Raw genomic sequence first — 72089 nt, 5'->3', positions numbered from 1 at the left:
AGGGTTACTGTACATTGATAAGATGGCTACTATAGAAAACACAAGGTAAAGAAGGGGGATGGGAGGTAGGAACTGTTACTGGGCTGTATAGTCACACAGAATTTAAGACATTTCAAAAACATACATAATGTAAGTTATAGATTACATTGATAGAAAGGTATTTGATGGATGTAGACATTCACTTCCTACATCTCTAAAAACTATTTTTGGTTTGAGCACTACAGGCTAAAAGTTGTCATTTCCATTTTGTCATAGGTTGTCAAAGTTTGTCCACCAAAAGTGTTTTTCCCGCTTTGCTAAATACATACTACTTCATGAAGATAATCACTCCACCAAAATCTACATGGGAAATAAATCTAAACATGAAGAAAACGTTTTATATATCTAATAACATTATTGATGTACGATATGGTATCTTTTCTCCTTAGAAAAAAATATCTGAATTACATTCAACAGTTCAGGCCTTGATAGCAACCTCAAGTTTCAATTCACCAAGTTCAAAGTCTGTGGCAGTGTACTTTGGGTGTTAATTAACTCTTGAAAGTACACAGCTGTGTGTGTGTGTGTGTGTGTGTGTGTGTGTGTGTGTGTGTGTGTGTGTGTGTGTGTGTGTGTGTGTGTGTGTGTGTGTGTGTGTGTGTGTGTGTGTGTGTGTGTGTGTGTGTGTGTGTGTGTGTGTAGGTGTGTGTGTGTGTAGGTGCGGATGTTTGTGTGCAAATATGTGGGTGTGGGCTCACAAATGCTAACATTGGTGGCCCTAAAAGCTCTGAGTCCGCTGAAGTTTACAGTATATGTGTATTACTACAAAGCCATGACTCCATTATAGCATCCATAAAGCTCCCTACAAACACTACATACATTCTTATGTTTTAATTCTGAGGCAACAATAATATTCCTGAGTATTCAATAACAAGACTACATATATTTCTTTTAAAAAGGCGAAAAAAAAGGCTTACATAAAAAAGAATACTGTCAGACTTAGGATTATAAGAGTAGTACAGCATCTGTATGAAAACGGCACATTTGGGAAATGCATTAGTTTGATAGTGCACTGTTTATAAGATGCTGTGTTAAAATGTGCATTCATTCTCCAGCTCACTCTCTCAAGTATGTTTCTACTTAACCAGTTGTCTCTTTCAGCAGGTTTACGTGTCTGAATGTATTGATAGACCTGCATKTAGCACTCCATAATGACATTAGATGTATGAGAGCGATTGTATGTGAAATTAACAAAAAGAGAAAGAGTGACTGAAACAAAACAAAAAAAGCATGGGAGGGAAAATGTGGAGAGTGAGCTAAGGTAGTGATGAAAGGTAGAGGATGGGTAGAAAAAAGAGAGAACTGAGAAACCGGGAAAGGGGAATGGGTGAGAGGGGGGACATTTGTTTCCAAGCAAGGTATATGGAGGCACCAAGCCTCAGAAGAGACGTGATTGTGCTGGAGGTGTCAAGTTATTAAAATACACCACAAGGATGTTCTTCTCTACGTTTTGGTTTGAGAGGATATGATTCTTATGGTGCTTGAGGAGGTATTGCAGTCAAAGGCCCTTTTCATATCAAGCGGCCGCTCTAATTAAGAGAGCAACTCATCAAAACAACACTTTCTGCCATAGTAGCAGATGGAAAAATAAATAGGATCCTGAGAGAAGCAGTAGGTAATCCATTCAGACAGACAGTGCTAAATCAGGCAATCTAGAACCCTCCCTCCCTCCCCATACCACCCCACCCCACCCACACCCACATCCAACCCACACCCCTACAGGACAAAGTGCCCATTGACTCTTTGGAGAAAATCAAATAATTAAAATTATAAAGATGTAAGAGGAGGATACAAGTAATTTGSCATTTTCTCTCCTGACTGGTTAGATCACATGACCTTTCTTTGCAAAATCCAACGATTGTTTTCCCCCAGTAATTGGCTGAGTAAGTACTCTACTTGGTTTTCAAATGCCAATACAACRGAGGGACCCCCAGAGAGCTGTCTTCTCAAGTGCCTGACCTAGCATCCTCCAGTGGGGTCCTCAGATCGTGCACGTGACACAGGCATCTTCATGGCCAGCCTCTGATGGGGGAAGCCGTGTTCCCCTCCTCCCCTGCTCTCCCCACCTAGGCCTGGGGAGGGGCTGTACTCCCTCTGCCCACCATAAGGAGGCAACACCAGTGGCTTGCCAGGCTTGTAGGCCTGGCCTTCTGAGCCCGCCATGGCGTAGCCGTTGCCGTGGCTCTTGCTCTGGCCATTTCCATGGACGTTGCCGTACTTCCTGTACTGCAAGCCATCCCCCTCTCCTCCTCCCTCCTCCCCCTCTTCCACCATTTCAAAGGCCTTGCGTTTCAGTGGCCCTCCTGTTTCAGAGCCGACCCCTAGGCTGTGACTGGGGTATCCATAGCTGCTCCCCACCACGGTGGGCCGGGGGGTCAGGGAGGTAGAGGTGCTCAGCCCAGAGGGGAGGTAGGAGGCACTGGGGTGGCTGTAGCCAGATGCCAGGCTGGTCTGGGGGTGGGAGTAGCAGCCTGGCAGGTAGTTGTAGACTGGATTGTTAAGGTTGTAGCTGGGCACCAAGGTGGGGGTGGTATGCAGAGAGTGTAGAGAGGCTGGGGGAAGTGCTGAGCCAGTCTGTGGGTAGTATCCAGAGGAGAGGTAGCTGCTGTTGTAGGAGGGTGGGTAGTCCTGAGAGGGGGGGCCATTACAGGAGCCACTGCTGCTATATCCGGGATCAGAGGTCAAGTTACTGCTCACTACCGTCACACTGCCYGTGCCAGTGAGGCCCACTGACACTGAGCCCACTTTGGCCCCTGCAGCCAGGGCCTCAAGCCCAGAGTAACACTCCATTCCCTGCCCCAGGGACCAGGGCTCAGCTTCGCTCTTCAGGAAAGACCCAGGCTCTGAGTATGCCCCTGGGGCAGGTCTCTCGTAGGGCAACTCCAGACCTGAGTACTTCTCGGCATAGTGTTTTAACAAGGAGGAGGCAGTGAGGGCCGAGATGTCATCACTGGCCCAGGGGTAGCCGGCTGCAGGGGTGTAACTGCAGCGACCTGCGGTGGCGTAGGGATCGTGTTTGTCGACGGAGGGAGGGGAGGTGGTGGAGGACACATCTAGGTGCTGCTCAGGCCACTGGGACAGGGGGGCCACGTGCTCCGGAGACCAGTGCATTTTCAACAGACCTACAGACACAGAGAGAGGACCGAGAGAGAGCATGGTTATTCATCACGTATTACTTTTTAACCTTTCAGTCCAGAGCAGACATAACTGCAGATTTTCAGGTTGTTCAGAGAACCATACCACATTGGTAATACACTAACCACATTCAAATAGATTGAATTAAAAAAATACAACATAGTTCCACTTTACTCTAGGTTTCATGGAGATTGTACCTCTTTCTCACTTGCAAACCCTAGAAGGTAAGGTTTTCTAAATAACCATTACAGTCCCGCTGACCAGTGGAGCCTAATCCATTATAATGTATTTTCTTAGCAGTCCGTTTTCTCCCCAGTGCTCCTACAGTTCTACTTGTGGAGGGGACCTAGTGCTCTGAGCTCCTCCATGCCGTGTTGTTACGAACAACACAGCCCCTGGCCTTGTCCCCACAGCGATAAGCCGCCCGCTCCCTTTTGCCTCGCTCTCACTGGGACCATTGTTGTTCCTCTGTACGGGGCTCTGTGTGTGTGAGACCCCCACTCCACTACACTTACACACACACACACAAACACACAGACAACACAGACACACACACACACAGACACACACACACACACACACACACACACACACACACACACACACACACACACACACACACACAGCACACACACACACACACACACACACACACACACACACACACACACACACACACACACACACACACACACCACACACACACACACACACACACACACACAAACACACACACACACACACACCACAAGCAACCCCATACACACTCACACATTGGTGCAGTGTGTTCCACTGGGGCAGTGGTCGACCATTCTTTTTGATTGACTTTACAGGCTCTGTCTTTGAGCAGCACTAGGCTGACATTCCAGGCATTGTAGAGTATTATTAAACTGTCCCGACCCTTTGAGCCTAGACCTGAGGGGCTACAACAGAACTGAGAGAGAGGGAAGAGGGAGAGAGAAATAGGGGAAAGAGAGGGAGAGAAAGGTGGAGACAGAGCGAGGGGGAGAGAGTGAAAGCAAAGAGAAACCTGGGGTTGTTCACTGCTTTCCCCAATCCTAGTCAGTAGCATGGTGGTGAGGGTTCATTGTCTCAGTGTTGTGCTTGTTTACAATACAACTCTAGCGCGCCTGGTTGCCTACATCAGACTGTCTGATCTCTCCATACACACACACAACACACACACACACACACACACACACACACACACACACACACACACACACACACACACACACACACACACACACACCACCACAAACACACACACACACACCACCACACACACACACACACACACAACACAACACAGCGACACACTAACACACTACCTCTGTGTGTGTGGTTTAGTCACACATTGACCAGGACCACCAGATGGGCCGCTAAACGATCCACATGTTGATCCCTAAATGAAATGATCACTCAGTCCCATAATCTCACTCATCCAATCCAGAGATCCCAGGTCGCCCTGGCTGAGTCTCCCAGCCCCTCCCCAGCCATGTCCCAATCCCCCCTGGAAATGTCTCTGTGAAATCCCCCCGATGCTCCAGGGAATTCCAGCCAGTCATGGGACTGTTCCTGTCCCCAGCTCAAAAACAAACACACCACTTCTGGCACAGAGTCGATAAACCCTTGGTAAAAAATTGCACTCCTAAGGGAAATAATAAACACAATCTACACAGACACATCTATAATAGTGTACATACAAAAGCTTACAAAARGGTACTTCAAGAGAAACACATAAACATAAGCATTTTAATGTGGGGAAACTATTCCTTTTTAAATAATATTTTCAAAAGAAACAGTGAACATCTAATAGTCAAATCATAGTGTAAAAGAATGGCAATTTTTCTGGTCTTTTGTGTTGAAAAACTGAGCTGGCCGAGCACAACACGTCAACACTGTTACCAATAGATAGACAAGAAAGAAATGTTTTAACAATTTCAATTTTTTTGTGAAGCTTGAATTCAATTGACCCTCCCTGTTGTACACAAGCTTCCATTCCCACTCTAACAAGGGGATGTATTGCTGATTTAAGATTAAATCGCCAACCCTGTTGCAGTCAATCGTGGGGTACGGTCTACCCTGTCGCTTTATTTGGAACTTAATAGGCACTTACTATTGTCGTTCTTTTTTAAATTAACCTCTTAAAATTAGAAAATGTGTTTTTTACTAAGTTGAACATGTGTTCATGACAGAATGTTACAATTGGTTGAATATGTGTGTGTGTGCACGTGCACGTGCATCTCTATGTTTACAGTAGTATTGATTCATAAAGGAGGGTGAGGAGATTTCAGGCAAGATTAGGGAAAAACAGTGAGTATATAACACAGCCATCTGTATCAGATGATGTATGGGGAGTAGGGCATGGAGAAGAGGGGTGTGTTCGCTCCCCTAACCCTAATCTGGTCCCCCTTCCTCAGGGCTTAGAGGGGCACCTGTCATGGCTAAATCGTATCTGCAAGCTTACCAGGAGACAGAGATGATGAGGATGATGAGGTATAAGCATGTATGGGTGTTTTTGTTTATCATCATCTCTGTTGTTGTCCTCTTGTTGGAGGTATATTCCTGTTTGTGATGTTGTAAGTCCTCAAAATGATTATGAGGGGAGTTGAACTTCACTATGGGTAATAATAGAAAACCAAAAACATGATGCGAAACTCAATTGTTTGCAATTGTTTATAGCTCAAAATTGTTTCAAGCCACTGGTTCCAAATACTCCAACCCACGTGCATCGCATGCATCTAACAGTTTACTAAACTCTGGTTCTATAATCACCTCCTTGTTCTGTACTAAGAGTTCCGTATTTGGACCTAACTCTAACTAGGTGTTTTGACTGTGTGGATGAGTCTAACATGTTGGGYGACTGAGATTGGAGAGAGCATGTTTGTGCATATGTATGTGTGTGGCATACGTSTCAACACTGTCGTGTGGGCCCCAATAAGAGACAGCTGTTTTGAGCAGAGGGGCCTTCTCTCTCTGTGTCCAGCCTGTCCCTCAGCTCCTATTGTCCCACCACGTCCCCTAACAAAGCCACGGGACCCCATTGTCTGACAGCAGATCCTATAAGAGCCCAAACATCTCACTAACTCAGACCACCAGCTCCATATATCCACCAGCAGTACTGACAGCTTACAAGGCGTGTGTGTGTGTGTGTGTGGTGCATGACTGCACATGTGTAATGGGTATTCCCAACAGGATAGTGGCTCCTGAAATCTGAGACCTGGAAGAAGTGAGCTAGAGTTGTAACCACCCCTATCCATCCACCACACACATGCCACACACATATATGCGCACACACACACATGCACCACGCTCCTCCTTCTTCTCTCCAGGGGTCAAGTGCTACCCTAACTCTACACCCCAGCTTTTGTTTTCCTGCCTTCAGGATGAAGGCCCTCACATGGATCCAGCACGCCTCGTAGGACCAGGGAGCCAGTAAAACAGAATGATTGTGTGCCTGTGTGTGTGCGCGCCTGCATTCGTGTGTGTGCCTGCACATTGAATAGGGAAAAGGGGGCTTGTAAACAAGAGCTTGATCAATCCAATCAGAGGATGGCCAGTACGTGGACCCCCCCCCCCCACCTCCTCCTTCAACACCATCCACTCTGTCCAGTTCTGTGAGAGAAAGCAGCTTTGTCTCGCTGGACTGGTCCTAATTACATAGCCAGGTGGAGAGACGATTTAGCTTCTGCGCTGATCTCTCTCTCTCTCTCTCTCTCTCTCTCTTTACCTACCGTCAATCACCAACAAGGGCCAGTGTCCAAATTACCATTCCACAGCCAGCATAGACCATATGTGCTGTTCAAGTGTTGTGTTCCCTAGATCTCACAATAACGCAAATCAGTAGTACCATTAACACTGGAGAGACCAAACCCACTGGCATGTCTGATCTTACTAATTTTCCTATTTCTTATACACACTCTTATTTAGTTCTGCTCAACAATGAATCATGTGATCAGTCAACATATGGGCCAGAGTTTGTGCATGCATTTGATCTGTGTGACCAGAAGAGCTGCTGRTGTGAATTTGATCTCCTTCTTGGTAGCGGTCCACTGCACGGTCAGTGTGAGCAATTAAGGGTTAATTAGATGAATAACGGAGAGAGGCAGGCAGGGAGACGGGGAGGGGACATGGGCATGGGATTTGGAGTGTTTGCAAGGCATCAGAGGCAGTGTGATAGATTGGACTGGATCATTTCCCCTAAGGGTAGGTAGCCTGACCTCTCCAAAATCACTATTACTCAGTAACAATACACAAAGACTTCAATGCACACACATAATGTTGCTGAGAAAGTTTCATTGTGTTTATGTGTTGTGTTTGACTGAGATACGCAGATAGGTCTGTGCGAAGACCAGGATGTTTGAGCATGCTGTGCAGGCCTGCCAAGCGGCAAGAGAGAGAATCCTGCAGATGACTTAGGCTATTGGAATGTATGGAATTCAGAGAGAGAGAGAGAGAGAGCTCTCTATCAGCTGCTCACACAGTATTCGTAAGTATTAATTTAAGCCATATCTGGATCAGTACGGAACGCTATAACCAATGGGACATTAAACTCTTCCATTCTTCCATTCCATTCTCTCCCTTTCTACCTTCCCTCTCCTCCCCTCCTGTTCCCCCTCTCTCTTTCCCTCCCTCAGACCTGTACTAACGTGAGTCCATGCCTGCGTGGTTTAGGACACCCCTCCCCCAAGCTCTGTCTCTTTCAGCTCACACACTCATGTGGCCGGAGCTGCCTTGCCTCTTTGCTCATTGTGTCCACACATATATCACTCTGCAGATGACCAGTCCATCTGCCCTTCTCTCTCCCACCTCTGTCTCTAAATCCCCATCCTTATACTATTTCTCCATAAACATAGTTTTCTTTTTCCCTTCCTCCTTTCTTTGGGTTACTCTCTGCCTGCCCTCGGCTGTTTCTCCATGCATTCCTCTGTGTGGAATGGCTAAACGGTCACTCTGATCTTGCTGTTGGCTACAGACTGAACCAACTCTATATCATTGCAGGCCAGGGCTCTATAAGCCTTTACCAGCTAATGAGGACCTTAAATCAACTGGACTCAAATTTGCTTAATGAGATGTCATGAACACTATGGTGGCCTGATGCACATGTTTGTGTGTGTGTGTGTGTGTGTGACACAGAGAGAGAGATACAGAGAGAGAGAGAGAGAGAGAAAGAGTGTCTGTGTGTGCACGTGAATCCCTCCACACCACTCTAATTAGAGCTCATTTACATCCCGTCACTAACGACCTGACTCTTACTCACAGAACTATTTCACCCTGTGCAACTGTTTAGCTACGATCCACAAAATGTATTCACTACCACGTTTTTTATCACACACTCCTAATTATGACGTGTGTGTGTGTGTGTGATGTGTTTGTGAGAAAGTTTCTCTATGGGGAGAAATCTAACACAGAAGTGTGAGTCTTTCCAAAAGCAGGTATGTTACAGACGTACGCTAAACAATCTCATCGCAGACAAGACACAAGGCATGTGTGTTCACACAATTCACTTCTTCTTTTCAAAACCCCCCAAAATAAATTTTAGGCTCCAATATCTCTGCCTATAGTAGCGGTCCTGCTAGCACACAGAGGTAGGTAAGGTGTGTCTCTAATGTATTATTCAAATCATGTTAGCGTGGTAATCCTGTTAAACCTTCTCCTAATCAATAACATCAGTCAATATGAGCATATTCATTAGCTTGTCTTAGAGACCTCTCATGCAAAGCACACATGCATGTTAAAGCATAACAATCTATCTACCCAGCTATCACCAAAAATACACACCTATTTATGGGAATGCATTACTAAAAACAATAACAAGCTAGAAATGTGTCCTAAGAAAATAATTAACATCCAAAAACACACAACATAATAATGTACGCAGAGCCAGTTCATTCTTTGGTTTAGTTTAACACCAAGAAATAGGAAAGGATATGRTGGCAGAGTCCAAGGGTGCTAATTTTAGCCTCTCCGTGTGGATAAAGCGCTAAAACTACATAACGAGGAGGGACTGCTCACTGTGACATAATCAGTCCCCCACTGTACCAGCACACTTCAATTACATGGAGGATAGAGGATAGATAGAATATTCTCTACCCCAATAGATTGGACAGCAAGATTATTGTTGCACTGACTATACGCACACACACTGGACTCTACCCAAACACTCCCACAAACTTGCATTGACATCCTAACACACACACACACACACACACACACACACACACACACACACACACACACACACACACACACACACAAACACACACACACTCATCGTCCTGTCCGCCGGTTCTGAATATGATGGTCACACACATCACACACACACACACACACACACACAACACATAGAACCACCAAGACGCTTCCTAGAGCTGGCCGCCCAGCCAATTGAGAAATCGGGGGTGAAGGGCCTGATCAGGAGGTACAAGAACCCGATGGTCACTCTGACAGAGCTCTAGAGTTCCTCTGTGGAGATGGGAGAACCTTCCAGAAGGACAACCATCTCTGCAGCACTCCACCAATCAGTCCTTTATACTAGAGTGGCCAGAAGGAAGCCACTCCTCAGTAAAAGTCACATGGTAGTCCACTTGGACTTTGCCAAAAGGCACCTGAAGTCTCTCAGACCATGAGAAACAAGATTCTCTGGTCTGATGAAACCAAGATTGAACTCTCAGACTGGGTTGAAGATTCACCTTCCAACAGGACAATGACACTAAACACACAGCCAAGACAACACAGGAGTGGCTTCGGGACAAGTCTCTGAATGCCCTTGAGTGGCCCATTCAGAGCCTGGACTTGAACCCAATCGAACATCTCTGTAGARACCTGAAAATAGCTGTGCAGCAACGCTCCCCATCCAACCTGAGAGGATCTGCAGAGAAGAATGGGAGAAACTGCCCAAATACAGGTGTGCCAAGCTTGTAGTGTCATACCCAAAAAGATTTGAGGCTGTAATCCCAGCCAAAGGTGCTTAAACAAAGTACTGAGTAAAGGGTCTGAATACTTATGTAAATGTAAYATTTCATTTTTATTTTTTATACATTAGCAATCATTTCTAAAAACTTGTTTTTGCTTTGTCATTATGAAGTATTGTGTGTAGATTGATGAGGGGGGAAACACTTTAAATCCAATTTAGAATAAGGTTGTAATGTAACAAAATGTGGAAAAAGTCACGGGTCTGAGTACTTTCCGAAGGCACTGTATATGTACATAGCTACCTCAATTACCTCGTACCCCTGCCCATTGACTCTATACTGGTACTCCCATACTCATTATTGTTATTCGTTATTCACTCTATTTATGCTGCATGCCACTATTTCACTTTTTTTTTTTTTACTCTGCATTGTTGGAAAGGGACTTTCACTGTAAATCTACACCTGTTGTTTACAAAGCATGTGAAAAATACTAATTTATTGGATTTGTTTAAAACTAGCCTTAAACACGCTGGTGGTCGCCATTCAGAAATAGAGAGAGAAAGAGCAAGAGAGCCAGAGAGAAAGAGACAGCAACTCAGCTCTTTCTTTAAAATTCCTCAATGTGAAGCACAGAGAAGAGAGACTCAGCTGTTGGAGTTATTATCCCCTCTCCAATATCTCCTTTCCCAGTCCCTCCCTCACGCCTTCACCTCCCCCTTTTCCACTGGCCGCAGGAGAAATGTCCAGGACTGAGTGTCAAGACTGAGAAAGACAACCAAGTTAGCGCATGCACATGCGCGTGCACACACACACAGTGTACCCCCCATCCGCTCCATACACACACTTACTGTGGGGGGTGACAGGACTGAGCATTCTGCCGTCCTGCTCCCTGGTAAAGAGGAGAGGACTGAGTCCACTCAGTGTTGGTGGTGCCTGCTCCCTGGTAAAGAGGAGAGGACNTCCCTGGAAAAGAGGAGAGGACTGAGTCCACTCAGTGTTGGTGGTGCCTGCTCCCTGGTAAAGAGGAGAGGACTGAGTCCACTCAGTGTTGGTGGAAGCGGGGACACACGTTACACTTTCTGCTGCTGGCTGGTCCCGCGCTGCTGGCCATCTGAGTGGGTCTGTTAGTGTTTGTTGTCATACACCACTCCATTGCTAGCCTCAGTACCCAGTCACACTAATGACTGGAAAGGAGAGAGAGCAGTGAGTTAGACAGCGCTGGAAAAATATAACACACCAATATGTACGTAATCACATAAAACTTGAAACATCACAAAGCTGTATTCACTCTCTGGTTGTATGTTCCCATTGAAGTGACCCAAATGCAAATACTTATTCTCCTCCTCAAGCACGTTCATGCTCACTCACTAGCACTTGCTCACTCTAGCCCCCTAGGTCACTAGCTCACTTGGTTAGCCACTTGTTCACTCACATGCAAAAGTATTTACAGACCAGAAAAACAATTGTCAGAAGCACTTATTACTAATGCTAATACATAATTACCATGACTGAAAGGAATAATGTAATTGAGAGTAAAATCATCTAAAACGTGTAAAACCTTAATATTTCCGTACACATTAGGYCTATCATTGGAAAATGACATGTTTTTGATAAGCTAATGGAAATGGGAGTACTCTTCAGGAAAGGCATGAGCACAATCAAAACCAAACAATATATAGTGTTGCTCACAGTCTGAGTGTTCATGCAACAGCGGTGCTGAACGCTCTGACAGAAAGGGAACCGCTTCTGCCCTCTGACCATAAAACCACAATATCACCATCAGAAGAAAAATTACTAAAGAGTATCCAATCCTCTGGACCCATCCACGCGTCCACACACTCACGCAGTTACACACCAAAAAGAACCATCAGATCTTTGCACTTTGTCAAGTGTTGAAGAATGCAGCTGTGTTATTACCATATGAAGCAAAAATGCAGGAAACAGGATGAAAATATGAATATAACTGAGGAATTTGAGTATCAGAGATGATCAACATTTAAATAATAGACACATGGTAGAGAATAAAAAAACATAAATAAGGATTGAGAGTGTGGAATGGAGGAAGATTTTTTATATATTTCTATCACAGGACAAAAATATCGAAATTCAACAGCAGGAAGAAATAAAGGGATATCACAAGACCAGATATGGGAGAGAAAGAGAAGAGAAAAGCAGAAAAGAATAGGAATGTGGAGAGCAGTGAGAGAAGAAAAACAGAAGATAGATAGAAAAAAGCAGGAAAACGAAAACAGAAGGAAAGGAAGATAAAACTCTAAAACAAAATCCAGTCCTACCTGCTCATGCTTGTATTTCCTTGATATGATGCGTCCTATGTGGAAGCCAATAGAATAACCCACACGGTAAGGCAATGTAGAGCAGTGGTGTGTATGGCCATCCCTCTTTTTCACTTCTGGGACCCTACCCTTTTCTCTCTGCTCTCCCCTCTCTCCCTCCCTTAGTGACAACAGAGCAGCACATGCATCCCCTCCCCCATCCACTCCTTCCCTCCCCCTCTCCCTCCCTCTCTTTTGTTAAAACTATTTAAGCAGGAAGGGAGAGGGGAAAAGTGACCAATCATGCCATGTCAGAGAGGTGTGTGTGTGTGTGTGTGTGTGTGTGTGTGTGTGTGTGTGTGTGTGTGTGTGTGTGTGTGTGTGTGTGTGTGTGTGTGTGTGTGTGTGTGTGTGTGTGTGTGTGTGTGTGTGTGTGTGTGTGTGTGTGTGTGTGTGTAAAAAAGAGAGGATTGGTGTTTTTCTGATTGTGACTGGTGCACTTTTGAACACACATTCATCATACATACTGTAGATGCATGCATGCACACAGGCACATGCATACAGGCGGCTGAAAGATGCTGAATTTTCTCCTTCAGCGCTCACATAGGAAGTTGAGTATATGACTTTTATTGATTATAACATTGATCTAAGCATTGATGTAATGGTGGGGGTGAAACAACTCACCATGTCAATGACTAATACCTAACACTCCCCCTGCACATACAGTAAGTGTACAACACATTAGGAACACCTTCCTAATATTCAGTTGTACCTCCCACCACTTTTGCTCTCAGAACACCCTCAATTTGTCGGGGCATGGACTCTACAAGGTGTCAAAAGCATTCCACAGGGATGCTGGCCCATGTTGACTCCAATACATCCCACAGTTGTGTCAAGTTGGCTGGATGTCCTTTGGGTGGTGGACCATTCTTAATACACATGGGAAACTGTTGCTCGTGAAAAACCCACCAGTTTTGCAGTTCTTGACACACTCAAACCAGTGCCCCTGGCACTTACTACCATACCCCGTTCAAAGGCACTTCAATCTTTTGTCTTGCCCATTTACCCTCTGAATGGCACAGATACACCAACACTCTGATGTCATCAGAGTGTGCAGCTAAACACTGTATGCTGGAAACACTTGGTTTGTTATTATAACTAAAACATAACCAATCTTTGTTAAACATGAATACCAAACTGTTTTTTGCATGGATCCCGCAACGCGGTTAGCTTTTACGGCGTTCACATGTTGGATGCATCTCCGTCTTGTCGTTTGTCCTTATCCGACTGGCCGGTGTTTTGCCCGGAGTTCTTTCGCCAGGGGAGGAATCTCCTGTCTCTCCTCCCCCATCTGATAGTGAAGTCGAAGGAGCACAGCAAGAGGAGCATGGCAATCAACAGTGGTCGCATGTCATGAGCCGTGGAAGCCGAAGACAGCGGCTTCCGGTAAAACAGTCTACATTCCCAACGAGAGGCCCGGAGCGGATACAAACAGCAAATAGTTTCGCCACCCTGGAGCCTGATCTTCCTGCACCTTCGTTGCTGAGGATACCTGTGTCTGTGGCCGCTGTGCCTACCATCTGTCGGAGGCCTACACCATCCTGTGAAGTGTGGGAGTGGGCAGATTTCCTCGTCCTTCTTGCAAGCCGTGATTTTGGGCAGCTCCATGGTAAGAAATGTGACTGTTCCTGGTGCAAAAACAACATCCCATCTCGGGGATCGAGTAAATTACATTACTAGGCTGCTCCTGAATGTACTACGCCAGGACATGGACATTAATTCTACCGTAGTCCATGTGGGTTTTAATGACATAATGAATGACAGCTCTGAACAGTCGAAACTGGATTTCAAAGAGCTGACTGACTCTCTGTTAAACACTAATAAAAGACCCATCATATCTGGCCCTGTGCCCTCTCTGAAAAGTGGCATTGAAYGCTTTAGCAGGATTCTTTCTCTTCACAACTGGCTACATGATTATTGCAGCTCAATGGGTGTAACTTTTGTTGACAATTTCGATACCTTTTGGAAACAAAACACGTTTTATAAGGAGGATGGGATCCACCCAAATAATTTGGGTTCCTGGATCCTTTCACAGCCATATAAGGCTGCGGTAAGACAATGACTTATCAATGACCCAAGCCCAGCTCAGTTACTCCCTACCATTGTGCCTCTGAGTCATCATAATGAAAATGTACATTATACCAGGGGTATTGGTAGACACAATGTAAGTAACCTAATTTATGTCCCTCTAACTGCCCTGAATGCCTCTGTTGATCCTACAGCTATTGTATGCAGCAATCACGTGTCTATGAACCAGATGTATACTGTTAGCACTGAGGCAGTGTGCCCTAGTAGGAAGTCCACTGTGTGCAGCTCACCCAGCACTAACATAAATAACATGAGAATATCTACTTCTGCTAAGCTTCCCAGTAAACCACATTCCTATAAAGCTGTTCATGTTAAAGATGCTCATCTTAAATTCTGTTGAAGTAACATGGCTACAGGTKCATCTGCCTTCATCATTCTTGTGGGAAGCTGCTATAGACCACCAAGTGCTAACAGTCAGTATCTGGATAACATGTGTGAAATGCATGTGATATTGTGACATTTATTTAACTAGAACAAATTCTTATTTTCAATGACAGCCTAGGAACAGTGTGTTAACTCCTTGTTCAGGGGTAGAACAACATGTTTTTTTACCTTGGGGATTCGATCATGCAACCTTTCGGTTACTAGCCCAACACTCTAACCACTAGSCTACCTGCCATCCCATATAAACAGAGAGGTACATTTTGTGTGTGATTTAACTATTGACCGGCTTTCATCAAGCTGCCCACTCAAGAAAAAGCTTAAAACTGTCACCAGTGTCCGCAACCTGGTTCAGGTTATCAGTCAACCTACCAGGGTAGTTATAAACAGCACAGGAATGAAATCATCAACATGTACTTATCACATCTTTACTAATGCTGCAGAAATGTGCATGAAAGCAGTATCCAGATCCATAGGATGTAGTGATAACAATATACTGTAGTAGGTGTATCGAGGAAAACCAAAGTTTCAAAGGCTGGGCCTAATATAGTGTATACAGTGGGGCAAAAAAGTATTTAGTCAGCCACCAATTGTGCAAGTTCTCCATTTAAAAAGATGAGAGAGGCCTGTACTTTTCATCATAGGTACACTTCAACTATGACAGACAAAATGAGAAAAAAAATCCAGAAAATCACATTGTAGGATTTTTAATGAATTTATTTGCAAATTATGGTGAAAATAATATTTGGTCACCTACAAACAAGCAAGATTTCTGGCTCTCACAGACCTGTAACTTCTTCTTTAAGAGGCTCCTCTGTCCTCCACTCGGTTACCTGTATTAATGGCACCTGTTTTAACTTGTTATCAGTATAAAAGACACCTGTCCACAACCTCAAACAGTCATACTCCAAACTCCACTATGGCCAAGACCAAAGAGCTGTCAAAGGACACCAGAAACAAAATTGTAGACCTGCACCAGGCTGGGAAGACTGAATCTGCAATAGGTAAGCAGCTTGGTTTGAAGAAATCAACTGTGGGAGCAATTATTAGGAAATGGAAGACATACAAGACCACTGATAATCTCCCTCGATCTGGGGCTCCACGCAAGATCTACCCCGTGGGTCAAAATGATCACAAGAACGGTGAGCAAAAATCCCAGAACCACACGGGGGACCTAGTGAATGACCTGCAGAGAGCTGGACCAAAGTAACAAAGCCTACCATCAGTAACACACTACGCCGCCAGGGACTCAAATCCTGCAGTGCCAGACGTGTCCCCCTGCTTAACCAGTACATGTCCAGGCCCGTCTGAAGTTTGCTAGAGAGCATTTGGATGATCCAGAAGAAGATTGGGAGAATGTCATATGGTCAGATGAAACCAAAATATAACTTTTTGGTAAAAACTCAACGCGTCGTGTTGGAGGACAAAGAATGCTGAGTTGCATCCAAGAACACCATACCTACTGGGAAGCATGGGGGTGGAAACATCATGCTTTGGGGCTTTTTCTGCAAAGGGACCAGGACGACTGATCCGTGTAAAGGAAAGAATGAATGGGGCCATGTATCGTGAGATTTTGAGTGAAAACCTCCTTCCATCAGCAAGGACATTGAAGATGAACGTGGCTGGGTCTTTCAGCATGATAATGATCCCAAACACACCGCCCGGGCAACGAAAGAGTGGCTTCGTAAGAAGCATTTCAAGGTCCTGGAGTGGCCTACCGGTCTCCAGATCTCAACCCAAAGAAAATCTTTGAGGGAGTTGAAAGTCCGTGTTGCCAGCAACAGCCCCAAAACATCACTGCTCTAGAGGAGATCTGCATGGAGGAATGGGCCAAAATACCAGCAACAGTGTGTGAAAACCTTGTGAAGACTTACAAGAAACGTTTGACCTCTGTCATTGCCAACAAAGGGTATAACAAAGTATTGAGATAAACTTTTGTTATTGACCAAATACTTATTTTCCACCATAATTTGCAAATAAATTCATTAAAAATCCTACAATGTGATTTTCTGGATTTTTTTTCTCATTTTGTCTGTCATAGTTGAAGTCATGACTGTACTGTGAGGATCACATGGGTCAGATCAGCTTGGCAATGGCTGACATAACCAGACCTTTCCCACCCACTGGGGGGGGGGGGGGGGGGGGGGCTGTAACTGGTGTGGGGGTTTTGACACATAAATTAAGCAGGAGAGAACTCTCTCTTTACCCTTTAGTATCAACCAAAGGAATGTCTTTGTTTCACAGACTGTTCCTGCTGAAAACTCTAACACGGTCAAACTTGGATAATGGAACAATATTTCTAACATAACAATGTGAGGAATGGTCAGTGGGGAGTTATGGAAAACAAATATAATATTGCTTTTCATTTTGTGATGTCATTAAAAACTGTATGGATGAAATTCTGTAACTGGGAAAGGATACCCCCTTTATCTGTCAAGTTTCCATCCAATACATTGTGCATATAGTATGATTAAAGTATTTTTGTTACGATATGAATGTGATTTTAGGAGTCATAAGAGAACTTCTAATCATATCCTTTGCACATTAAGTAGCCACGCCCCGAGTGAGGTCAGAAGAGTGTGTCAGTGTAATGGAACCGTCCTTTTCAACCAGAGTGTTTAAAAGGACTGGCTAAGAATTAATATATCAGACCAGGAAACATGAGGCAGAGCTACATGTTTGTAATGTTTGAAACTTTGAACCTCAACACGAGGTGAAGAAATAAACTCACCTTCCTTTTAGATCAGAGAGACGAAGAGCTGCAGCTCATGTCCATAGTGGTCTGAATCCTGAACCCTGAATAATCAACACAAAGAGGAAGAGGCAACAAACTCCCCTCTCAGTCCCTGGTACAGCTGATTAGCTGTCCTGAGTCCAATATCTCGAACTCATCAAACCATCCCATCCTACTACGAGTCTCAAATCACCGTAGTAGGCTACTCTCATCACCCCACTGGAACCATCGACACGGCTGACTTATCTTCAAATAAGCAGCTTCAGGAGCGAATGGAAGAGTGAACTCTGTAGTTCTGTTCAGGACTACACGATGGACAAGGGCACCCCCACATAAATATGTTCATGATTTCTTATTCCATACAGGCGGCGGTTTGTGTGCAAACTATATGATTGTGAGAATAGTTATAGAATGTGTCCACGACAAGTGTCCCTTTCTCTCTCTCTATGTTGATGGGTAAATTGCCATATTGTGTAAGTCTGCTAGGGACCTTTGTCTCATGTAGTAAGTGTGTGTGTGTGTATTCTGTGTTATTATTTAGTTAGCTAGTAAATAAATAATTAAACCAATTTGTGTAGTACTGAATAATGAGCAAGGCTGGGATTTTTGCAGATGCAAGAAGGTTACGACTGGTCAGAATGCTGATATGATAAGAGGTAATGATTAATAAGATGACTGTTTATCGATGAAATAGATGTATACCTTATAGAGCCTAATTCGGGAGTTGGTAACTCTTCAAACCTCTTTTGTGGTGCCCCAAATCCTAATGAGTTCATTGTTACATGATTCATTTAAATCGGGAATATTAAACATAGTTAGTTGATTAAATAAATAACAGTCATCAGATTAATTAAGGTAAAGTCACGACAGTCCATGGTGTGTAGTGGAGGCACAAACAAACGTTGCACTTCACACATGTATGAAATTGTTTATCCCAGTTACTAATAAATATGCAACCATTAAGAAAATGACTGTAAAAACTGTTAAATCCCTGTGGATTGATGATGAATTGAAAAATTGTATGGTAGAGAGGGATGATGCAAAAGGAATGGCAAATAAGTCTGGCTTCACAACCAATTTGGCAAACATACTGCAAATTGAGAAATCATGTGACTAAGTGGAATAAAAAGAAGAAGAAACTACACTATGAAACAAAGATAAATGTCATAAAGAATGATAGTAAAAAGCTTTGGAACACCTTCATTTACATTTTGGGAAAAAATGCAAACTCATTCACTAAATCATTTGKCTCATTCATTACAAAACCTACTGACATTGCCAAATACTTTAATTATTTTTTCATTGGCAGGATTGCCAAATTTAGGTATGACATGCCAGCAACAATCGCTGACACTACACATCCAAGTATATCTGACCAAATTATGAAAGACAAGAATTGTCATTTTCAATTCCGTAAAGTAAGTGTGGAAGAGGTGATAGACAACAATAATTTATCAACAATGACAAGCCACCGCGGTCTGACAACTTGGGTGGAAAATTACTGTGGATAATAGCGGACAATATTGCCACTCCCATTTGCCATATCTTAAATTTAAGCCTACCAGAAAGTGTGCGCCCTCAGGCCTGGAGGGAAGCAAAAGTAATTCCACTACCCAAGAATAGTAAACCCCCTTTACTGGCTCAAATAGTCGACCAAATCAGTCTGATACCAATGCTGAGTAAAGTTTTGGAAAAAATGGTGTTTGACCAGATTACAATGCTATTTTACAGTAAACAAATTGACAACAGACTTTCAGCACGCTTATAGGGAAGGACATTCAACAAGCACAGCACTAACACAAATGACTGTTGATTGGCCGATAGAAAGTGATGATAAAAAGATTGTGGGGGCTGTTTTGTTAGAATTCAGTGCGGCTTTTGACATTATCGATCATAGTCTGCTGCTGAAAAAACATATGTGTTATGGCTTTACACCCCCTGCTATATTGTAGATAAAAAGTTACCTTTCTAACAGAACAGGGTGTTCTTTAATGGAAGCCTCTCCAACATAATCCAGGTAGAATCAGTAATTCCCCAGGGCAGGTGCGGATGACTCAACACTATACACTTCAGCTACTACAGCAACTGAAATGACTGCAACACTTAACAAAGAGCTGCAGTTAGTTTCACAATGGGTGGCAAGGAATAAGTTAGTCCTAAATATTTCAAAAATGAATAGCAATGTATTTGGGACAAATCATTCACTAAACCCTAAACCTCAACTAAATCCTGTAATAAATCATGTGGAAATTGAGCAAGTTGAAGTGACTAAACTGCTTGGAGTAACCCTGGATTGTAAACTGTCATGGTCAAAACATATTGAAACAACAATAGCTAAAATGGGGAGAAATCTGTCCTTAAAAAAGTGCTGCTCTACCTTCTTAAAAGCACTATCAACAAGGCGGGTCTAGTTTTGTCACACCTGGACTACTGTTCATTCGTGTGGTCAGATGCCACAAAGAGGGACTTAGGAAAATTGTAATTAGCTCAGAACAGGTCAGCACGGCTGGCCCTTGGATGTACACAGAGAGCGAACATTAATAATATGCATGCCTCCTGTCTCAAAGTAGAGGGGAGATTGACTTCATTAATACTTGTATTTGTGAGAGGTATTGACATATTGAAAGCACCGAGCTGTCTGTTTTAAATGACTAGTACACAGGTCAGTCACCCATGTATACCCCACAAGACATGTAACCAGAGGTCTCTTCACAATCCCCAAGTCCAGAACAGACTATGGGATGTGCACAGTACTACATAGAGCCATGACTACATGGAACTCTATTTCACAACAAGGAACTCATGCTAGCAGTAGAAAAACAGATAAAAATACACCTAATGAAACAGCGGGGACTGTGAAGCAACACAAACATAGGCACAGACACATGCATACACACACAATAACATACGCACTATTCTTCCACGCCCAGAAAMCTGCTCCTTTTACAATCTGTTCTGAACACACTAGACGACCAGTTATTTTATCCTTTAGCYGTACTCTTATCCTACTCCTCCTCTGATCCTCTGGTGATGTAGAGGTTAACCCAGGCCCTGCAGCCCCCAGCATCACTCCCATTCCCCAGKCGCTCTCATTTGTTGACTTCTGTAACCGTAAAAGCATTGATTTCATGCATGTTAACATTAGAAGCCTCCCCCCTAAGTTTGTTTTATTCACAGCTTTAGCACATTCTGCCAACCCGGATGTCCAAGGCGTGTCTGAATCCTGGCTTAGGAAGGCCACCAAAAAGCCGAAATTTCCATCCCTCAACTATAACATTTTCCGACAAGATAGAACTGCCAAAGGGCGGAGTTGCAATCTACTGCAGAGATAGCCTGCAGAGTTCTGTCATAATATCCAGGTCTGTCCCAAACAATGCAAGCTTCAAAAGTGCTTTCCTCTCCATCTTAAATAAGATATGCCCCATTCAAAAAATATTGAACTATGAACAGATGTAGCCCTTGGTCCACCACAGACTTGACTGCCCTTGACCAGCACAAAAAACACCTGTGGCGTTCTGCATTAGCATCGAATATCCCCTGCGATATGCAACATTTCAGGGAAGTCAGGAACCAATATACTCAGTCAGTTACAAACAGAAATCTGCTTCCTGTAGCACTAATTCCAAAAAGTTTGGGACACTGTAAAGTCCATGGAGAATAAGAGCACCTCCTCCCAGCTGCCCACTGGACTGAGGGTAGGACACTATCACCACCGATAAATCTACGATAATCGATCATTTCAGTAAGCATTTTTCCACGGTTGGCCATGCTTTCCACCTGGCTACCCTAACTCAGCCAACATCTCAGCACCCCTGCAGCAAACTTGCCAACCCCACCCCGGCTTCTCCTGCACCCAAATCCAGACAGCAGATGTTCGAAAGAACTGCAAAATCCGGATCTCTACAAATCAGCTGGGCTAGACAATCTGCACCATCTCTTTCTAAAATTATTATCCGAAATTGTTGCAACCCCTACTACTAGCCTATTCAACCTCTCTGTCGTATCGTCTGAGATCCCAAAGATTGGAAAGCTGCGATGTCATCCCCCTCTTGGAAGGGGGAGACACTCTAGACCCAAACTGTTATAGACTTAATCCGTCCTGCCCTGCCATTCTAAAGTCTTCGAAAGCTATGTTAACCAACTATAGTTTAGCCAGAAAATTATGTTGTATTCGGCGCACGTGACAAATAAACTTTTATTTGACTTTGGCATGTAATTTACAAAATTGCCCCCAACCCTCTACTCAGCAAACAGGATGTGGTCTGTCACAGTGCCATCCGTTTTGTCACCAAAGCCCCATATACTACCCACCACTGCAACCTGTATGCTCTCCGTTGGCTGGCCCTCACTACATATCCGTCGCCAAAACCACTGGCTCCAGGTCATCTATAAGTCTTTGCTGGTAAAGCCCCGCCTTATCTCAGCTCACTGGTCACCATAGCAGCACCCATCCGTAGCACGCACTCCAGCAGTATATTACACTTCCTTTGGCCGCTGTTACGTTCCCCAGTTTCTGTGTTTTGGTTTGTATGTGTATATGTTTCAGAATCGCTTCCTGGATTGCAAGCAGCTGATTGGTCGGCCCCATAGATGATTGGAGCTCTGACCCTCTCGTCGGAGATACAGCTGTCTGCAATTACCGACTCCTTCAGCAGCTTGAAAAGCCAGTGTTCCTTTGCTAGGAGAGAGTTTATTGTATGTCCTGTGTTTCGTTGTTGGTCTGTATAATTTGTTGTAAATATTTTGTAGCCAGTCCTGCAGAGGTATGATTATGTCAATAGGACTTGTTAATTTTAAGTCTGTATTATTCTGTTTAATTTGTCCCAGGGGGAAGGCACCTTGGGAGTGCTTAGGCAAGAGGCCTGCGGGCATACATATACCTGTAGTTTGTACTCTGTCCATGCACACAAGGTAAGACCTGGGCGACCTCCCCTGTATTTTGGTTAGCGTGCCAGTGGCGTTAAGGTTAGGTAAGTAGTGGGTAGGCAGGTAAGGTAGAGAAGAGGACTCTAACTCTTACTTTCCTTGCTTTGGTTCCATCCAGCCCCTTTTTCCCACATTACCTTGTTAACCTTTCAGTGATACCCATCCCGGATCCGGGAGCATCCTCATCAAAAAAGCTGACTAGCATAGCCCAAAAATACAAAAACAAAAAGGGACAGTATGTTACTGTAAATTCCAAAGAGATCTCGCTCTCGCTCTCTCGCTTTTATATATATATATAAATATATATATATATATTTATATGATGGTGTACTTCACAAAATAGATGCAATCATGAGGAAGGAAAATTATGTGGATATATAGAAGCAACATCTCAAGACATCAGTCAGGAAGTTAAAGCTTGTCACAAATGAGTCTTCCAAATGGGCAATGACCCCAAGCATACTTCCAAAGTTTGTGGCAAAATTGCTAAGGACGACAAAGACAAGTATTGGAGTGGCATCACAAAGCCCTGACCTCAATCCTATAGAAAATGTGTGGGCAGAACTGAAAAAACATGTGCAAGCAAGGAGGCCTAAAAACCTGACTCAGTTACACCAGCTCTGTAAGGAGGAATGGGCCAAAATGATTGTGGAAGCTTGTGGAAGGTACCCAAATCGTTTGACCCATGTTAAATTATAATTTCCATAAATAGACAAGTATTTACCTCTCCATGGTTGCAAAATCTTATCTATTTTTGCAAAACTTTCTATTGAAATTAATTGTAATTAATTTTATATTTTGAGATGTGAATACCAAGTATGTCTACTTCACATCCGCCCATTTTATTGGTAAACTACAAGGTAGTGTAAACACTATTTTTTAACGATCCAATACATAATATGGTACACTTTTCATAATTAGGTTTTAATCCAGAAAGGCTAGAAACATGATCTTCAATGAGACTGTCCAGGGATCCAGATTGCAGACTAGAGAAAAAACTAGAGTCATCAGCATACATTGACACTTGTTTATCCCTGGATTTCTAAACCTTTGATGTTCTTGTTGGATCTAATTTTAATAGCTAGCGTTTCATAACGTTCAATTGTTTGAAGTAATTGTCGTATTTATTATCTCCAATATATCATCCATGTAAAAAACCTGTCTGATCAGGATGAACAATCCGATATAACCTTTTTTATTCTATATGCCATGCATTTCGCCAGGATTTTCGCATCACAACATTGAAGTGTTAGAGGCCTCCAGTTTTTTAAATGGACTGGATCTTTATCCCTACCACCTGGGTCCTGTTTAGTAGTAATGAAATCAGATGTATTTTTTTAAATGTAAAGGGTAATACCAATTATTTTAGGATCGTGATAGGCCTATTCCAATAGAGAATCTAGGCAGGTTTTTAATTATATAATCCTTCATCCTAGCCCAATGATACATCTATTCTGTCACGCCCTGACCATAGTTTGCTTTGTATGTTTTATGTTTTGTTGGTCAGGGTGTAATCTGAGTGGGCATTCTATGTTGTATGTCTGGTTTGTCTATTTCTATGTGTTTGGCTATATGGTTCTCAACAGAGACAAATGTTTTGCGTATTTAGGTAGCCTGTTTTGTATGTGGGTTGTGGGTGATTGTCTATTTATGTTGCTTGTTAGCACAGTGTTTCTTTAGCAGTCACATTCGTCTTGTTAGTTTGTTTTAGTGTACTTTGTGTTTTTCCGTCTTTTCATTAAATCATGCATTCACACCACGCTGCGCTTTGGTCTACTCAATACGACGAGCGTGACATATTCATATTAAGTTTTATCTTAAAAGCTAATTATTCCGATTCACATCGGTGAACAAGGCCGCACTATATAACAGCTTTTAAGTCATAATATACCCAACCTCTACAATTAGGACATATCATATTAAACAAACAAAAAAGTACCTTGGTATTATAATATACAATCTTCAAAATTAAATACATAAAAATCAATAAAGAAAAAAAGGTCAGGCTTACCCATCGTCGCCTTCCCCTAAATCAAACCTGATATTACGTCCATATAGTCCAAAGTTCCATATGGCCTAATAGAAACAGGATAAGTTTATCATACCTATTCTGCATTACCATAAACCCAACTTATTTTAAGTCCACGGTCCCAAATGCATGAATAATAACAACAACAACAAGTGTTCATACAAAAAAACATTTTTTTGTAAAAAAACAATGAATCCATATTTGTACTGTGTAATGTGGTGCAAATATGTATTGGTGACTACTCCAACAGGAGATAGCTATCACTCACAGCCACATTGTAGTCTTCGAGTCCTTGAACATTTTATTATTTACATCGAATTTATCGACCACTAGATGAACATTCTGCTTCTCTGCTCAGAGCCTTTTGAAAGTGGGTACAGGGCACATCGTTTCTCATGAGGAAATTGTTAATTAATAGAGAATGGAGTTTTCTTCAATTCCCTACCCTGTTGTAACAAGGCAATTTTCATTTTGTAGTGGATTAGCATAGCTACGATCGGACGGGGCCTTCCCTCTGCCCTGCCACCAAAATGGTGAGCCTTTGAAAATCAATTGTTTCCACCCGAGCTAGCAACGAGGAATCGGCCCAGAAGCAGACTGTCAGGGTGTGTATGAAGGCGAAGTCAGGTGCAGGAGAGCAGAGTATGATAAATAAAGGGCACTTCATTATAGTTCCAAACCGGGAGCACAACAAAACAAACGCCCTCAAAAAACGGAACAATAAAGTAAAGCGCTTAACGAACATCACTTGACATGAAAACAATTACACACAAAACATAATGGTAAACAGAGGGTTAAATACAAGTAGATTGAAAACAAGACAAGACAAATGTTATATGAAAAATGGAGCGGCGATGGCTAGAAAGCCGGTGACGTCGAACGCCGCCGAACAAGGAGAGGAGCCGACTTCGGTAGAAGTCGTGACACGGACCTCTTTCCGGGGCCGGAACTGATTGGATCGGCCCGGAATTGGTGTCGGACTCGGCTCGGAATCAAAATGAATGACTGCCAAGAATCGGTCCAAGTACATCGGGCTGTTTCTGTCTACCGGAATTCAGCCGACTTTGCTAACATCCTAATCCCTGTCACATGACGTCGGCCGAGTCTGACTCTCAGCCGAGTGCCCCGACTCTCTGTGCTAGCTGGGACCTGTTCGTCCGTCATCTTGAGATTACGTTTCATGAACACCTTGACTTTTTCCTCCGTTGACTGATAGTTTATTTCATCCTCCTTTATTCCATTATAACAATATTATTTCTTATACTTCTGCACTTTAGACCAAGTAATTCGGCTTTCATTGTTTTATTATCATAGCGTAGCTCTCTGTGGTGTCTTTTAGGGAGTCCACGGTAGTTTTCAATATCTTATTTCCGCTCGTATTTCTTCTATTTTATTACTGTAATCCATTCCTGTTTTAAGGCCTCAACCACCCCCAGTAGGCAATAGATCCAGTTTTTTTAACTGCTGCTCATGCTTGCAAGCAATGCTTTATTTTCTGGAGACATAGTTATAAAAAACATTCCCCTCCAATGTTAAGTTTGAAATTTTAGACGGCGGCTTTCCTCCTGTTTCACTCGCAGAACTCGAGGAAAGGTCTTCTCTTGTTCGCTTCAATGTAATCCGTTTCTTTTTGAGCATATCAAAATGATGAATAGTTCCAGATTATCTATATTATCCAGAATGTTTGTTACGAAGTTATCAGCGAATCCTCAATTTTTGTGATTAATTCATGGGACAAGCTGTGCCTACCACACTGCCTCCTGCCACGTCATCCACCCGGAGTATGGGCTTTTAAGGTGAGCGCTTATGCCGCCCTTTGATAAGCAGTGCCCACTTTGTCAAAGGCAGGGGCGCAAAATATTTTGCTTGTCCATTCCCAGCGCGCCTCTCCAGTTTGCTGTTGGAGAGACACATCTCTGCAGCGCACCACCAACATTCCTTAAAAAAAATAGAACAAAAAATTATGTACCAGGTACAGGATATGGTAGAAATAGTATACAGCCTTTTTTCTGTAGCCTACAGGCTGGAGATAAAATGTATGACAATTGAATGAGACGGACACTTTTTACATCATGCAGKTTTCTCCGATCAAATAGCCTGACCTGAATGGCGCTCAATCAAATAAAAAATGATCTGTCATGTTAACAAGCAACATATCCTAAAAACAGGACAGGTCAAAGTAAAATGGACAATATGGAATGGACAATCACAACTGTTGTCCAGGAGTTTCACCCCATTGTCATGATCAGTGGTTTCACATTTGTATCCATACATTTTTGACAAGCTGATCATAGCGAAAAATAAAATACTTCTGCATTTCCTGCTGTGTAAACACATTGCAAATAGTCTCATAATAACTCCTGATAAAGTTGGGTAGCTGATATTCAGAGCTTAAATAGCCAAATTGATAAGTCACAGGAATCAGGACTAATACAGTCAATGCAATGGCCTGTTTTACAAATGGTGGGCCTACCACATGGATGGGCATTCATAAAATTCCATTGTGGGCTGACATGGTAGGCTACACCCCAGTAAGCACGAGCAACGTCTTTTTTTTGGTCCTGTCCGGACGTCGTTTGTTTATGTTTTATAAACGGTAGGCTTAAAACATAGATGGGCATTCATAAAATTCAATTTCAGACATCACCATAGGTGTAACAACAGCCTTCCCTCTCTTCACGAGAAGAGAGGGTGTAACAGGGATCGGACCAACACGCAGCGTAGCCAGTGCTCAACATGTTTAATAAAACACGATACAAAATAACAAACCGACACAGCCCTATCYGGTGCAGCGAAAACACAAAGACAGGAAACAACCACCCACAAACCCCAACACAAAACAAGCCACCTATATATGATTCCCAATCAGAGACAACACAAAACACCTGCCTCTGATTGAGAACCATATTAGGCCAAACATAGAAACAGACAAACTAGACACACAACATAGAATGCCCACCCAGCTCACGTCCTGACCAACACTAAAACAAGCAAAACACACAAGAATTATGGTCAGAACGTGACAGTAGGCTACACCTCAGTAAGTATGGACTGATTCCGACGCCTTTTGGATATCTTTTTTTGGTGCATTTCCGGACCGTCCTTGATTTCCACATACACGGACATTGGTTTGTGGTCCCGTCCAGACCAAATCTGAACCAATCATAGACGTCTAGTTTTGGTTCAGATTTTATCCAGTCTGAACCAGCCTTGATTTGTCCCAAACATAGACATCTATTAATTATTTATTTTCAACTTTCATTCAGAATCAAAAATGAGCCTGATTTCAGCATCAGAAAAATAAGTATTTTCAACTTTCATTCAGAAACTAAAATGAATCTGATTTCAATGTCAGGAAAATACGTATTTTTCAATGTCTGGAAAAGATGCCTCAAAATATGACATCCATTGATTAACCCACCTGGTGGTGGGTTAATCAATTGATTAACCCACCAAAGCAGCAGCTAATCTTTCTGGGGTCCAGCAAAAATAAGGCAGTTTATAAWTTTTTTTAATCATTACAATACATTCACAGATTTCACAACACACTGTGTGCCCTCAGGCCCCTACTCCACCACTACCACATATCTACAGTAACTAAATCCATGTATATTATTGTGTGGTGTGTGTGTGTGTGTGTGTGTGTGTGTGTGTGTGTGTGTGTGTGTGTGTGTGTGTGTGTGTGTGTGTGTGGTGTGTGTGTGTGTGTGTGTGTGTGTGTGTGTGTGTGTGTGTGTGTGTGTGTGTGCGGTGTGCGTGTGTTTTTTAATCAAATTTTACTGCTTGCGTCAGTTACTTGATGTGGAATAGAGTTTCATGTAGTCATGGTTCTATGTCAAATCAAATCAAATCAAACAAATTTATTAGTCACATACACATGTTAGCAGATGTTAATGCGAGTGTAGCGAAATGCTGTGTGCTTCTAGTTCCGACAATGCGAAATAACCAACAGGAATCTAACCTAACAATTCCACAACTACTACCTTACAACACACACACAAGTGTAAAGGGATAAAGAATATGTACATAAAGATATATATGAATGAGTGGTGGTACAGAACGCATGGCAGATGCAGTAGATGGTATAGAGTACGTATATACATATTGAGATGAGTACTGTAGGGTATGTAAACATAAAGTGGCATAGTTTAAAGTGGCTAGTGGTACATGTATTACATAAAGATGGCAAGATGCAGTAGATGATATAGAGTACAGTATATACATATGAGATGGGTAATGTAGGGTATGTAAACATTGTATTAAGTGGCATTGTTTAAAGTGGCTAGTGGGTACATTTTTACATAATTTCCATCAATTCCCATTTTTAAAGTGGCTGGAGTTGAGTCAGTATGTTGGCAGCGGCCGTTAAATGTTAGTGGTGGCTGTTTAACAGTCTGATGGCCTTGAGATAGAAGCTGTTTTTCAGTCTCTCGGTCCCTGCTTTGATGCACCTGTACTGACCTCGCCTTCTGGATGATAGCGGGGTGAACAGGCAGTGGGGCGGGGTGAACAGGCAGTATGTAGTACTGTTTTGAGGAATTAAGGTCACTGATTAGTAAATAACTCCCCTCACCTGGTTGTGTAGGTTTTAATTGAATGCAGAAATCAAAAACCAGCAAACACTAGGTCCTCCATTGAATGAGTTTGACACCCCTGCTGTAGTACTAACAGTAGTAGCAGTAGTAAGACTAGCAAGATGGCACCGGAGCAGAAGGCAGACGTTTTACGTGCCCCCAACCGATTGTGTTTTTTTGTTTGTTACTTATTTTTTTACTCTTTTGTACATAATGTTGCTGCTACCGTCTCTTATTACGGAAATAACTTCTAGACATCAGGACTGCGATTACTCACCACGGACTAGCAGAATCCTTTTTTTCTTTAACGACTCTGACGAACCCGAGGTGGAGGATATATGGCTCCCTCGGGAACAGGCCCAGATCCCCCGTGATCTACGTGAAGAGGAGGCGGAGAAAGAGAGCCCGGAGAGCGGGCTGCCTTCGGAGAATTCGCAGGTGATCAAATAAATCCCCACTTCCCTCAATTCTGCTAGCAAATGTGCAATCTTTGGACAATAAAATCGACGAGTTACTGGGAAGATTAAACTACCAAAACTGTAACATCTTATGCTTCACGAAGTCGTGGCTGAACGACGACAATATCAACATACAGCTGGCTGGTTATATGATGTACCGGCAGGATAGAACAGTGGCGTCTGGTAAGACAAGGGGCAGTGGACTATGTATTTTTGTAAATAACAGCTGGTATCAATGGAAGTCTCAAGCTATTGCTCGCCTGAGGTTGAGTATATCATGATAAGCTAAAGACCACACTACCTACCGAGAGAGTTCTCATCTGCATTCTTCACAGCTGTTTGAATACCACCTCAGTCAGAGGTTGGCACTAAGATAGGATTGAATGAGCTGTATTCCACCATAAGCAAACAAGAAAACGCTCACCCAGAGTAGTCGTCGGAGTAGTCGTCCTAGTAGTCGGAGACTTTAACACAGTGAAACTTAAATCAGTTTCACCAAATTTCTATCAGCATGTTAAATGTGCAACCAGAGGGAAAAGACCTCTGGACCACCTATAGTCCACACACAGAGACACATACAAAGCTCTCCCTCGCCCTCCATTTGGCAAATCTGACCATAATTCCATCCTCCTGATTCCTGCTTACAAGAAAAAATAACAGCAGGAAGCACCAATGACTAGATCAATAAAAAAATGGTCAGATGAAGCAGATGCTAAGCTACAGGACTGTTGACTTGAATATGTTCTGGGATTCCTCCAATGGCATTAAGGAGTACACCACATCTGTCATTGGCTTTATCAATGAGTGCATTGATGACGTCTTCCCCACAGCGACCGTATGTACATACCCCAACCAGAAGCCATGGATTACATGTAACATCCGCACAGAGCCAAAGGATAGAGCTGCCTCTTTCAAGGAGCGGAACTCGAACCCGGAAGCTCTTTATAATAAATCCCGCTATGCCCTCCGACAAACAGGCAATGCGTCAATACAGGATAAAGATCGARWCGTACTACACGGRCTCTGAAGCTCGTTGGATGTAGCAGGGCTTGCAAACCATTACAGACTACAAAGGGAAGCACAGCCGGGAGCTGCCCAGTGACACAAGCCTACCAGATGAGCTAAACTACTTATATGCTCGCTTCGAGGGAAATAACACTGAAACATGTATGAGAGAACCAGCTGTACCGGAAGACTGTGTGATCACACTCTCCGCAGCCGATGTGAGTAAGACCTTTAGACAGGTCAACATTCACAAGGCCGCAGGGCTAGACGGATTACCAGGACATGTACTGTGAGCATGCGCTGACCAACTAGCAAGTGTCTTCACTTATATTTTCAACCTCTCCCTGTCCGAGTCTGTAATACCAACATGTTTTAAGCAGACCACCATAGTGCCCGTAACCAAGAACACTAAGAACCTGCCTAAATGACTACCGACCTGTAGCACTCATGTCTGTAGCCATAAAGTGTTTTGAAAGGCTGGTAATGGCTCACATCAACACCATCATCCCAGAAACCCTAGACCCACTCCAATTTGCATATGCCCCTACAGACCCACAGATGATGCAAACTATATTGCACCCCACACTGCCCTTTCCCACCTGGACAAAAGGAATACATCTGTAAGAGAATGCTATTCATTAACTACAGCTCAGCGTTCAACACCATAGTGCCCTCAAGCTCATCAATAAGCTAAGGACCCTGAGACTAAACACCTCCCTTTGCAACTGGATCCTGGACTTCCTGATGGGCCGCCCTCAGGTGGTAAGGGTAGGTACAACACATCCGTCACGCTGATCCTCAACACGGGGCCCCCTCAGGGGTGCGTGCTCAGTCCCCTCCTGTACTCCCTGTTCACTCCTGACTGCACGGCCAGGCACGACTCCAACACCATTGTTACATTTGCAAATGACACAACAGTGGTAGGCCTGATCACTGACAACAACGAGACAGCCTATAGGGAAGAGATCAGAGACCTGGCTGTGTGGTGCCAGGACAACAACCTCTCCCTCAACGTGATCAAGAAAGGAGATGATTGTGGACTACAGGAAAAAGAGGACCGAGCACGCCCCCATTCTCATCRACAGGGCTGCAGTTGAGCAGGTTGAGAGCTTCAAGTTCCTTGGTGTCCACATCACCAACAAACTAGAATGATCCAAGCATACCAAGACAATCGTGAAGCGTACACGATTAAACCTATTCCCCCTCAGGAGACTGAAAATATTTGGCATGGGTCCTCAGATCGTCAAAAGATTCTACAGCTACACCATCGAGAGCATCCTGACTGGCTGCATCACTGCCTGCTATGGTAACTGCTCGGCCTCCGACCGCAAGGCACTACAGAGCGTAGTGCAAACGGCCCAGTACATCACTGGGGCCAAGCTTCCTGCCATCCAGGACCTCTATACCAGGCGGTGTCAGAGGAAGGTCCTAAAGATTGTCAACGACTCCAGCCACCCTAGTCATAGACTTTTCTCTCTGCTACCGAACGGCAAGCGGTACCGGAGTGCCAAGTCTAGGTCCAAAAGGCTTCTAAACAGCTTCTACCCCCAAGCCATAAGACTCCTAAACATCTAGTCAAATGCTGCCCAGACTATTTGCATTGCACCCCCCCTACATACCACTGCCACTCTCTGTTGTCATCTATGCATAGTCACTTTAATAACTCTACCTCTATGTACATACTACCTCAACTAACCGGTGCCCCCGCACATTGACTCTGTACTGGCACCCCCCGTATATGTTGTTATTTTTTACTGCTGCTCTTTAATTACTTGTTACTTTGTCTTTTATTCTTTCCGTATCTTTTTTAAACTGCACTGTTGGTTAGGTGCTTGTAAGTAAGCAATTCACTGTAAAGTCTACACCTGTTGTATTCGGCACATGTGACTAATAAAATTTGATTTGATTTGAAGACTAAGCATCAGGCCACCCAGAGGAGTAATTGCTAGTGCACAGCTCAGCGCTTTCTCCTTTACCTGCTTTGCTGACAGACATTGAAAAACAGCCTCCCTGTTGTTGTTGTTGTGCAGACCAGAAACAATGGATCTAAACAATCACAAATATGCTGGTGAAAGCAGTTTTTTTGCTCATAAGATACAATGTAAACTCCTTACCAATAATGCTTTTCGTAACATAAAAGCCCTTCAGATATTGTCTCATGACATGAGACAACAGTGTGTCAGTGTATCTCTCATGACATTCATTGAGATATCCACACACAATTGTGTGTATCATAAACCAGGTCACTAGAACAAAGGCCATTACGAGTAATGATTGATGAAAAAATGCTTTCGTCAGCAAGTTTTCAAACCAGGTCCACGAGATAGAGAACATGGTGCCTGTGGCTGCCTCTCATGCTCACAAACACACTCAAATAGCACATATGGACACAAACACACATGACATGCACACGTGTACTGCTTGTGATTCAGGGCATGTATTCAGGGCAGTAACCCTACCCTGGTCCCTATCCCCCTGTGGGTGGGATATGTCACATGACCATACCTCCGAGAGGCTCAGCTGTTTGTTACTCTAATTCTGTCCGTGGCAGCTGAGCACTGCCTGGGACACTATCCTAGATCCACTGGAGGTAGAGGGGTTAAATTTAGCCCCCGTGGTGCAGTAGGAGAGCTAATAGGGGGACCCTAGGAGAGGATGGGTAGAGGGGGATGGGGGATAATCTGAAGCAGCAATTCAAGGATATGTCCCACTATGGGTTGAAGAACCACAGGCTCTCTATACGGGGCGATTAGAGTCAGCAAGATTGTGTATGTGTGTGCATGCATCTGTTTGTGTCAATATGAGGGACAGAAAGATAAAGAACCAAAGTAAAGTGTGTGTGTGTAAGATCTCAATCCTTTCAACTAACTCGGATGCTGAATTTCACTGACAGAGAGAGAAAGCAACCAAAACAGAGACAGGAAAGCTTCGGACACAGAACAGGAAAAGTGTTGGTTGAGCTGGGCAWTGTCTCTCAGAAACGCAGTCAGCACTCTTACACTTACTCATCAGGGCACATGTGTGCACACACACACTTGTGCCCTTTCCTTCCTCAAGTACAGATCATCAATTAGCTGGCCAGAGTGTATGACGGTATCCCACAATCCTCCAGCAGAGAACATGACAGTCCAGCAGCCTGCCTCTCCACTGCTAATACAGTCTAGTCATGGCTCAAAACATTATAGTCGCGGCTCGATTCACCTCCCTGTTTGTCGTCCTCAGTTCCATTTAAATTCAGAAAATGAATTTACATACCAATGGAATTTTGAGTAGTGCCATCTATTAGCAATAAGGGATTTAGGAATTGGCTGAATTAAAATGCAACTGAGCTGATCCCTGCTTCCTCTTCCTGTTGACCCTCTATGGGGTTCTAAGAGAAAGACCAGCATTGATGGGGTTTCCTGAAAGAGCCAGATAGATGACTGACCTGATCATAAAAGCAAGGTTTGGAGAATGAACAAGAGAAGAATGGAGGTATGTGTCAGATCAGGATGTTGTGTTCCTCCCCCCATCCCACACACATACACACACAACCTCCGGGCTAGGTGTTTGAGTGGCTCATTGTTTCCTGGTTAGGAGAACACAATATCCAGAGCCTGGTAATGGAAGTTAGATGAATTGCTGACAAATCTGTATTCAGCAGCTCCCTTTCTCTTCCTCTGAAAGATTTATGACAGAGATTGATGGAGGGAAGGGCCGGGCCTGAGAGCTGCCTCTGTTAGGGAGAAAGGGAAACAATGGTCTACTGACTGACAGAGAGAGAGACATAAAACACCAAATAATGCACGCAGAGCAGAATTAGGCCGATGCCTGCTAATTATCAAAATCCAGAAAAGAGCCGTTAAATTCTACAACCACCTTATAGGAAGCGATTCCCAAATCTTCCATAACAAAGCCATCACCTACAGAAATGAGCTCTGTTCACAAACAGACCCCACAGAGCCCAAGGACAGCAACACAATTAGACCAAATGATATGAGAGAGAGAGAAAGAGAGAGAGAGAGAGAGATCCATAGAATCTAACCACTTCTGGGAAAATTGGGAAACTCTAAACAAACAACAACACGAAGAGTTATCTATCCAAAATGGAGATGTATGGATAAACCACTTCTCCATCTTTTTGGTTTTATAACAAAGAACAAACAGCAAAAACATATACATGATCAAATACACTGGATTCTCCAATTACATGGAAAGAACAAAAATGACACAATACAAACCCTCCAACCCAAAAAGGCCTTTGGGGTTGATGGTATCCTAAATAAAATGATAAAATATACAGACCACAAATTCCAATTGGCTATACTTAAACTCTTTAACATCATCCTCAGCTCTGGCATATTCCCCAATATTTTGAACCACCCCAATAAAACAAAGGTGGAGACAAATTTGACCCCAATAAAACTGCTGTTGGTGGAAAACATACAACATTATAAAATCCATTTCCACAAACAACAAGTGTGCAATAAAAATTGGCAAAAAACAAAAAAAAATCTCCACAGGACCGGGGGATGAGACAAAATCTAATTAAATCAAGTTTTATTGGTCATATACACATGGTTAGCAGATGTTATTGCGAGTGTAGCGAACTGCTTGTGCTTCTAGTTCTGACAGTGCAGTGATATCTAACAAGTAATCTAACAATTCCATAACAACTACCTAATACATACAATCTAAGTAAAGGGATGGACTATGAATATAGAGATATAAATATATGGATGAGCGATGACCGATCGGCATAGGCAAGATGCAACAGATGGCATAAAAATACCATATATACATATGGGATGAGTAATGCACGATATGTAAACATTATTAAAGTGGCATTATTAAAGTGACTGGTGATTTATTTATTAAAGTGGCCAATGATTTCAAGTCTGTATGTAGGCAGCATCCTCTCTGTATTGGTGACTGCTGTTTAACAGTCTGATGGCCTTGAGATAGAAGCTATTTTTTCAGTCTCTCAGCCCCAGCTTTAATGCACCTGTACTAACCTTGCGTTCTGGATGGTAGCGGGGTGAACAGGTTGTGGCTTGGGTTGTTGTTGTCCTTGATGATCTTTTTGGCCTTCCTGTGACAATGAGTGGTGTAGGTGTCCTGGAGGGCAAGTAGTTTGCCCCCGGTGATGCGTTGTGCAGACCGCACCACCCTCTGGAGAGCTCTGCGGTTGTGGGCGGTGCAGTTGCCGTATCAGGCGGTGATACAGCCCAACAGGATGCTCTCAATTGTGCATCTGTAAAAGTTGGTGAGGTTCTTTAGGTGACAAGCCAAATTTCTTCAGCCTCCTGAGGTTGAAGAGACGCTATGCCTTCTTCACCACACTGTCTGTCTGTGTGGGTGGACCATTTCAGTTTGTCTGTGATGTGTACGCCGAGGAACTATAAGCTTTCCATCTTCTCCACTACTGTCCCGTCAATGTGGATAGGGGGATGCTCCCTCTACTGTTTCCTGAAGTCCACGATCATCTCCTTTGTTTTGTTGACGTTGAGTGAGAGGTTGTTTTTCTGACACCACACTCTGAGTGCCCTCACCTCCTCCCTATAGGCTGTCTCATCGTTGGTGGTGATCAAGCCTACTACTGTTGTGTCATCTGCAAACTTGATGATTGAGTTGGAGGCGTGCATGGCCACACACTCATGGGTGAACATTGAGTACAGGAGGGATCTCAGCCCTTGTGGGGCCCCAGTGTTGAGGATCAGCGAAGTGGAGATATTGTTTCCTACCTTCACCACCTGGGGGAGGCCCATCAGGAAGTCCTGGACCCAATTGCACAGGGCGGGGTTGAGACCAAAGGCCTCAAGCTTAATGATGAGCTTGGAGGGTACTATGGTGTTGAATGCTGAGCTGTAGTCAATGAACAGCATTCTTACATAGGTATTCCTCTTGTCCAGATAGGATAGGGCAGTGTGCAGTGTGATGGCGATTGCATCGTCTGTGGACCTATTGGGGCAGTATGCAAATGGAGTTGGTCTAGGGTGGCAGGTAAGGTGGAGGTGATATGATTCTTGACTAGTCTCTCAAAGCACTTCATGATGATAGCAGTGAGTGCTATGGGACGATAGTCAATTGGTTCAGTTACCTTGGCCTTCTTGGGTACATGAACAACAGTGGCCATCTTGAAGCATGTGGCGACAGCAGACTGGGATAGGGAGAGATTGAATATGTTCATAAACCCACCAACCAGCTGGTCTGCGCATGCTATGAGGACGTGGTCAGGGATGCCGTCTGGGTCAGCAGCCTTGCTACCCAGAAACTGTGGATAGATGGTGGAATTCGCGCAAAACTGAAAGCGCGAACCACCGCATTTAACCATGGAAAGATGACTGGGAATATGGCCGAATACAAACAGTGTAGTTATTTCTTCCACAAGGCAATCAAACAAGCAAAATGTTGGTATAGGGACAAAGTGGAGTTGCAATTCAACAGCTCAGACATGAGACGTATGTGGCAGGGTAAACAGGCAATCATGGACTACAAAACAATCAGCCACGTCACGGACACCGATGTCTTGCTTCCAGACAAAGTAAACACCTTCTTTGCCCGCTTTGAGGATAATACAGTTCCACCGACGCGGCCCGCTACCAAGGACTGCAGGCTCTCCCTCGCCAACGTGAGTAAGACATTTAAAGGTGTTAAAAAACTTCTTCAGGCTAGGGTCCTTTTTCTCAATTTCCGCCTTACTGGCGTGCCCAAAGTAAACTGCCTGTTGCTCAGGCCCTGAAGCCAGGATATGCATATAATTGGTACCATTGGAAAGAAGATACTTTGACGATGGTAGAAATGTTAAAATAATGTAGGAGACTATAACACAATAGATAAGGTAGGAGAAAATCCAAAGAAAAACCAACCGGATCTTTTTTTTTTTTGAGAGCCCATGCTCTTACAGTGGAGCGTATAGGGAAATAATCAAATCTAGCACCCAGTATGCAATTCCTATGGCTTCCACTGGGTGTCAGCACTCAGTGTTCAAGGTTTCAGGCTTGTTTCTTCCAAAACGAGTAAGAATAATGAGTTTTACTACAGGGACACAGTCTTGGAAATCCGTCATGAAGACAACGTGCACCTGCTAATATTGGTTTCCTATTGAACATACTTCTTTCCGTATGAAATATTATAGTTTGATTACATTTTAGGGCATCTGAAGATTAAATAGAAACATATTTCGACTTGTTGAACCAAAGTTTAGGGGTAGATTTTCGGATTCCTATCTTGGCATGTTGAACGAGTGGATTACTCAAATCGATGGCGCCAACTAAACAGACTTTTTGGGATATAAAGAAGGATTTTATCTAACAAAACGACACTACATGTTATAGCTTGGACCCTTTGGATGACAAATCAGAGGAAGATTTTCAATAAATAAGTGAATATTTAATCGCTATTAGTGAATTTATGAAACCTGTGCCGGTGGAAACATATTTTGATGTGGGGCACCGTCCTCAAACAATCACATCGCATGCTTTCACTGTAAAGCCTACTGTAAATCAGACAGTGCAGTTAGTTTAACAAGAATATAAGCTTTCAACTGATATAACCTTTCTAGGACATGCGTTCCGCTAGCGGAACCCCTGACAACATTCCGCTGAAAAGGCAGCGCGGGAAATTCAAAAATATTTTGGGGAAATATGTAACTTTCACACATTAACAAGTCCAATACAGCAAATGAAAGATAAACATTTTGTTAATCTACCCATCGTGTCCGATTTAAAAAATGTTTTACAGCGAAAACACAACATATGATTATGTTAGATCACCGCCAAGTCCAAAAAACATAGCCATTTTCCCAGCCAAAGATAGTAATCCCAAAAAGCAGAAATAGAGATAAAATTAATCACTAACCTTTGATGATCTTCATCAGATGACACTCATAGGACATAATGTTACACAATACATGTATGTTTTGTTCGATAATGTGCATATTTATATCCAAAAATCTTAGTTTACATTGGCGCCATGTTCAGAAATGCCTCCAAAATATCCTCCAAAATATCCGGAGAGGAGGCAAGAAGAAGTGGGTAAAGTGGTTTTGGGTAACTTACTACTTGCAACAATTAGAGGCAGTGTGGGGGCAAAGCTGAAATTGTGTGCCCAAACACACTGTTGCTGAGTTAATTCTCCCCAACACTACTTCTGACACAGCATATACTACTGACACCTTTTTTCTGTTTTTACCTAGTTGCAAGATAATGTTCACCTGTCAGCTGAATCATCAAAAATGTTATAGAGGAAATGAGTTGGGTTCAGCCCATTTTTGGTCTTGGCACTATCTTCTCTTCCACATTTATAGTAGTCTCACAAGAGACTATCAAAAATTGCCAGGGTTGACTATATTTCAAATCATCCCAGGGGTATGGGTTAAGTTTTCAACTAGCAATAATCACCCTCAGATGGACTTCATAGGCTACGATATCGCATCTGGAAAGAATGTCAAAGGAAGCTACTCAAACTGTTTGCAGTGTCTTGCACAGCTTCTCCACTAACGGTATTATTGTGTTGTTACATTGGTATGTCTAGCAGTTCGCCCCCTACCTAACACTTTGGTGATTCTTGATTACATGTAATTCATGGCAAGGTGGGGTACTTATACAATAGATGTTACCTTTTTTCCAGTAGTAAAAAAACAATATCAAGAGCAAAGCATTTTGGGTAATCTGCACCACTGGCTCAGCTGCAATGGGTCGCAAACCCACCCAAAACCTATTCAACTCAACCTTGCCACCGGTGCCTCTAATGGAGGTGTATAACGTGTCTAAGGGTACCTTACTTCTTGCAAGAATTAGAGACAGTGTGGACCAAAACCCCCGTTTCTGAGACTATTCTCCCCAAGACTACTTCTGACTATATTTCAAGTTATTCCAATGTAGAGTTTTGGGTTAAGTTGTCAACCAACAATAATCACTCCTCGGATGGACCTCATAGGCTATGATATCGTCTCTGTGCAAGAATATAAGAATACAGCTACTCAAAAGGTTTTCAGTATCTCGAACAGCTTCTCCGCAAACTATATTATTTTTTGTTACATTGGTATGTCTAGCAGTCCGCCCCCTACCTAACACTTTGGTGGATTCTTGATTACATGTCATTAATGGCAAGGTGGGGTACTTGTTCAATAAATGTTACCTTTTTTTCCTGTACAAAACCAATATCGAGAGCAAAGCACTTTGGGTAATCAGCACCACTGGCTCAGCTGCAATGTGTCGCAAACCCAAAACCTTTTCAATTAAATCTTGCCATCACTGCCTCTAGAGGAGGCAAGAAGAAGTGGGTAAAGTGGTTTTGGGTAACTTACTACTTGTAACAATTAGAGGCAGTGTGGGGGCAAAGCTGAAATTGTGGGCCCAAACAGGCTGTTGCTGAGTTAATTCTCCCCAACACTACTTCTAACACAGCATATCCTACTGACACCTTTTTTTCTGTTTTTACCTAGTTGCAAGATAATGTTCACCTCTCAGCTGAATCATCAAAAATGTTATAGAGGAAATGAGTTGATTCAACCCATTTTTGGTCTTGGCACTATCTTCTCTTCCACATTTATAGTAGTCTCACAAGAGACTATCAAAAATTGCCAGGGTTGACTATATTTCAAATAATCCCAAGCGGGGTATTGGGTTAAGTTTTCAACTAGCAATAATCACGCCTSAGATGGACTTCATAGGCTACGATATCRCATCTGCGAAAGAATGTCAAAGGATAGCTACTCAAACTGTTTGCAGTGTCTTGCACAGCTTCTCCACTAACGGTATTATTGTGTTGTTACATTGGTATGTCTACTCAGTTCGCCCCTACCTAACACTTTGGTGGATTCTTGATTACATGTAATTCATGGCAAGGTGGGGTACTTATACAAAGATGTTACCTTTTTTCCAGTAGTTAAAAAAAAATATCAAGAGCAAAGCATTTTGGGTAATCTGCACCACTGGCTCAGCTGCAATGGGTCGCAAACCCAAAACCTATTCAACTCAACCTTGCCACGGTGCCTCTAATGGAGGTGTATAACGTGTCTAAGGGTACCTTACTTCTTGCAAGAATTAGAGACAGTGTGGACCAAAACCCCCGTTTCTGAGACTATTTCTCCCAAGACTACTTCTGACTATATTTCAAGTCATTCCAATGTAGATTTTGGGTTAAGTGTTCAACCAACAATAATCACTCCTCGATGGACCTCATAGGCTATGATATCGTCTTCTGCCAAGAATATAAGAATACAGCTACTCAAAAGGTTTGCAGTATCTCGAACAGCTTCTCCGCAAACTGTATTATTTTTGTTACATTGGTATGTCTAGCAGTCCGCCCCCTACCTAACACTTTGGTGGATTCTTGATTACATGTCATTAATGGCAAGGTGGGGTACTTGTTCAATAAATGTTACCTTTTTTCCTGTACAAAACCAATATCGAGAGCAAAGCACTTTGGGTAATCAGCACCACTGGCTCAGCTGCAATGGGTCGCAAACCCAAAACCTTTTCAATTAAATCTTGCCATCACTGCCTCTAGAGGAGGCAAGAAGAAGTGGGTAAAGTGGTTTTGGGTAACTTACTACTTGAACAATTAGAGGCATGTGGGGGCAAACTGAAATTGTGGGCCCAAACAGCTGTTGCTGGTTATCTCCCCAACACTACTTCTGACACAGATATACTACTGACACCTTTTTTCTGTTTTACCTAGTTGCAAGATAATGTTCACCTGTCAGCTGAAATCTCAAAAATGTTATAGAGAAATGAGTTGGGTTCAGCCCATTTTTGGTCTTGGCACTATCTTCTCTTCCACATTTATAGTAGTCTCACATGAGACTATCAAACATTGCCAGGGCTGACCATATTTCAACTCATCCCAAGCGGGGTATTTGGTTAAGTTTTCAACTAGCAATAATCACGCCTCAGATGGACTTCATAGGCTATGATATCGCATCTGCGAAAGAATGTCAAATTACAGCTACTCAAACTGTTTGCAGTGTGTTGTGTTGTTACATTGGTATGTCTAGCAGTATAGACAAGTGTCTGGTCCTCCTACTCCAAACTGGAACCATCTCACCCTGGTACAGTATAGCACAAAAACATTACCTCATGTTATCTGGAATGCTCTTTAGGTTTTATCATCCAAAGACATCGTAAATCTCCTCCGTCAGTGCTATCTCATAGAGGCCCTCCTCAGTAAAACACACACAATAGTTAACAGAACACTCTATTCTGTCGAATAAAACAACCATTATAATGCAATACAAGCATTATAACATAATCTTGCAATTTCCACGACAGGGCCCATGCCAAATCTTTTCAGCCTTCTGAGGGGTAATAGCCATTGTCATGCCCTCCTCACGACAGTGTTTGTGTGTTTGAACCATGATAGGCCCTTAGTGCTGTGGACACTGTCGATTTGAATGGGGGCGTGTTCTGCCCTCTGTTCCCTGTAGTCCACGATACTCTCCTTTGTCTTGCCCACATTGAGGGAGAGGTTGCTGCCCTGGCACGATACTGACTCCCAATAGGCTGTCTCATTGTTGTCAGTGATCAAGCCTACCACCGTTGTGTCATCAGTGCATATTGAACAATTATATTGCAAAGTACAACCTTACCTAAGTATCATGGGTCCATAAAATGGGGTATCAGCCTACTCAGTGACACCACAGAACACAACTGTGAAGAGTTTACCCAAATATTAGCATCGTAGCTCTTATTGCAGGACTTTGACTGTGGGAAATCACCTCACTATTCAACCTATTGACTGGTGAGCTAATGTGGCTCATTTCAAAGTAGTGTCAAAGTCCTGCAATCAGAGTTATGACCTTAATATTTGTGTAAACTCTTCACAGTTGTGTTCTGTGGGTGCCACTGAGTAGGCTGATACCCCATTTGATGGACCCAAGATCCATATGTAAGGCTGTATATTACAATATGAATGTCAAATACGCACAATAGACGGGCTGGTGAGGTCATTTCCATTTTAGTCATTTAGCAGACACTCTAATCCAGAGCAATTACAGTTAAGTACCTTGCTCAACAGCACCAACATATTTTTCCCTTAGTCRGCTCGGGGAGTAGAACCAGCAACATTTTGGGTACTGGCCCAACACTCTTAACCGCTAGGTTACCTGCCGCCCGCAGTCCTGCAATATGAGCTACAACACGAATGTTTATAAACTCTTCATAGTTGTGATCTCTGGGTGTCACTGAGTAGGCTGATACTCCATTTCATGGACCCAAGATCCATAGGTAAGGCTGTACATTGCAATATGAATGTTCACTACACAGTAAGTTGACTGGTGAGCTAATATGGCTCTTTCCCCAGTGGTGACAAAGTCCTGCAATAAGAGCCACAACGCAAATATTTGTGTAAACACTTCCCAGTTGTGTTCTGGATTGATACCCCATTTCATGGACCCAAGATTGCAATATGAATGTTAAATACGCACAATAGGCTGAATAGTGAGGGGATTTCCCACAGTTAAAGTCCTGCAATAGGAGATATGACGCTAATGTTTGTGTAAACTCTTCAGAGTTGTAAACATTTCATGGACCAAAGAGCCATAGGCAAGGCTGTACAATGCATACAATATGCCCCCAATGCAATTCTGAAGTCTAATACAGCCACAGTGCGATTTCAACTGATTTAGATTTTTGGGTAAAATGAACGAATTGTCTTTTGTTGAATTTATATAACAACATTCCAAACGTGTTAAGCATTATCTTGTCCAAATATGGAATGATTCCACTATTCGTATCTGTTTGCACCAGTTTCAATATGGGACTTTGATTTTGAAGGTGAACCACAAATTCTACTATTATGGCTAATCATTATTGTGTCTAGCTTCACATAGGTGCAAAAGCAATGAGCAACTGCACCATGACATTGATCTACCATTGGTGTGTTAGATACCACCCACATGAGTTTGATTGACACCCCATCATTATCATATTTGAGGAGGAAATACAGAAATAAATGAATGAATAAATATATATATAAATAAAATGAATAAACACATAGATGATAATTAAATACATACAGATATGTAGAGAAAATGTATCCATTTTTATCAGTATTTTTGAATTTCCTTTCTCATTTAATTATGTGTTGATTTATTGTTTAATTTATCTATTTATGTATGCATTTATTTATTTATTAATTTAATTCTAATTATGACAGGTTTGGACCTTCCATATCTCCTCGCCGTCTTCTCCAACCCATTGGATGAGAAAGCCAGAGGTCCCGCCCCACTGACCATCCCCTCCAATGGGTTTTGAGAAGAGGTGAGGCGAGAGCAGGAAGGACACAAGCATTCTGCAATTGAGATTCTCCCAGTGTGTAGGAACTTGAGGGAGGAGGCGGGATTGCGCAGGTGTGCAGGTAGCAGTTGGGTCACGGCAGTCAAAAGGAAGCAAAATGGTGCAAGAGGAAGCTGGGGGAATAAAAGCACCATGGGAGGACAGGTGAGTTCACAGTGAGTGCAGAAATGACCGTGAGCATGATATTTGAAGCTTAGATACAGATATTTTTATTGGTAAAAGATTTCCCATGTGTTTAATAACCCCATTATCTGTATTCAACTAATTGCCTGGGAATGTTTGTATTTTCCATATTGCATGGTAATGGAATTATGCTGAGACTCCTATTTTTCACTATAAAATGTATACTAAATATAAACCAATGTTCCCAGAACATTGCACTAAAACACATTTACAGGAAGGACTATGCAGCTACAACATTTGGTAACAGAATAAAACTGAGGGAGATTTTAACATCATTCTGTTACCAAACTTTTTTCCAGTAAATTTTTTTGTGTTTGTTTTACTGTGGAAATTGTTCAAAGTAGTCATTGTCCATAGAGTTGTATGGTTTGATATACTTTACAATCAATGGTTTTTGTTTGGCATACAGCATTATTCCGTTACCATGGAATTGCCCATAGGCTACTCACTGTCTAACTATAGACTGTATAGATTACTGCACTTCATTGCTCATTGGGAGAGAGGATATTGTGAGTGTCTTTTCATACCTGATAATKAACTAATTATTGTAGACTTGTCTAGCCTCAGATGTGACAGTACATATTTAATTTCTATTATTGAGTGGGCTAGGTGACGAGGTAGCTGTAACTAGGTAAAAATAATTGCATGTCAACATTGTGCATTGGGATTTCTGCCCTGTGTTTGTGTGCATGTGTTTATTTGGTGAACATGACCACAGTCTGTGAAAAGCCTCAGGTGCATGTGGGAGGGATGTATATGTAATTAACTCCAGAGAGGGTGGGTGGATGGGGGTTGGGCAAAACAGGTTGCCACAGATTAACAACCACCTGACCCAGAACACTACCCACTAGCTGTGTCATTTTAAGAGAACCTGCCCCACAGACAGCTAACAGCAGAACCTGTGGCTGTGTTTGAAAGTGTAAAATTCATGATGCATTGTGGGTAAATGGTGACTGACTGATCTATAAATATTAATAAGTAGTTATTTATGATGCAMGGTGATTTGTAGATCAATCAGTCGGCAGTTGCCTTCACTGTCGGCTTCACTCTGTGAAGTGACTGCTTAGTCTACACTGTAAAAAAAATCATGTTGTTTTTACGGTAATTTACTGGCAGCCAGTTACCTGTAAGTTGCTGRAAAAAAAGTCCAGTATGTTAGAAACTTTACAGTAATGTACTGGTAAACCAAAGTTTATTTGGAATTTATGGTAACATACTGAACCTGTTTCTTTACAGTAACTTACAGGTAATTGGCTGCCAGTAAGTTACTTTAAAAACAAAAGGATATCATTTTTGTGTATACATACACAGCAAATGATCCAGTGTTAAATTAACACAGATTCTGTTCATTTAAATACTGGTCCAGTGTCTATACGGGTCTACACTTTTCAGTGTTAAATTAACACACTGCTTAGTGTAAAGCCTTATTTGCATATTTCCCAGAGTGYCTTGCTGTATTTGGCTGTATTTGTTAGGGAAAGAGATATGGTTGTTGCATTCATCTATTTCCTGTCTTCTGGCCTTAACCAGGTGAGCTCCTCCATGTTGTCATTAATTAAATAACAGTACAACACATTTTTAGGGCCTTACTTTGAGAGTCTAATGTTACCCTAATGCAGTGGCCTGACATTTGTGGTTTTCAAGGCTGCAAGTCACATTCTAATGAACTGTGAAGGGATGTGTGATTCTTATTGGAATCCAGCCAGAGTGAGGATATCCAACCCCAACCTGCATTCAGAATGATTGCCGGGTTTGGGAAGATAAAATGATGACTACCTAAACCATCTGTACTGAAACAAACATTTTAGTAATGGGTGCAACAAGTCCAATTAACAGATTGTATTAGTTTAGAATTTTTTTTGTTATTTATTTGAGTAGCATAAGATTAATTCATCCATCAATGCAAAAACAATTCAAAAAATTAGGCGATTTAGGAGTAACAGTTGGAGTGGAGCTAGCGGTTGCCTGTGCCATAAAGGTCCAGACCTATTGGCTGATAGTAGGTTAACTACAGCATGATGATTATCTATTCTCTTCTTAGATGACCAGAGAGAAGGGGACACCAGAGTGACAGATTTTAGCCAACCCTGAGAGCAGCATGCAGCACATGCCTCGTAAGAACACGAACACGAACACACACACACACACGCACACGCACACGCACACGCACACACACACACGATGTTGGCAGCATACTGTATGGCTGCCACTTTGCTATTTAGTTATAATTTTGGTGTTTATCTTTACTTGTTTTGCACTAAATATATCCTCTATCATTTCTTATGATCAACAAAAACTTTTAAACATCAGATCGACCGTTATTAACCTCAATTCCAGCTTCGACTTCGACTTTGCCCCGGGCTCTTTGTGTAATTACAACCCATTTTTCGGGCTATCCAAGAGGAAACGCTGGTGAAAAGAGGTGAAGGGAAAACCGGTCACATTCTATTGGCCAATGTACAGTCTATTGATAATAAAACGGATGAACTCCCTTCGCGGATTTGCTATCAACGGGACTCTCGTAACTGCAATATTCTCTGCTTTTCTGTAACATGCACTGTAACAAATTGCTGTACATTTATAGCAAAACTTTCAGTTAACTACTGTAATTATAAATTACTTAAATGCGTCACCTTCTCCAATGTAAACATGGCGTTTAAAAAATGTAATTTTTTTTTTTTTTTTTTACAGTCTTTTTATATTATTTTAATAGATGCCTAAACCTCACAAGTTTTGAAAAACTCACTAATGCTTCTATAACTCTCGTCCCCTTGGAATGAGTGCAACCAAAACCAAACTCCTCTCCAAAAYGACAAAACATGCAGGCAAACTAAATTGTGAGCCAGGGCAACACACTGGCTAAACACAAAACACAAAACCAATTGACTGCCCACCCTTGAAAGACAATCAGCTACCAAGTTGTCCTTACCACGGACATGTCTGATTTCAAGGGGAAACTCCTGCAATATCCGTAGTAACTTTCCTCTCGTGATATTCCTCAGTGGAATAGCCTTTGGGAAACGAGTGGCAGCGCACATGATGGTTAAGAGAAACTGGTTACCACTCTTTGCTTTGGGCAAAGGACCAACACAATCCACCAGAACCCTTCTGAAAGGTTAGTCAAAACCAGGAATAGGCTGCAAAGGTGCAACCGGCACAGCTTGGTTAGGTTTATCCGTCCGCTGGCAAACTCGACAGGATTTACAGTAAGACACAACATCCTGTTTCAGACCAGGCCAAAAGATGTTATGCAAGATACGGTCATACGCCCTGTTGATGGCCTGCTATACTACCATCGTGAGCCATCCTCAGTATCTCTTGTTGAAGTATAACTGGAATGACAATTTGAGATACACTGGGCCAATCGTCTTGCCCAGAAGTGGTGCGAGAATGCCATTTCCTCATTAGAACACCATCTCTGTCAAAGTAACCCACATGAACTTCCTCAAACTCCTCCGGACGTATCTCTGCAAAAATAGGAGAGAGGGAAACATCTTTACTCTGTTCAGCAATCGGTTGCTTCCTAGACATTGAAGTGTCAACTGTAGGAACCCTCTCTTCCTTCAGTGGTCCTACAAACTCGCTCACCTTTGGGGTTTTCAAAGGAGAGGTCAACTCAGGTTTAGCGAAATCAGGATCACCCATAAATGTCTCGGTCAGATCAACCATGGTGGGATTGCTCACATCCTCAACACTGCCGATCACTAACGAGGTGACACCAATCGGTGCACCCTATGTGCTAACGAGGCTCCCAAGGGGCGCTGCGGTTTAAGGCACTACATCTCCGTGCTTGAGGCGTCACTACAGACCATGGTTTGATCCCGGGCTGCATCACAACCGGCTGTGATCGGGAGTCCCATAGGGCGATGCACAATTGGCCCAGCGCCGTCTGGTGTTAGGCCATCATTGTAAAATTAAAATGTGTTCTTAACTGACTTTCCTAGTTAAATAAAAAAACATGCTATACATGCTATTGTCCAACCTCAAAACATACATGGAAAAAATAAACCTATAACAAGGGGTATGCTTCTTCAGCAACAGCAAATACTGTGCTGGCTCTAGTGCAGTGGAAGTCCCGATCCATTGTTCACCCGTCTTGGAATACCTGATGGTCAAATGCTGACCCTTCTACCTATCCAGAGAGCTTTCATCTGTTATCGTGACTACTGTATATATTCCTCCTTAGGTCAAGAAAAAAACAAGCTGACACTTAACGAACTGTACGAGGCTATGAACAAGCGGTAAACCATGAACCCGGAGGCTGCTTTTCTTGTTGCCAGGGATTTTAATTCCACTTCATTAAGACATGTAACACCCAACTTCCATCGACATGTTTCTTTCGTCACTAGGAGCAATAAAAACCACTGTTACTCTACCCACAAGCAAGCATAAAGGCCCTCCCTCGTCCCCCCTTTCGGCAAATCAGATCATAACTCTATACTGTACAAGCAGAAGCTTAAACAGGAAGTACTCCGTTGGGAAATGGTCATCCGAATCGGAGGCTATGCTACGAGAGGGGTTGGTGCTGGAACTAGAAACTGGGATCCGTGCTATTGCTGGGGCCGGGACTGGATACCATGGGTTGATGCTGGGTCTGGTTTTGGGACTAGGCACCGGGAACCGGGAACCAGGGCTGCTGCAGGTTCTGGGTCTGGATCTGGGTTTGTAGAGGGGAGGAAGGACAACCTGAGGAGCCAGCAGACACACAAGGGAGCCCTAGATCCAGAGGTCAATGGTGATACTACCCTGTGACCTGCTCGCTCCGGGTGAAGGTTTGATCTTTGGTTCTTCCTCCACGCCTCATCTGGAGCTGGGGCTTGTGCTGCAAAATGGGTACTGGGTTGGTGCTGGGTCGGGATCTGGTTCTGTAGAGGGGAGGAAGGACAACCTGAGGAGCCAGCAGACACTCAAGACCCGGAGATCAGTGATGGGACTCGCCTGTGGCATGCTCGCTCCGTGTGTAGGTCTAGAGCTTTGGTCCTTCCTCCTCGCCTCTTCTGGTGTGGTGAAAAATGGCTCCTGGTTCTGGTCTGTTTCTGTGAGAGGGATAGGTGTAGAGCGAGGAAAGGGGAGAGAGATGGAGAGGGAGAAGGGAGGTGGTAGAGAGTATTTTCATTGGCCTGGGCTGGTGCTGAAGGAGGAGCGATGTGGCGGCAAGGCTGGACGATAGTGGGAACATGGCCTCGGCACACTCACCAACAGGTGGTACATGTATTTGGTGTGAGTGCCTCCGAGAGGGCAGTTCTCTGTACGTACCTTGTGCCATCTATGAATTGATTCCTTCGTGGGGAGGCAAACATGAACAGTCGTCGGAGGAAAGTCCTTCTGTTCGGAGTGTGTTGTCAGGGTCATGATGATGGTTTATTGGGGAGGTCTGATCTCACACTGTCACACACACACACCTAATTTGCTCACACACACAACACGCACACACATTCATACTGACTCTACACACACGCACGTACACATTGACCTACAATCATCATATACGCTGCTGCTACTCTGTTTATCATACAGTATATCCTGATGCCTAGTCACCTTACCCCTATACATATCTAACCCTACCACTCCAGTATCCCTGCACATTGTAAATATGGTATTGACACTGACCCTGGAACTGACCCTGTATATAGCTTACTTACTTTCTCGTGTTCTTCTYATTTCTATTTGTCGTGTTTTTATTTTACTTTACTTTTTAATACTTTTTTATAGTCCTACTGACAATAAAACAGCAACATTTTCTCTCAGACCTTGCGGGGGGCCCCACCAAACTGCGGTATGCCACTGACACCATACTGTATACTAAATGTATGCCTGTTTTCCCCCATAGAGGGGAGGGTGCGTTGCAGTCCATTTAATCTGCCAGAGATAAACCCAGACAGGCTGAAGACTGCCAAGGCTCTGGTGGAGAAGGCTGTCCAGGTAAGACAGTTGTCTCTCTGAGGCATAGGGAGCACAGGGGCATAAAGTTAGGTTCCCAATTTCCCAACCTCGTAACTAGCTACCAAGAAGCCATTTCAGGCTATCAATCAAGTTAGAGTAGCTAGCTTGTCTAACTATCTTGCACGCTGGCAAGGTTGGTAGACTTTAGAAAAGCAAGCAATAACTTCTATTTCTATATTTAACCCTGTAATGTGACTGAGAACACATTCACAGCAATGACCTTGGGAATAGTTACATGGGAGAGGAGGAATGAGACAGTTGGAAGCTGTGGATGATTAGTTGGCCATGATGGTATGAGGGCCAGATTAGAAATTTAGCCAAGACACCAGTATTAACACCTCTACTCTTACAATAAGTGCCATGGGATCTTTAGCGACCACAGGGAGTCAGGACATCCAAAAGACAGCACCTTACACAGGGAAATGTCCCCAATCACTGTCCTGGGGCATACAACCAGAGGAACGAGCATCTCCTACTGGCCCTCCAACACCATTTCCAGCAGCATCTGGTTTCCCATCCAGGGACAGACGATGAGCAACCCTGCTTAGCGTCAAAGGCAAGCCAGCAGTGGGATGCATGGTGGTATGCTGCTGGCAAACTAAATGTAATGAATAAGACTCCCATTCCTTTAAAAATAAATAGCCATATTTTAGCAGAGAAGCCCCTCAGCCATCCTCACATACTTTTTTGGGCCCCTTTAGATTTTTGGGGTGCATGACGCCCCTGGTCTCTTTCTCTCTCTTCTCTCCACACAACCACTGTCTGGGCCTACAGCAGACACACCACAACCAACACATTACCTACAGCAGTGGTCACCAACCCTGGCCACACTGAAGAGCGACAGGGTATGCAGGGTTTGGCTCCAGCCCAGCACTAAGGCTCCTGATTCACACCTGATCCAAAGGCTAGAGGAAAAAGCCTTCATACACTGCAGCTCTCCTTGACCAGGGCTGTAGACCAACTGACCTAAAGACACTTTCCTACCCTCTCTCTCTCTCTCTCTCTCAGCTGCGGAGGGTGTTCTCTGTACAGGGCCCCTATCCTGTGATCCGTGCTGCCTTGCAGGCCAGAGGTTGGGTGGAGCGTCGACTGCCACGCCCCGCCCCAAAACCAGCAAGCCATTGTCATGGTGAAGAGGATGGGGATGACAGTAATGATGACAATGGTAAGACGGAAGCTCTTCATTGAGCAAGCACATTAGGTTTGAATACATTTGTCAACCCACAATCAGACAGTGGCAAGGAAACTTTCAAGGAAGAAACTAGCTCTTGTGAGGTATTCTGTAGTCCACAAAGGCTGTAAGAGAGACTTCAACAGTTTTACGTTTGCGACTACTCATACTGTATAAGGTAAAGCAGAATCCCTGCTAATGGTATGGATAGGGCACTTAGATTAATAGCTGTAGTATAAATGTAATGGGAGCACCGGTAGGATGCTCCTAGTCCTAAGAATAAGATACAACCTGAGCCCATACCACATCAACCAAGATATGTCACACCGCACACATCACTCTCCTGTCAGAACAGAGCTTGTCATCGCTCGAGTGAGAGGTTGACCCCGACCGCAAATCTAGGATCAGATTAGCCTACTAAAAACCTAACCTTAACTATTAGGGGGATTAGAAAATATTTGGTCCTGTATCAGTGGTTAGGAGCAACAACCTTCTCCCATGTCTACTCCTATGTACTACATACTTTTATTCTCTCTCTTCCTTTTCAGACAGAGGGGTGGAGGGGGCGAGGGGGCACGACCCTGATGACATGCATGACCTCATGGTGAGCTGCTGTTCTCTCTCTTTCTCTGGCCCCGCTCCACTTCTCTCTCATCCACTTTTTTAGAAGATGTGGTGTTTGATGTGGCGTCACTGCTAGATTTTCCCCTTTCCTGTCACTCTTCCACTCACCCTTTCTTCCCCCAGTCTCGTCTGGTGCGAAATGAAACAACATACTTCTACTGGACGACACGGAGGGATGAGATTGACTGCCGCTCGTTACGGAAGGACCAGATGACCAATCACTATGCAAAGTCGGGCACTTTCACCACCAAGGTCACAGTCTGAATACAGATTGCACTCAATTCACTGAAGGAAATAACGGGAATACTCAAGCTACATTCTAGTGCCTCTCTCCCCCTCCCTTCTATTTTATTCTATTATCCTACTATTCTTTTCTCTACTTTACTCTATTTTATTCAGGGATACATAATATGAGTAATTATAATCTCTCTCTCTCTCTCTCTCTCTCTCTCTCTCTCTCTCTCTCTCTCTCTCTCAGGTGGGTCTGTGTGTGAACTTGAGGAACCTTCAGTGGTTTGATGCTACAAACCCAGACACATTCTTCCCACGATGCTACAGGCTCGGGGCAGATGATGAGAAACATGCCTTCATTGGTCAGGCCACTCTCTAACTGTCATTCTGTCCTGCACCCCAAGATGCATGTCTTTCTTTCTGTGATAGCTCAAGGTAGTAGTTTCCCTTAGGATCAGATGACCTTAACCCAAAGTCTCTAACCTTAACCATTAAAGGTATGTAACAGTATCTGATCCTGTATCAGTGGTTAGAGGGACCTTCTACCCACTTCTCCCTGAAGGCACTTGTCCTTCTGCAAGCAGCTCTCCATCCCCAATTCACAGTCAACATTACTGTATAGTACATGTTTATTAGGAATGTCTAATTGAGAAAAGTCATATTTTTCATTATCCTTTCTCTCTCTTTCTCTGGCCCCGCTCCACTTCTCTCTCATCCACTTTTTTAGAAGACTTCAGGAGGACCGCATGTACTAGTCTGCTCCAGCACATAGTGGAAAGGAGTGATGGAGAGGGAAGAGAGCAAGTAGAGGCAGARGAAGAAAAGGTGGAAGAGAACTTGTCACAATCCGAGGGTATCAGAGTGATATACTGCACACACACAATAAATTGCAATACATTGTGCCATTCTCAATGTCAAGCCAATAAGTCTTCCCCAGGCCCTAGGAAACGCAGAGCAACTCGATTGGTCAGTCCAAGAATGATTGACAGGGCTTTGCACGTATGCCAGGAGTTTCTCAACAGTTTGGACCACAGTGACATTGATGTCACCATGGAAACGCCACCCTCCCTCACAGAACAGCAGTGGGTCAAGTTCATGCATGACTACTACCTGGTCGTCCAGTGAGTGTGTTGTGTGTAGTCAAGGGTCATTAGTTAATCATTCATAGCTTCATTGTCTTTGCTCAGCTAACCCATAGGTACATACTAGCACTCAACTAAGGTATTTGGTTCAAATACCCCCCTCTGTGTTTCTCCCTCTCTCTCTCTGTGTGTGTGTGTGTGTGTGTGTGTGTGTGTGTGTGTGTGTGTGTGTGTGTGTGTGTGTGTGTGTGTGTGTGTGTGTGTGTGTGTGTGTGTGTGTGTGTGTGTGTGTGTGTAGTGAAGGTGTGGGGATCGAGGGCAGTGGTGTGTATGTGGAGCGTTGTCAGGCCATGCTGAATAGACTGCAGGTGTGTCCACAGCTGGAGACGGATGGCCTCCACAACATCTGGATCATCAAACCAGGGGCCAAGTCACGGGGCAGGGGTGAGGCTGGCTCTGTCTGTCTGTGTGTGTGTTCTGAGGGACAAGTTGATATGATTCGTGGGGCAGGTTGGGTGTGTGTCATAGGGTTTGCTGCGTATGTTAATGTGTATTTTAATGTTCATGTGTTTTTGTAACTCTTTCCCTTTCATATCTTATTAATGTCTACCCCTACACCCTCATTCCCCTGCTTTCTTTCCTTGTACTCCTCTCTCTCCCTCTCGTTGTTGTTGTCCCTCTTTCCTATCTTATATGCCATTCTCTTTTTGTCTCTCCCCCCTTTCTCCCTCCCTCTCAATCACCCTCTCTCTCCTCCTCCCACTCCCCTCCAGGTATAATGTGTATGAATCGCCTGGAGGAGATCCTGAGCCTGGTGGACAGTGACCCATCCCTAATCAAGGACAGTAAGTGGGTGGTGCAGAAGTACCTGGAGCGCCCCCTGTTGGTCTATGCCACCAAGTTCGACCTGCGCCAGTGGTTCCTGGTCACAGACTGGAACCCCCTGACCGTGTGGTTCTACCGCGAGTGCTACCTGCGCTTCTCCACCCAACCCTACTCCACACAGACCCTGGATAGGTAAGAGAGAAGGGGGGGGGAGAAGTGTGGAGGGGGGAGAATGAATGCATGAATGAATGAGAGAGAGAGAGAGGAGTGGGAGGCATGAGAAAGAACTTGCTTATTTACCTGATCCACATCAGTTTTCCTTTATCAAGAGGTATTCTAGATCAGTAATACCAAAAATATCAATAGTCCATTCTGTCCATCTCTCGCTTTCTCTCTCCGCCTCCATCAGCTCGGTCCACCTGTGCAACAACTCCATTCAGAAGCATTTCCAGCCGTCTCAATGGCGCCACCCGGAGGTGCCCAAGGACAACATGTGGTCGTGCTCCCAGTTCCGGGCCTTCCTGCATGCCCAGGGCCAGGGGGCATCGTGGGGGGCGCTGGTGGTGCCTGGGATGCAGCGGGCAGTGGTCCACGCCCTCCAGACAGCCCAGGACCTGGTGGAGGGGCGCAGGGGCAGCTTTGAGCTCTACGGGGCAGACTTCATACTGGGTCRGGACCTGAGGCCCTGGCTACTGGAGATCAACGCCAGCCCCACGATGGCCCCCTCCACGGCAGTCACCGCCCGCCTCTGCCCTGCCGTGCAGCTGGATACCCTCAAGGTGGTGCTGGACCGACGGGCGGACCCTGGTGCCTATACAGGGGGCTTTCAGCTCATCTACAAACAGGTGAGGCCAAGGATATATGCATAGACAGACATACATGCAGATAATTCGGACACAAGCTTGATGATCACATATGATGAGTCTATGYAGACTATGCAAAGCATTCCCAGGTACTATAAGGCATGAATAATACCCAGGCCCCATCAGGAGTGTGTGAACATATCTCTTTTCCTCATTCTCCCAGGCTACAGTTGAAGTCCCTCAGTACATGGGAGTTAACCTGCTGGTGGAGGGAGCCCCACTAAGACGACCCCGACTGCCCCCACATAGAATCCGTGTCATCCTTGACCCCCCTCTCACCACACACATTCATACCCGCACCAACCAATCAGCCCCAGAAACAGAGGACAAAGCCTCCAGTCATAGACCATCCCCATGCCGCCGCCCCTCGGGCAAAGAGAACCAATCAGGGTTAAGGGGGAATAGGTTCCACAAAAGAGATGAAGAGGGTGGAGCTCTGGGGCGCCAGCACACCCCTACTCTGAGGTTGTCTCAGAGAAKGGCAACAGAGCGCCCTCTGGCACTCCACAGCGAGCACCCGAAGAGGGCTTGTTGCCTGGGGATGAGTCTGAGCAGAAATTGGCCTCTCTGCCTGGTTCCCAGGACTCTGTCCCACTCCCTTAGCACCCCCTGTGGCATATTAGGAGGTGACACCCACCCCTCTCACCCTAAACCCCACCCCAGGCCTGCCCCAGGACCCTGCACCAACCGGCCCTTCCTCCCCCAGTCCTCCCTGGGACCCCCACGCAAGGCTCCAACCCGGAGCCTGCCCACCCTCTACGGCCCCATCCCAGGCCTGGAGGTCTTTGGCCTGCGCCCCAGCCCACTGACAGAACCCTTATCTGGGCCCTGTCCAGCTCTGGCCTCCGACCCTGGCCTCCGCATACACCAGTTCCTCCCCCACTTCCACAGGCAGGCTATGGCCACCTATAAAGGAGACTGCGCCGGCGGAGGACCCAAATCCTCTTGATGTAAAGCCTTATCTGAAACACAAGGGAAAACACAAAACTGACTTTGGCTTAGCATCTATGGGTAACGTCRTAATGTACTTGACAGACGGGGCTTTGCAGGGGGGGAAACGATCTCTTGAACTGTCATCATGTGTTACTTACTCACTTTTGGAATTTTATTTGTCTTGAAAGTAAAATGAAATKGAACATGAAATAAAGACTTTCCATCTGTGAAGTTAATGTGTCTTGTATTCAGTGTTAGACTACACATACAGGACCGCCTGCAGACATAACTATCAGTGATCCTAAAGATGAGTTTTTGTTAACTGGGTTCTTCCTGTATTGGTAATTGTATTTGGTTATGCATAAATCATACATATTTCAAATGACATTCAAATGAAAAGTTTAAAACAAGGTATTCAACCATTTCAGGAAATATCTAGTCAATACATCCTAAGCAACCAATCAGTTAACTCAAAAATACACAAGGAAAAAAAGCAGATTACAAAAGAAATCACAACTTTTGTTTCTTTGTTTAACAATGGTTGTTGAATGTAAATCTTGCCTGTCTGAATGCTGAATGTAGATATGGCCTGTTTCTAGTTTATATTTTTTATTTTTTTTTAAATTCTTGAGTGGTTGGGTCTGGTTGGCAGTCTGTCTGTGTCTCTTTATTGGGGGGGGGGTGAGGTCTGAGTTGGGATGGGATGGCAGCGGTTGGATGGGGTGAGCGTTGTGGTGGCTGCTGCTGTGTCCAGGGTTGTCAGAGGGGTTGGTGCTGTGACTGAAAACTGGGAACTGTGCTGGGGCCAGGACTGGAGACCAGGTGTTGATGCTGGGACTGGGGAACAGGAAAAACAGTAACCGGGAACTGAGAAGTGGGGCTGCTGCAGGTGCTGGGTCAGGATCTGTGTCTGTAGACAAGAGGAAGGACAACCTGCGGAGCAAGCAGGCCCACCAGGGAGCCCCAGAGGTCAATGGTAGGACTCCCCTGTGGCTTGCTCGCTCCGGGTGAAGGTCTGGTCCCTCCTCCGCACCTTGACTGGTGGTCTACATTTACATTTACATTTAAGTCATTTAGCAGAYGCTCTTATCCAGAGCGACTTACAAATTGGTGCATTCACCTTATGACATCCAGTGGAACAGCCACTTTACAACAGTGCATCTAAATCTTTTAAGGGGGGGGGTCAGGAGGATTACTTTATCCTATCCTAGGTATTCCTTAAAGAGGTGGGGTTTCAGGTGTCTCCGGAAGGTGGTGATTGACTCCGCTGTCCTGGCGTCGTGAGGGAGTTTGTTCCACCATTGGGGGGCCAGAGCAGCGAACAGTTTTGACTGGGCTGAGCGGGAACTGTACTTCCTCAGTGGTAGGGAGTGCTGGGATTGGAACCGGGGATCTGGATTAGAACTGGGGCTGCTGCAGGTGCTGGGTCAGGATATGGGTCTGTAGTTAATACTTAATACTTGTGTTAATACTTGTGTTTAGCGTGAGTGCCTCCTTGGGTGCAGTTCTCTGTATGCGCCATCTATAGATGGATTCCCTAGTGGGGAGGAAACCATGGACAGTCATCAGAGGAAAGTCCTTCTGTTCGTAGTGTGTTGTCAGGGTCAAAGTCTGATCATTTCACTGCAGATTTGGATGAGAGCCTCTGGCAGGTCATTTGTATAATTCTTGATTGTTCACAGGTCTTGGCATTCCTATCCACTTACCACCAGCCTTGATACCTTTCTTTTCAGGAAATTGCAAACATGCTTTTCAGACTTCCACAGAAGATGCCTATATCTCACCTCAATGGCAAAGTCTCACCGGTATGGTAATTATCTGTCAGGATTTCCATTCCAAGTCCAACTACTAACAGATTGGATTAGTTTAGAAATGTTATGTTATTTATGTTTGTGTAGCATAAGATTAATCAACCAATCAATGTACATGCAAAAACACAGGTATTGAAACAAACAATTTTGAAAATCAACCTCAATAGAGCATGCTGGGAAATATGATAATGATGGGTTTGGTTTTGAGCAAACATGAATTTGTAATTTTACTCAACAAGCTTGTTCAAATTCAGCTCACTTTAAGCAGAGTTTGTTGCTTCTTATGGCTAGGGGGCAGCATTTTCACGTTTGGATGAAAAGCATGCCCAGAGTAAACTGCCTGCTACTCAGTCCCAGTTGCTAATATATACATATTATTAGTATATTTGGATAGAAACACTCTGAAGTTTCTAAAACTGTTTTAATGATGTCTGTGAGTATAACAGAACTCATATGGCAGGTGAAAACCTGAGAAAAATCCAACCAGGAAGTGGGAAATCTGAGGTTTGTAGTTTTTCAACTGTTGGCCTATCGAATACACAGTGTCTATGGGGTCATTTTGCRCTTCCACTAGATGTCAACAGTCTTTAGAACCTTGTTTGATGCTTCTACTGTGAAGTGGGGGTGAATGAGAGGGGATTGAGTAAGGTCTCTCCCAGAGAGCCACGAGCTGGCCATGCGCGCTCACATGAGAGCAACCTGCTTTCCATTGCTTTTCTGAAGACAAAGGAATTATCCGGTTGGAACATTATTGAAGATTTATGTTAAAAACATCCTAAAGATTGATTCTATACTTCGTTTGACATGTTTCTACGAACTGTAATATGACTTTTCGTCTGAACTTTTGCCTGGACCTGCCCGTGCGTCGTGAGTTTAGATTGTGTTCTGAATGCGCAAACCAAAAGGAGTTATTTGGACATAAATTATGGACTTTATGGAACAAATCAAACATTTCTGGTGGAACTGGGATTCCTGGGAGTGCATTCTGCTGAAGATCATCAAAGGTAAGTGAATATTTAAATGCTATTTCTGACTTATATTGACTCCAACATGGCGGATATCTTTTTGGGTTGTGTTGGTCTCTGAGCGCCGTACTCAGATTATTGCATGGTTTGCTTTTTCCGTAAAGTTTTTTTTAAATCTGACACAGCGGTTGCATTAAGGAGAAGTATATCTTGAAATCTGTGAATAACACTTGTATCTTTTATTAATGTTTATTATGAGTATTTCTGTAAATTGATGTGGCTCTGTGCAAATTCACAGGATGTTTTGGAGGCAAAGCCAAATGTAAACTGAGGTTTTTGGATATAAATATGAACTTGATCGGACAAAACATACATGTATTGTGTAACATTTTGTCCCGGGAGTGTCATCTGATGAAGAATATCAAAGGTTAGTGATTCATTTTATCTCTTTCTGCTTTTTGTGACTCCTCTCTTTGGTTGGAAAATCGCTGTATGCTTTCTGTGACTAGTCGCTGACCTAACATAATGATATGTTCTGCTTTCGCCGAAAAGCTTTTTTGAAATCGTACACTGTGGTTGGATTAACGAGAATTTTATCTGTTAAATGGTGTCTAATACTTGTATGTTTGAGAAATGTAAAAGAACCCCAGTGTTGGTGTTAATAACCAGTGTTGAGTATGAGAGTGTGATTGTGTCAATTTTACTCTGTGGAGAATAAAAKGCTCTGCATGGTCAATCCGAAAACTGAAGTGGCCGTACAGCATTTACTGCAATGCAGCCTCAGCAAACGTCAGGGCGCTCATACTTCTTGCACTTAGCGGAACAGAACAGAGCTATTGTGAAGGAAGTTGTCAAGGAAGTGAGCTTGTGTTTTACAGGACGTCACCACCCCCACCTACCGTCAACCAATCATGTCAATGCAGAGCTATACGGAGCCCTCGCAGGGCGATGCAGTACAGAGATTGATTTGGACTCTGCATGCCTCGGGATGCTCCGCACTTGTGTCAAACCCTCAATACGAAGCCTCTGACCACGAAGCCTCTGGATCATGTATAAATTGGTTTTAAAATATGTCTATCAAAACCACGCCCATCATTATCATTTCCCAACATCTGTGTTTTTGCAAATACATTGATTGATTGACCAATTTTATGCTACAGAAAGAGAAACATATGTTCTTTATAAGGTAATCCAATCAGTTACATTTATGTCACTGTTACTGAAAGGGTTGTTCCAGTTTAGGTAGTCTCCTTTTATCAATGTTTCTAGCCCTGACAGTCATTCTGAATGCAGGTGAATAAAATGTTCACTCCAACTGCCCCTGATCACACTACCATACCTCCTACTGCCCCTGACTCCTCGCCCCTGACCTTGCCATCCAGTGCCACCGTTCCGCAAGAATCCCTCATCCAAATCTGCAATGACATGGCCAAAACCAGAACTGGACCGTATAAATAACCCATTATGTCCCTGACTCTATTCACCCTCAACACCGGAAGCTTCCGGTTTCCAGACAGACGACAGACTGTCCTGGGACACCTCTCCAATAACTCTGCAGACATCTACCTCCTCCAGGTGTGCGGCATCCCATACAAGGAGATATACATGCTCCTGGAGGAGGAGTGGACCCTGGAGGGTTCTATTTGGTCAGGCTCCAACACCGCCAGAGCTGACAGGGTCAACATATTGGTGACCAACCCCTACCTCCATCAAGTCCAACACGGTGGTCGAGAGTGGGCCACATTAAGGCAGTTACAGTGCATTCGGAAAGTATTCAGACCTCTTGACTTTTTCCTAATTTTGTTACATTAATTTAATCATTTTATAATAAGGTAATTTCCTCATCAATTTTTTTATTTCACATTTATTTAACTAGACAAGTTAGTTAAAAACAAATTCTTATTTACAATGACGGCCTAGGAACAGTGTGTTAACTGCCTTGTTTATAACGACATATTTTTACCTTGTCAGCTACTGGCCCAACGCTCTAACCACTAGGCTACCTGCCTCCTCTAACCACTAGGCTACCTGCCGCCCCAATCTACAGACAATACTCATAATGACAAAGCGAAAACAGGTTTTTAGAAATGTTCACAAATGTATTAAAAATAAAAAACGTAAATATCTTATTTGTATAAGTATTCAGACCCTTTGCTATGAGACTCAACATTGAGATTAGGTGCATCCTGTTTCCATTGATCATCCTTGAGATGTTCCTACAACTTGATTGGTAAATTCAATTGATTGGACATGATTTGGAAAGGCACACACCTGTCTATATAAGGTCCCACAGTTGACAGTGCATGTCAGAGCAAAAACCAAGCCAGGAGGTCGAAGGAATTGTCCAAAGAGCTCCGAAACAGGTTGTGTCGATCTGGGGAAGGGTACCAAAACATTTCTGCAGCATTGACGGTCCCCAAGAACAGTRTCCTCCATCATTCTTAAATGAAAGAMGTTTGGAACCACCAATACTCTTCCTAGAGCTGGCCGCCYGGCCAAACTGAGCAATCGGGGGAGAAAGGCATTGGTCAGGGGGGTGACCAAGAACACGATGTACACTCTGAGAGAGCTCCCGAGTTCCTCTGGAGAGATGGGGGACCTTCCAGAAGAAAAACCATCTCTGCAACACTCCACCAATCAGGCCTTTACGGTAGAGCGGCCAGACGGAAGCCATTCCTCAGGAAAAGGTACATGWMAGCCTGCTTGAAGTTTGCCAAATGGCACCTAAAGACTCTCAGACTATGGTCTGATGAAACCAAGATTGAACTCTGGCCTGAATGCCAAGCATCACATCTGGAGGAAACCTGGCACAATCTCTACGGTGAAGCATAGTGGTGGCAGCATCTTGCTGTGGGGTTGTTTTTCAGCGGCAGGGACTGGGAGACTAGTCAGGATTGAGAGAAAGATGAACAGAGCAAACTACAGAGAGATCATTAATGAAAACCTGCTCCAGAGTGCTCAGGACCTCAGACTGGGGCGAAGGTTCACCTTCCAACAGGGCAGCGACCCTAAGCACACAGTCAAGACAACGCAAGAGTGGCTTCGGGACAAGTCTCTGAATGTCCTTGAGTGGCCCAGCCAGAGCCTGGACTTGAACCTGATCGAACATCTCTGGASAGACCTGAAAATAGCTGTGCAGCGACACTCCCCATCCAACCTGGGAGAGGATCTGCAGARAAAAATGGGAGAAACTCCCCAAATACAGGTGTGCCAAGCTTGTAGCATCATACCCAAGAAGACTTGAGGCTGTAATAACTGCCAAAGGTTCTTCAACAAAGTACTGAGTAAAGGGTCTGAATACTTATGTAAATGTGATATTTCAGTCTTATATTTTATACATTTGCAAAAAAAACTGTTTTTGCTTTGTCATTATGCGGTATTGTGTGTAGATTGAGGATTTTTTTGTGGTATCCATTTTAGAATAAGACTAACGTGAGTAAATGGGTGGGAAAAGTAAAGGGGTCTGAGTACTTTCCGAATGCACTGTATATACAATTTATGAAGTATTCCATTTCATAACACATTATCAGATACATTTAGTGTGTTCCTTCAGGCCACTACTCCACTATCACATATTTACAATACAACATCCATGTGTACGTGTGTGTAGAGTGCGTGTATTATCATGTGTCTGTGCTTGTGTGTGTGTGTCTCTTCACAGATCCCGCTGTTCCATAAGGTATATTTTTTATATATTTTTATGTTTTTTATCTGATTCTACTGCTTGCATCCGTTACCTGATGTCGAATAGAGTTCCRTGTAGCCATGGCTCTATGTAGTACTGTRMACCTCCCATAGTCTGTTGACTTGGGGATTGTGAAGAGACCTTTGGAGGCATGTCTTGTGGGGTATGCATGGGTGTCCGAGCTGTGTGCCAGGAGATTTAACCAGACACCTCGGTGCATTCAGCATATCCACACTTCTTACAAAAACAAGTAGCGATGAAGTCAATCTCTCCACCACTTTGAGCCATGAGAGATTTACATGCATATTAATAGTAATAGCCCCAGACCAGACTTGTATTCCAAGTAGGTCCATCAAGGACAACCTGCTCCTGGTGAGAGATCTCATCCTGCACTCCCAGGAGTGGCGGTCCCCTTTGGGCCTTCTCATTCTAGACCATGAGAAAGCTTTTGACAGGGTTAGCCATGGCATCCTGCAGATGGTGCTAACCAAGATGAACTTCCCTCAACATCTCATCCACTGCTACCAGAACATCACAAGCAGGTTCTGGTAAACAACACCATCACAGACCCATTCCTTATCTGATCCGGCATACACCAAGGCTGCCCCTTGGCCTCTCTGGGGTAAATCCTCTACCTAGAGCCTTTTCTCCAGAAGATCAGGTCAACACCAGGAATCCCTGGCTACCAGATACTGGGGGAGAGGCTTAAAGTGGCGGCGTACATGGACGACATCACCAACATCGGCACAGATAGTCGCTCCATCGCCTCAGCAACAAAAGTGGTGGACGACTCTGTGCAACCACTGGTGCCCTTGTCAACAAGGGAGTGAACTATACCTGTCACAGGACTGGCATGAGACTCTCCCTACCTCATTCCCTATCAAAACATAGACCATCAAGCTGCTTGTGGTCACCTTCCAGAGGGATGGAGGTGGCTCCGTCAGCTAAGGGGAGATAATCCGCCACATCCAACAGAAGATCTGCGAATGGAACGCATGGTCCCTCAGAATGATCCTGGTCTTGAAGGCAAACATTCTCCCCATTCTCCTGTACCTAGGCAGGGTGTTCCCCCAGACAGAGCAACCAGGAAGAAGATAGAATGCATGATGTTCACCTTTGGGGGAGCCAGATGGAACGACTCAAGCGCAGCACCCTGTACAAAGCAGTTGAGAACATGGGGAAGGGGGTCACAGACATCCTTAACATCATTAGGGCACAGGGACTATCCAACTTGGTCACCAACATMCGCAAGRCAGTCAGGAAAGCCAGCCACGTTGAATGATACTTTGCCACCCCCATCCTCAGAACCCTCGGACTCAGCACCATCGAGAACACTGTGCTGGGACTCTCCACCAGTGGACAAGACGTGGAGAGATTTGGGGTTCAGGACACGTCTGCCCACGGCTGGGCTGGCATCCTGGAAGTACAAGGACATCATCGCCCACCTAAGCGCCATTTCAGCCGTAGACCGCAACAGGTATGGTGAAACGTCATTCAGCACCGCATCACAAACAGAAAGACATTGCATGGATGGCTGTTCATGGTTTCGTCCCCACTAGGGAATGTATGTATAGACGGCACATAGCATGTACAGAGAGCTACCCTCACGGATGCACTGACACTGAAAACATATACCACCTGTTTGTTGAGTGCTCCGTGGCCAGGCGGGTCTGGGCCCTGTTTGTTGCCTCTGTTTCCTACAACAGGTGTTTGGTCCGACGTGAGTAAGACATCAACAAAATAAAGGAGATGATCGTGGACTTCAGGARACAGCAGAGGGAGCACCCTCCTATCCACATCGACGAGACCGCAGTGGAGAAGGTGGAAAGATTCAAGTTTCCCRGCGTACACATCACTGACAAACTGAAATGGTCCACCCACACAGTTGTGAAGAAGGCGCAACGGTGCTTCTTCAACCTCAGGAGGCTGATGAAATTTGGCACCTAAAACCCTCAAAYTTTTACAGATGCACAATTGAGAGCATCCTGTCAGGCTGTAGCACCACCCGCAACCACAGGGCTCTCCAGAGCGTTGTGCGGTCTGCGCAACGCATCATCAGGGGCAAACTACCTGCCCTCCAGGACACCTACAGCACCTGATGTCACAGGAAGGYCAAAAAGATCATCAAGGACAACAACCACCCAAGTCTGTTCACCCCGCTATCATCCAGAAGGTGAGGTCAGTACAGGTCCATCAAAGTTGGGATCGAGAAACTGAAAACAGCTTCTATCTCAAGGCCACCAGACTGTTAAATAGCCATCACTAGCACATTAGAGGCTGATACCTATATACATTGACTTGAAATCACTGGCCACTTTAGTAAATGGAACACTAGTCACTTTAATAATGTTTACATATTTTACATTACTCTTCTCATATGTATATACTGTATTCTATTCTATTCTACTGTATATTAGTCTATGCCGCTCTGGCATTGCTCGTCCATATATTTATATATTCTTAATTCCATTTCTTTACTTAGATTTGTGTGTATTGGGTCTATGTTGTACAGTTGTTAGATATTTAAGCAATAGCGCACGAGGGGGTGTGGTATATGAACAACGCAAAGCGGAGTGCCTGGATACAGCCGTTAGCCGTGGTATATTGGCCATATACCACAAACCTCTGAGGTGCATTATTGCTATTATAAACTGGTTACCAACATAATTAGAGCAGTAAAAATATATGTTTTGTCATACTCGTGGTATACATTATGTTACACCACGGCTGTCAACCAATCAGCATTCAGGGCTCGAACCACCCAGTTATAATACTTGTTAGATATTACTGCATTGTCGGCACTAGAAACACAAGCATTACGCTACACCCGCAATAACATCTGCTAAACACGTGTATGTGACTAATAAAATTTGCTTTGATCTGATTTATACGACAACAACAAAAAAATAATGATAAATCCTTTGCTCTGGGCTACGTGGGGCAGAATGTGGCCAATGGCAGAGTCACATGTTGACGGTCCCCAAGCTCAAAGCCAAACTAGGGGAACTCTATGGTAACCCAGACGCTGTGAATCTGCTTAACTGTAACAACAACATCGGCAAAACAGATCTACGAAATACATCTAGGGGCTGGAGTTAAAGATGAGCCCCAAACCCAGCCAGAATCTTTTACCAAACCCCCACTAGCAGGACAGTGAGGGCAAATCTAAGTATGTGTATTGACCCATAAGCAAAACATTGTTATGGAAGTATGAAATGATTGCTTTGTTTTAATAAATATTTGCCTTAACTATTGCCTCAACCATTTCTATGTTTTGCTGAGGTCATTCTTTTATCATATCAATGAGGTTTGGGTTCCTTATTTTACCAGCAGGGGCCCCCACAGGGCTGAGGTTCTCCACTGGATAACAGCACAGAAAAACATGATAGATTAATAGCAAATGTAGTATCATATCTACACACTAGGGAGAGAAGACACCAAACAAAGTCTAGTAGGTATGTGCCATTTAATAGTGTCTATAACCAGTTATCCATCMAAACATTTTAGGCGAGTAAAGTACGTTGGATAAAAAATGTCACGACAGGCCTGATGGAAACAGCACATTTGTCGGTAAACTTTCCAAATGTCAACAAAACAAAATACGATAGACAAGGTGGATTGTTTTTGTGTTGGTAAAATTAATAATGTGAGACATGTCGGTGGAAACGCTTTTATACGCACATATTGATATAATAACAATCATATCGAAGTAAACTTGGAGTCACGCAATGACATGTGATCCTCCCACTACGACTCTGGGAAAGCATGCAGTTTATGAGACTACAGATTAAATAAATTACGATTGTCACAGGGTAGTGAAAGTGCAATGTGATGAGCTTGATGCTCCTTTCTAATACATATTGAGGGTCTTATTCTTGTGACATAATGATCGATGCTTGGCTGCCGTTTGACAAATMAAAAATATTCTCACTCTTTTGTCCATAATAATCTCATAGTTTAGGCTATAGGCCTACCTGCACGGTAGGCTATCTACTGCAAGCTGTTGGCTAGAGCACACGTKGAAATACCAGAGTGTGCACATTCACTATTAATGCAACATTGTTTGTGATAAAACCATCAGTAGAGTTGAAAATGCGATGGAAACCCATTCAACTAGTATTTTTTACTTGGTACATGGGAATTTAACTGCAAAAGTTATTTTTATGTGCACTATGTCATCATGCACAGCTTTTTATCCACAACAAGTCAATTTGATGGAAACACAGCTCTCTTGGGAAAATGAGCATATTGTTTTAATGAGGATTTTAAAATATTTGCATGAAAATCTGTCACCAATTGGATGGAAACCGAGCTTATCAGTGGCCTATCAGAGGCTTTCTATTAGAGTCATTTTAAATTAGCTGTATTTGTAAACATATATGAGAGAAGGTTGGTGTGTGTGTGTGATGAAGAGCAGTGACCATGCCTGAACGCTGAGCATCTCTCCCTTCCTGGTCCCATCAACTCACCAATCACAGCTCAGCGCTACCCAGGGACAGCAGTGTGGCTGCACATGTGACAGCCGTGTGTGATCAAAATCATAGGTAGCTGTAAAAATGACGTGTCTGCTGGCATTTACTTTGTGTCTGTCTATTATGTGCTTCCACATTTATCTTCTCCTATTGGACAATATTGATCAGCCTGAGATGGTTGTTAAACTGAACAGCTTTGACTTAAATGTACACCAGTTCTTTAAACCTTGATCCCAGTTTATTAATAATCATCATTGCACCAGGATCTTTGACCCAATGCCCAATTCTTTGTTGTCCATGAACTATATAGACTGGACTATGARGTGATAACATTATGATTATAACTATCTACCAGGATATTTGAGCTAAAAACCTGGTTACATCTGCCAGGAGGCAGAAACCTCCCCACAAGTGGATCTTCCAGCAAGACAATAACCCCAAGCACACATCAAAATCCACAAAGAAATTATTGACCACAACATCAACATTTTGCCGTGGCCATCTCAGTCTCTAGACATTAACCCCATTGAAAACCTGTAGTTTGAATTGAAGAGGGCAGTCCATAAGCGCAGTAGAAGGATATCTAGGATCTGGAAAGATACTGTATGGGAGGAATGTGTTCTCCAATCTCTTAAAAACCCCATCTTTTTGAGAGAATAACAATATTGCTTGATAAACAAAATCTCTTTCTCTAAGCAATTGTATTACTATAAAATAATRTAATTTCCCMATTTCTTTTTGCAATATAATTTAGCTCAGTATTTGTATTATTTACATTATTGTGCTTCGGCATCCAAATGACCTCCAGATAAATATAAAAAATGGCCTTTGGAGCTTACAGATTGTTGAGGGACCACCACGGTCTCTGTGTGTGTGTTTATTTATGTATGTCAGAAGCAGAGAGAACATCCATAGCAATGTGTCTCTCCTTATGACCAGCCGGGCCAGACAAGCAGATAGACTGCAGCAACTCTCCCCATTAGAGCTGTTGTGTTTGTGGCAGAACTTGATCCCAGAATATACATTTCACCGCAACATGCACTCTACTCACTCATGAYGAACCAAGAAGATAAAATACTTTATTAATACGCTTATATAATGTATGTCAACATTTATAGACAAAATATGTACATCAAACATCTTTCTGGTAGGTCCCAAAATATCAAAGTACCTCTTTCTATAGAAAACGAATCTTCTGTTAAAACATATACATTCACTTCTCACCAACTCCCAAATACATTTCATAAACATCTGATGTTTTCTTTTATCAGTGGTTCACAAGTAAAAGGCAACAGTATGATAAACTCCAGGTTTGACTTGAGCATAATCAGATTGCAGATCAGGGTCAGCACAGGGCTACAGTATGTACATGATTTCTGAGTTATTATGCGGTAAAACGACTGTCCAACCTTTCTCTCTGGTTCGAGCGCAAGGACACGTATCAAAAATAGAGATGTACAAGAAGTATAAACAATAATTACAAAGAGTCCCTCTAAAATGTCAGTGAATTCCCAACTTGACATGGTCACATGATGACCTCACTAACTCCATACAGTAGGGAAATAATTTCACTCAGGATGATTGTTGTTGTCATAGGGAATGGGGCAAAGCGCATTGTCAATGATGGCAATGGTGACCTAAGGTAAATAGACAGCAACCTTTGGGTGAATGGTGACTATTGACATTTGGTGTGACATGGTTTACAAGGACGGTGTGTGTACAGCTGAGCCCTGTCAGTGTCCACAGCATCTACGGGATTGCCACTTTTTTACATTTATACATTCAACCGTGTGTGTGTGTGTGTGTATCCAGATCAGTGGGGTCAATGTTGCACTCAGCAATCTGGTGGGGGTATAAAGTCAAACATTCAGAGAGGGTTAGGAAACAGGTTGAGCTGTCTTCCATCCACACATTCCCTCTTTCTTGTATTCTCTTTTTCTGTTTGCAGCTGTGGATTATGCCTCACCGGTCTGGGACCAGACCTTCTGCATGCACTCTGTCTGTCTCCCTTCTGTCTTCTGACTTCTGGGATGAGGGGAGAGGGGTGGTGGTGGGTGATCTGACTGTCCGGTCATGTTCTCCTCCGTGTACCCTCTCAGCATAGCAGTCTATGTTCAATAACATTTTTCTGTGTAAGTGTTCAGTGGTCTCTCAGTCTTTGGTTTCCAGGTTCATGGGAAGTACCTGCTTTAACACTTGGAGGAAGGCTGGGGAGTCCATGGGGCTTTGGGCTACGGTGGGGGGAGAGGGAGAGCGCCCCCTGGGGGACATCATGATCGAGGGAGAGGGGGCATGCCTGTCACTAGGCATGCCCTGCGCAGAGCCCCCCAGGCCAGGGTAAATCATGGGCATGGCCCCTGAGTACCAGCACTTCTCCAGCATGGGCAGATAGGCAGCGGCAGAGGGGGGGATGAGGTAGAAGGGCATGCAGAGGGGATGAGGTTGGGCCTGGTGAGGGGAGTAGGCGCTCATGTAGCTGCCGTGGCCGCTGGAGGAGGATGAGGACGACTCTCCGCCTGAGAGAGACTCGTCCTCGGATGACTCGACCCGGCTGCGTTTGTGGCACGCCTCATCTTCCTGCTTAATGCAAAATGATGCCCTCTTTTCGCCCAGCGCCCTCTTCAGCTGTCTCTCCTGGCCGTAGTACCCTGCATGCGACGCCAGATGCTCAACCTGCTCGCCACCGTAGCCGCTGTCTGTGTCTGTATCGCTGCCGCTCTGCTCGCCGCCCGCATGGGCATACCTCCGCTGGATGACGGGAACGCAGTTCTTCCCATGCCCTTCACTGGGCTTGGGGGGCTGACCTGCAGGCTTCTCCCTGTGGGCCTGATGATGTTGGTAGTGGCTGGTGGTCTCTTCAGGCCGGGGTTTGCAGGGGCTACGGGGAGGACCCTGGAGGACCTCAGCGGCCACCTTGTGCAGGTGGTTGACCATGTGGGAGGGTGTAAGGTCACCGTGACCCTCCTGGTTGACCAGGTACTGCAGCACCTCCTTGGCACAGACATGGAAGCCTGAGCGGAAGATCTCCTCACTGTTCTCCTGGCTGGGAGAAGACTGCTCTGTAGACAGGAATGAACAACACCACAAACGCTGTCAAACACAGATCTACCACAATGCATTATTATGGAAACTACCAAACTACTTTCATCGTATTTACATGATTCTCGTATGTAATATATCTTAATATGGGTATAAATTCCCATTCTACGCAACCACATCCAAACTAAACTTAGCAGTTATTCTGACTCAGTTCCTTATTCTATTATTATGTTATTATAATGCAGTAGATGAGCAATGCACTGTGCTGCATTTGAGAATTAGTGAGGATGTGGTCTGCATCCAAATTGAAGCTAGCCAAGGCAAGAGACCACAAGCTATATTTAAATTCACTGATTTGTATGCGCTTCTGCATAATCATCTTATTGTGTGTGTGTTTGCTCACCGATTTGCATGCCATTCTGCAGACTGAGGATTTTCTGCTGCTGGTTTTCCAGTAGAGTGGTTAGAGCTTTCACATGCTTAAGCGTGAGCTCCAAAACCACAGCCTTCTCCAGATGGCCAAGAGTCTATGGAAGAACACACACTACTTTCAGCACGGGCTCATCTCTTATGGATTACTAACACACACATGCACACAAACTTTCTCAACAACAACAACAACAACAATCAAAAGCAATAACTAAGTAGATCTACTCAAATACAAAAGTGTAATGTGTAATATTACATTCTTTAATCTATAAAAATACAAATCAGAGGAAATGTGTTCAATTTTAGTTAACATCTCAAAGATGCCATTTGTTTAAGTATTCACATTCATTAATTTAAAATTCCTTTACAGATCTCACCTGTTAGTCAGGCTGTCACCTTAACCTGAAGTACCACCAAGCAACCACTTGATCGCGCTTAAGTAATGTGCTACTTCAAGATAAATAGGAACTTACTGTAAGTTTCAGGTGCTCGGGCAATAAATCTTTCAACTGAGCGATGCACTCGTTTATCCTGTCACGCCTTTTCTTCTCGATTAGTCGGTGAGGCAGTTTGTAGGTTTCCTAAAGGCAGGGGTGATATTGAGGTTATATAACAACCTCAGCAGTTTGACAAGCAGCACTGTGAACAGTAACATGGACTCCAAGGATTACATCATATGGGAAAATAGGTCACCACATGATCGGAATGATCAGGCCAACTAATTGATCTAAATAAATCACTGTTTCAATAGCATTGTATATAATCATAATATTATTCTATTGTAATCATATTTACAAACAGTTAATTAAGTGAATAAACACCAATATTGTTTCTATAAAAAAAAATATATAAAATATCAACCAACCTTGCTATCATCTCCTCGTTTCATTCCCCGACGGGATTTGTATACATACATAGGGAAATCCATCCTAAAGAAAACCAGAAGACAGTCAATGAGATGTGGGTTTGGTGAGGTTGCGCACTCAATGTCAGGAGACGCAAATGAATGCCAATATGACGAGGGCAAGCATGGCATACGGCACAAGAAGAATCATCAGCAACTTACCCTTGCATGTCAGACAGCTCAGCCTGCTGGTGCTTGGGGGTGGGTTGCGCACTTGGAATCCTTTCCATTTCCATTCTCTTTAAGCTACTCCAAATGACGCAGGAAAGGGCAAGCTTGTTTTCCCAATGTTTTCACTCAAGAACGCATATGAAATTGAATGAAAGTAAATAGTCCTTGAAATTTTTCACAAAAATATTTCACTATTTCCTCCAATTTGTAGAGATAAGTAATCTATTTTACATTTGCATTGTTGTTGTTATGATTATTTATCGCATAATGGGAGCAGTGTCCCGGAGATCTCCACGTAGTCAGTCAAGAGGGAGTCCCGCAGATGCACTAGTCTTGGTTGCGCGTTGGGAAAGTGGGGGAGGACAGCGCTACGTGTTAAATAAACCCCTGACTCTCGCTCGCAATGACCTACCTCTGTCACATGAGTCTCACGTTTTGGACGGCGCTGTCTTCTCGGACTGCCCATTTTCTACTGATAATGAGGATCTGGGGGCGGACGTCGGCGCACGTCACACCGGAGGGCTGAATCTCGCGTCCAGTGTACCTGGCTAATATAGTCAAGCTAGTAGCTTCACACAACACAGAGCTACGCATCTCTCCAGTAATGCTCAGCAGGTTCCACTACTGACAATACATCATGGTAATAATAATAATATTGATATGGGAATAACTTTGCAAATATTGGGGAGTTTAAACGTGATAATATCTTATTCCAATCCGTTTATTTAGGCTAWAACATCCATGGGACTCATCCACCTGTTGCGACATACACAACACAATTTAGCCATAACTTTATAAAAATAATTCAATTCAGCATAATCATGTAATTCACAATTACAATGCATTATTAAATTGTCAT

The 72089-nt window shown here is 43.8% G+C and overlaps 3 protein-coding genes and 4 non-coding genes across 10 annotated transcripts; 1 reads left to right on the top strand and 6 right to left on the bottom strand.

Moving 5' to 3' along the window:
* Window positions 1-1742: 1742 nt before the first annotated feature.
* LOC111966230 (fidgetin-like protein 2) lies at window positions 1743-12536 on the bottom strand. 3 transcript variants are annotated; one of them, XM_023990717.2, is made up of 2 exons: window positions 12386-12536; window positions 1743-3161 (listed from the first exon to the last, which is right to left on the bottom strand). In XM_023990717.2, exon 2 carries the CDS (start codon window positions 3148-3150, stop codon window positions 1999-2001), a length of 1152 nt encoding a protein of 383 aa, XP_023846485.1. In that variant the 5' UTR covers window positions 3151-3161; window positions 12386-12536; the 3' UTR covers window positions 1743-1998. The 3 variants fall into 3 exon arrangements, 2 of the variants coding, with proteins under 2 accessions (XP_023846485.1, XP_070302212.1); XM_070446111.1 differs by lacking the exon at window positions 12386-12536 and adding an exon at window positions 10940-11046; XR_011480764.1 differs by lacking the exon at window positions 1743-3161 and adding an exon at window positions 11056-11275.
* Window positions 12537-38909: 26373 nt separating this feature from the next.
* Window positions 38910-39045, bottom strand: LOC111970993 (U4 spliceosomal RNA). Its single transcript, XR_002878200.1, has one exon. It is a non-coding gene; the product is annotated as a U4 spliceosomal RNA (small nuclear RNA).
* Window positions 39046-39428: 383 nt separating this feature from the next.
* Window positions 39429-39565, bottom strand: LOC139028520 (U4 spliceosomal RNA). The gene has a single exon (XR_011480763.1). It is a non-coding gene; the product is annotated as a U4 spliceosomal RNA (small nuclear RNA).
* A 594-nt stretch (window positions 39566-40159) lies between these two features.
* Window positions 40160-40301, bottom strand: LOC111970980 (U4 spliceosomal RNA). Its single transcript, XR_002878193.1, has one exon. It is a non-coding gene; the product is annotated as a U4 spliceosomal RNA (small nuclear RNA).
* Window positions 40302-41397: 1096 nt separating this feature from the next.
* Window positions 41398-41539, bottom strand: LOC111970986 (U4 spliceosomal RNA). The gene has a single exon (XR_002878195.1). It is a non-coding gene; the product is annotated as a U4 spliceosomal RNA (small nuclear RNA).
* Window positions 41540-43943: 2404 nt separating this feature from the next.
* Window positions 43944-55951, top strand: LOC111966218 (tubulin monoglycylase TTLL3-like). Of its 2 annotated transcripts, XM_023990695.1 has the most exons (13): window positions 43944-44043; window positions 46124-46196; window positions 49913-50004; window positions 51034-51190; window positions 51745-51800; window positions 51944-52072; window positions 52299-52413; window positions 52779-52904; window positions 52989-53172; window positions 53432-53577; window positions 53907-54150; window positions 54368-54803; window positions 54985-55951. In XM_023990695.1, the coding sequence occupies exons 2-13, from the start codon at window positions 46181-46183 to the stop codon at window positions 55768-55770; spliced, it is 2487 nt and encodes an 828-aa protein (XP_023846463.1). In that variant the 5' UTR covers window positions 43944-44043; window positions 46124-46180; the 3' UTR covers window positions 55771-55951. The 2 variants fall into 2 exon arrangements, with proteins under 2 accessions (XP_023846463.1, XP_023846455.1); XM_023990687.1 differs by having other exon boundaries at window positions 52779-53172.
* A 12236-nt stretch (window positions 55952-68187) lies between these two features.
* LOC111966209 (class E basic helix-loop-helix protein 40) lies at window positions 68188-71662 on the bottom strand. Its single transcript, XM_023990676.2, has 5 exons — window positions 71222-71662; window positions 71021-71084; window positions 70629-70736; window positions 70130-70253; window positions 68188-69746 (listed from the first exon to the last, which is right to left on the bottom strand). The coding sequence occupies exons 1-5, from the start codon at window positions 71293-71295 to the stop codon at window positions 68839-68841; spliced, it is 1278 nt and encodes a 425-aa protein (XP_023846444.1). The 5' UTR covers window positions 71296-71662; the 3' UTR covers window positions 68188-68838.
* Between the last annotated feature and the right edge of the window lie 427 nt (window positions 71663-72089).

This window comes from Salvelinus sp. IW2-2015, linkage group LG1, assembly GCF_002910315.2.
Source record: "Salvelinus sp. IW2-2015 linkage group LG1, ASM291031v2, whole genome shotgun sequence".
In the NCBI taxonomy this organism is placed as follows: domain Eukaryota; kingdom Metazoa; phylum Chordata; class Actinopteri; order Salmoniformes; family Salmonidae; genus Salvelinus; species Salvelinus sp. IW2-2015.
The sequence above is the reverse complement of the archived record's forward strand: the minus strand, read 5'-3'. Positions and strand labels throughout refer to the sequence as shown.

Excerpts from the sequence above, each read along its gene's own strand:
- LOC111966209 (XM_023990676.2), bottom strand. The coding sequence starts at position 71,295 with ATGGAAATGGAAAGGATTCCAAGTGCGCAACCCACCCCCAAGCACCAG. Across the intron at positions 70,254-70,628 it reads CCGAGCACCTGAAACTTACA|ACTCTTGGCCATCTGGAGAA; the intron begins GTAAGTTCCTAT and ends GTTCTTCCATAG. Across the intron at positions 69,747-70,129 it reads GCAGAATGGCATGCAAATCG|AGCAGTCTTCTCCCAGCCAG; the intron begins GTGAGCAAACAC and ends TCCTGTCTACAG.